Source organism: Cetorhinus maximus, chromosome 10, assembly GCF_964194155.1.
Source record: "Cetorhinus maximus chromosome 10, sCetMax3.hap1.1, whole genome shotgun sequence".
Classification (NCBI taxonomy): Eukaryota; Metazoa; Chordata; class Chondrichthyes; order Lamniformes; family Cetorhinidae; genus Cetorhinus; species Cetorhinus maximus.
Window position 1 is genome coordinate 23,720,428 of NC_135888.1, and position 60,948 is coordinate 23,781,375.

Sequence of the window (60,948 nt, forward strand, 5' to 3'; positions counted from 1 at the left end):
ACTCTTAATGCCCTCTGAACAAGGGCAATTTAGGATGGGCAATAAATGCTTGCCTAGCTAGCGATGCCCACATCCCATGAACAAATAAAATAAGTGTGCAGCCTTTTAAAGGAGAGGAACACTATATACTGTATAAAACACACTGCAGTGTAGGCTGAGTATCCCTTTGTACAATCTAAGCTAATTGATGCTGTGTCACTGGGGATCTTGCACCTACCACCCCCCAGGGAAAGTGTGTCACTGGACGAAACAGAGCAGGTTTCTGGTCACAGATGGGAGAAAGAGGGCAGGTGGTGGGCGTGACAGCAGTTGCAATTCTTCAATCTTCACCGCCTGTGGTTGGTTGGGGAAAAATGGATCCTGTTCATGCGATGAGTCCTGGTGGAAATCAAGCATGTGGAGGTGAGGATGGGAGCAAGCCCTCAGATACTAACTCTGTGCATGACAGAATGACTGCTTGGGTGACTATCACCTGCAAAATTGCATGTCAACAGAGTGCAGGAGCATTGTAGGGCGAGAGTCAAGAAAGCAGGGGAATATATTAATACACCAGATCCATAAAATTTGTAGTTCACCCTAGATGCTCTATGCAACACAATTCAAGTTTGAGAAAAAAAACAAACATTCAACTAAGTATCAGGGAGGCAAACAGCATGAACACTTCTCACTTTATCCAGCTCCATCTCTCTCATTGGCAACTGAGAGGCTGAATAAACTATTCACAATTTGGAGTTATATTTGACCAGAGTTGATCTTCTGACCACATATCTGCACCATCACCTTTTCCAACTTGATAAAGTTGCCTGATTCCTCCCTTGCCTCAGCTGATCCGCTATTGAAACCCTCATCAATACATTTGTTACTTCTAAACTTGACTATTCCAATACACTCCTGGTCAGCCTCTCACATTTTACTCTCCGTAAACTGAAGTCAATCAAAACTCTGCTGCTCACGTGCTAAGTTTTCAAATGTCTCCACAGCCTCTTCCCTCCTAATTTCCTCCAGGGCTACAACCCATCGGATATCCTTGTGCTCCTTCAATTGTGGACTTCAGCATTCCCAATTTTCATTCCTTCATCATTGGCAGCATTCAGCTGCCTGGGTCCTAAGCCCTAGAATTCCTACCCTAAATCTCTCTCCTTCTTTAAGGCACTCCTGCTTATTTGGAGGGCCGGTGCAGACACAATGGGCCAAATGGCCTCCTTCTGCACTGTAACAATTCTGTAAAAGCTTACCACTTTGACCAAGCTTTTGTTCATCTGCCCTAATATTTCATGTGGCTGGGTGTCAAATTTTGTTTGCTAATGCTCCTGTGAAGGACCTTGGGACATTATGGAAATGCAAGCTGTCATTGTTGAGTTTAACATTGAACAGTGTTGGTGTGCAAACATTTAAAAGTACAGTTGCCAGAGATTCTAAGTTGAATGGCCGACTGACACTTCAATCAAAAAGGACTGAACGTTCCTGAAAAGATATATGACTGACTGTCAGTACAGGTTAGAACATATCATTAGGTCTCACAGGAACAGGAGGAGGCCATTCAGCCCCTCAAGCCATTTCTGACATTCAATGACATGATCTGCATCTTAACCCATCCACGTCATGCCCTTTAAGAACACGGCTGTTTACATCATCTAGGATTAGCTCATTCAATGCACCAAATGCTTCTGCTCCTCAGTTATTTGAAGGTGATACAAGGACCCTTGAAAATTAAACAGTCTGAAGAAGCCCCACAATACAGAATCATTTGACAACACAAAGGGACGATTGGAAACAGTGAGAGTTCCCTGATAAATCCTGCATCACATTCTGGGGTTGGGGGAAGGGGAAATGCAACAGGAAGATATTTGACAATGTTTCTTTTGCACAATCAAACGGTTACTTCACAATAAGGACTGGACTTGGCCCCAGACCCAGCACAGCGGCCGAAGCTCAGGGACAACCCCAACATTAAACAGAAAATGGAAAACACGAGAAATAACATTTTGAACCTCAGCTCGCCCCCCACCCACCCACCCACCCAGAGCCACCATCTAAACAGATTCATTCATTTCGCCCCCGATCCGGCTCAGTGGCCAGGGTGACAGCTCGGCCCTGCTGAAGCCCGGGCTGCGGCGGCCCGGACCCCAGCCTGAGGGGGCGACAGGAGCAGCCGCGCGCCCCCCCCAACCCCCCCCAACCCCCACCCCCCAAGCCTAGGCTGTGGGGCGGGGGGGGTAAGGGGGAGGAGGAGAGTATTCTCCCCCTTTGACAGGCCGGGCCCGGGGACCGAAGCAGCGGCGGCCGGTGTCGCAGTTCTCCGGCCTCTCCCTTTCCCTCCAGGGGCGGAGGCCCCGGCCTCTCCCCCTCCTCAGGGCCGGGCCCCGTGGGGGGGGGGTGGGTTTTTACCTCTCACCGAGTCGACATTCCACAGGGCGCCGCCATCTTAACCACCTCACCCCCTCCCCCTGGACCACCCACATCCGCCAGACTCAGCAAAACAAATAAACCCCGGACTACTTCTTTCAATATCCCTCATTAAGCCCCCTCAAGGTGAGTGTCGGCCGGCGCCAACCCTCTATTTCCCCGCCACTCGAGATAACCCCTTACTAAACCCCCGAGTCTTCCCGCAGATGTTTGTGTTGATTTTAACAGAAGGGGAAGGGATCTGGAAATAGTTCCCAGGCCGCTTCACCCCCCCCTCGAGTTTCACAGCGCGTGGAGGGATATCAGACGGGGCGACGCGGCTGCGCGTGACTGCAGGTGTCCAGTGCGCGCCTGCGCGGGGGCCCGAAGGACCCACATGACGTCACCGCCTTGTGGTAAAAGAGGTTATTATCGGGCAAGGGGGCGTGTCCTCCCAGCTGTCAATCTCTGTAGGCAGCAAGGACAGGGAGAGGGATAGAGGGACACAGAGGGAGAGAGAGAGATGGAGAACAGATAGATAAAGAGAGGGATAAACAGATAAATGAATAAAGAGGTAGATAGACTGAGATAAAAGCAAAAAAAATCCAAAACAAAAACAAAAATACCTAGAAAAACTCAGCAGGTCTGACAGCATCTGTGGAGAGGAAGACAGTTCACAGAACTGGTGAAGAGTCATACAGACTCGAAACGTTAACTGTGTTCCTCTCCGCAGATGCTTTCAGACCTGCTGAGTTTTACTAGATAGACTGAGAGATGGATAGAGGGAGAGAGATGGGGAGAGAGAGATGGATAGAGGGACAGAGAGAGAGGGACAGAGAGATGGATAGACAGGGAAAGGGATAAACAGAGAGATGGGCAGAGGGATAGAGGGAGAGAGAGGGGGATAGAGAGAGAGGAATAAAGGGACAGAGAAAGGGATAGAGATAGAGAACAGACAGAGAGATTGAGAGAGCGATAAACAGCAGGATTGATAGAGAAATTAATAGAGGGAAAGAGATGGAAAGAGGGAGAGGGAGAGGGAGGAAGAGAGGGAGAGAGATAGGGAGCAGATAGAGAGATAGATAAACCAATAGAGGGATAGATAGAGAAATGGATAGAGCGAGAGAGATGAAGAGAGGGACATAGAGGGGAATAAGGATAGAGACTTGGCTAGAGGGACAGATGGAGGGATAAACAGACAGGGAGAGGGATAGAGGGAAAGAGAGATGGATAGACAGAGAGAGGGATAAACAGATAGAGAGCTGGATAGAGAGACAGATAGGCAGAGAGATAGATAACACAAGAACACAAGAAATAGGAGCAGGAGTCGACCACATGGCCTGTTGAGCCTGTTCCACCATTCATAAAACCATGGCGGATCTTGGGCTTCAACTCCACTCCCCATATCCCTTAATTCCTTGAGAGACCAAAAACTCTGTCTACCCCCCAGCCCGAAATGTATTCAACGACCAGAGTAACCACAACCCTCTGGGGTAGAGAATTCCAAAGATTCACAACCCTTTGAGGGAAGTAAATTTCTCCTCATCTCAGCCCTAAATGATCGGCCCCTTATCCTGAGACTGTGCCCCCATGTCTTAGATTCCCCGACCAGTGGAAACAATCTCTCAGCCTCCACCCTGTCAAACCCCTTCAGAATCTTGTAGGTTTCAATGAGATCGTCTTTCACTCCTCTAAACTCCAGAGAATATAAACCCAATTTACTCAGCCTCTCATCATAGGACAACACCCTCATCCCAGGGACCAATCTAGTGAACCTTTGCTGTACCACCCCCAATGCAAGTATATCCTTTCTTAAATGTGGAGAGCAAAACTGCACACAGTATTTCAGATGTGGTCTGACCAAAGCCCTGTACAACTCAAGCAAGACTTCTTCATTCTTGTACTCCAATCCCCTTGCAATAAAGACCAACATGCCATTTGCCTTCCTAATTGCTTGCTGTACTTGCATGCTAACTTTCTGCGTTTCTTGTATGAGAGATGGATAGAGTGGCAGAAAGAGGGATAAACAGAAAGAGAGGCAGAGGGAGAGATATGTATCTAGAGAGATAAGTAGATGGTGACAAATAGACAGACCGAGAGATAGAATTGGAGAGACACAGATAGAGAGATGGAAACAGAGGGATAGAGGGCCAGAGAGAGGGATAGAGGGGCAGAGAGAGGGATAAACAGTTAGAGAGAGACAGAGAAAGTGAGGGAGAAATAGATACAGAAATACAAACAGATAGACAGAGAAATTCGGAGAGAGACAGAGATAGAGAGACAGGTATAGAGAGAGAGGGCTAAATGCAGAGAAATAGATAGGCAGAGAGATACAGAATGACAGATATGGATAGAGAGATAGCTAGAAGGACAGAGAGAGATACATAGACAGCTAGATAGATACATGGAGCGATAGATAGAGAATAGAGACACGGATAGGTAGTTAAAGCAAGAGAAATAGATTTTTTTTTTTATAAAAAGAAAGACTTGAATTTCGGTAATACCTTTCACAGCCTCAGGATGTCCCAAAGCGCTTTACATTTGATGAAATACCAACACAGCAGCCAATTTGTGCCCAGCATCTCCCACAAACAGCAAAGTGAAAATGACCTAATGATTTTTTTTGTGACTCTAATCGAGGGATAAATATTGGCCACAATACCAGGGGGGCAACTTACCCTGCTCTTCTTCAAAATAGTTCCATCAGAACTTTTACATCCATTGAGAGGGTTGACAGGCAGAGAGACAGACAGATAGACAGGCAGACAGAGAGACAGAGAGAGACAGACAAATAGGAGAGGGACTGACAGATAGGAGAGAGACTGACAGAGGCGCAGACAGATAGACAGGCAGACAGATAGACAGGCAGGGAGACAGGCAGATAGACAGGCAGACACAGAGACAGGCAGAGAGACAGGTAGATAGATAGGAGAGAGACTGGCAGAGAGACAGATAGATGGGCGAAGCAGATAGACAGGCAGAGAGACAGACAGATAGACAGAGAGACTGCCAGAGAGACAGATAGACAGACAGAGAGACAGATTAAATGAGGAGCTAATAAAGTGCCTCAGGGAACAGGGTGTCTTTTTATAATAAATTTTCATTGATCACAACAAATGGGGCAGGGGTCATGAAATTCTTTTATTTTGGAAAAGGCAAATGCCTTTAGTTATAAGACTGAATGTTATAACTATAGGTTGTACAACCAGGAGATAGGGATGTTTCATGATTTATCCTGAGTGAATGATTATGAAGGAGTCCTGCCTGATTGTATCGTCTTTTAGCCAATTCTGAAATGAAATTGGGTGACAGTGCACCCTGTTGGTTGGCATCAATACTACAGAAATCAGAGTGTTATTGCTCTTTCTACAAGAACACTTTGGGACCAGCACCACACTGATATAAACATCAGCTCATTCTACAATCTATCACCCATCATTTCCCATTCACTCATCAGGGCTGTTCTTGCTGATCTCCATCAACTTCCCATCCACCAATATCTCAAATTTAAAATTCTCATTCTGATTTTTAATTCCCTAATTTCTGTAGCCTCCTCCACTCCTTCCTCCACAAGATCTAAGTTCCTCTAACTCTGGCCTCTTGAGCATCCCCTCCTCCCTTCACCCCACCATTGCCAGAGATTAATTCAGCTACTTAGGATCTCACAGGGTCAAAATCCTGGAACTCCCTTCCTAACAGCACTGTGGGTGTACCTACACCACATGGACTGCAGCAGTTCAAGAAGGCAGCTCAGCACCACCTTCTCAGGCAATTAGGGATGGGCAATAAATGCTGGCCCAGCCAGCAAAGCCCACATCCCGTGAATGAATAATAAAAAACACTCCAGAGTACGCTTCTTAAAGTGGGGGTCTGGAACTCACTGCCTTAAAGGGTGGTAGAGGCAGAAGCCCCCATTACATTCAAAAAACACCTGGATTTGCACACAAGGTGCCATAACCTACAGGTCTACAGACCAAGAACTAGAAAGTGGAATTAGATTAGATAGCTCCTTTTCAGCCATGATGGGCTTTTGATGTTTCCATGCGTTAGTTTGTTATGTTGTTCCAATATGATGTAGGAACTATTTGTTCATGCATCTGTATACATAAATATCCAGTGTGCCACATCACCCTCTACTACGCTCTACTCTGTGTGTCAGTCCACATCACATGTTGTGATCTGAGAAATACGTTGGATGAAGCTCCAGCATTTGAGCTTAAAAGTGTGATTATTTCAATATTCTGGGAACCACCAGACATAACACTTATGTTTCTATGTTAAATCTCCTCATCTCTCTCTTTGTTTAAGACTCACCTCTTTTGCAAAGTGTTTGGCCATAGCTTTAATATTTCCTTCTTTGGCTCTGTGTTCATCTTTTGCCTCTCTGAAATGATGTGAGGAATATTTCTTATATGTCAAAATGCTCTAACTAAATGGAAGTACTTGTAATCACTGATAAAAAAGAGCTGGTGCCTTCATGCACATCACTGTGCAAATATGCAAAGAAAACTGCAAATGTTCAGGTGCCCGCCCTGCATTAACCCTGTTTCTTCCTCTACCCATTGCTGCCTGACTGACTGAGTCCTTCCTGCAGATTCTATTTTTATTTCACATTTCCAGTATTTTGCTTTTGCAAATATTACTCTTGTTTTTGTAGCCCTGTTGCTCTGCAGCTGATGTGCTGTCCTGCTGTTGGCATTGTCTGCAACCATTGTACAGAATGCAGCATCCGTGTTATAATGCTTTTATAATGCTTTTAATTGTAATTCTACAAAACAGGCACCTAGCTTCTCTGACCAATGATCCAGAATATTATAGTTTACGTGTAGACTCCCTTCCCTTGTCTTCCTTTTGTTCCATTCTTACTGAAATGTCCACGTATATCTCATTTGTCAGTTCCCCTTCAGCTCTTTTTCTTTACAGATGCAGTCTGTCTGACTTGTGGCGTATGTCCAGCTCTTTTGGCTTTTAATCTAGATCATAAACCTTTCTCTTTCTTTCAAATGTGGTGTATTTGCTGTTTTCACCTGTACAGAAATGCTTGAACAGTCCAAGACTAATTGCACTGCCCTGTTTGCTCCCCAGAATGTGGTATCTTCAGATCTGATCCAATTTTCACTTGAAAGATGCAGTGACCTCCGCCTCAACCAGTTGCAAAGCATTCCATGTGCCCAGTGGTTCTCTGCAGAAAGGTATAGAACACTGTCACGCTCTGAATGACAATTTTAAATTGATGTCTCCAATTTACTGACTCCCTAATCAGCATAAGTAGACTTTCTCCATTCACTCTATTAAAACTCTATTATTTTTTTAAAAACTGCATTAACTCTCTTTTTGGTTTTCTCTGCTTCAGTGGAAATAGCTCCAGTAACTATCCACATAACTAGTTTCACATCCCTGAATTGACACTCCATTAAAAATGCAAGGCTACGAAAACCTTAGAACCATAGAAAAATTACAGCACAGAAAGAGGCCATTCAGCCCATCATGTTAGTGCCTGTTGAAAATGAAAAAAATAAAAAAAACTAGCTGCCCATTCAAATCCCGCATTCTAGCACCTGCTCCGTAGCCTTGCAGTATACAGCGCTTCAGATTCAGGTACATTTTAAATGAGTTGAGGATTTCTGCCTCCACCACCTAACCAGGCAGCGAATACCAGATGCCCACCACCCTCTGGGTGAAAAAGGTTTTCCTCATGTCCCCTCTAATCCTTCTACCAATCACCTTAAATCTATGCCCCCTGGTAACTGATCCCTCAGCTAGGGGGAAACAGGTCTTTCCTGTCTACCCTGTCAAAGGCCCCTCATAATTTTGTACACCTCAATTAGGTCATCCCTCAGCCTCCTCTCTCCTAAGGAAAACAACCCCAGTCTATCCAATCTCTCCTCATAGCTGCAATTTTCAAGCCCTGGCAACATTCTTGTAAATCTCCTCTGCAGCCTCTCCAGAGCAATTACTGTGGTGACCAGAACTGTACACAAAATTCCAGCTGTGGCTTAACCAGCTTTTTTTACAGTTCCACCATTACATCCCTGCTTTTGTATTCAATACCTCGCCCAATAAAGGAAAGCAGTCCATATGCTTCCTTTACCACCTTATCCACCTTATAAAGCACTGACGCTTCACTTGGCCCTCAGTCTGTCATCTAACCAAATGTCATTGGACTAGTAATCTAGAGGGCCAGGCTGATGCACTGGAGACATGGGTTCAAATCCCATCACAGCAGCTGGTGGAATTTAAATCCAATGAATAAATCTGGCATTTAAGACAAAAATCAGCCTCAGTAGCGGTGAACCATGACAACTGTAAAAACCCACCTGGTTCACTGGTGTACTTGAGGGAAGGAAATCTGCTGTCCTTACCCAGTCTGGTCTACATGTGGCTCCAGACCCACAGCAATGTGGCTGACTCTTAACTGCCCTCTGACATGGCCTAGCAAGACACTCAGTTCAAGGGTAATTAGGAATGGGCAACAAATGTTGGTGTTGTCAGCAACACCCACATCCCATAAAAGGAAAGAATTCACAGGATGTGGACATTGCTGGCTAGGCCAGCATTTGTTGCCCATCCCTAATTGTTACTTGTAGGCCATCAGACTTCCTTCCCTAAAGGGCATTAATGAACCAGATGGGTTTTTACAATGATCAGCAATGGTTTCATGGTGACCATCAGACTTTTAAATTTCAGATTTGTTTTTTAAATTGAATTCAAATTTCATTATCTGCCATGATGGGATTTTTTTTGGAAAAATATACTTCGTTCATAAAATATCTGAAAGAACATATCTAAATGGCCATCACAAGAGTGCAATCAGATTCAACTTTTGCACATGGATCACAAGGTTCTTCAGTACAATCAATGAATATTACATGATGGGACTTGAGCCCAGGTCCCTGGAGTATTACCCCGGGTCTCTGGATACTAGTGACAACACCATTACACCACCTCCCTTCATATTTCAGTTGCACCTTTCACAACCTCAGGATCTCCAGATGTGCTTTATGGCCAGTGAAGTATTTTTGAAATGTAGCCAACTACAAGAACAACTTATATTTATATAGCATCTTTAACTTAATGGAACATCGCAAAACGCTTCACAAGGGCTTAAGAAAATATGACACCAAGTCACATGATTAGGTCAAATGGCCAAAATCTTGGGGGGGGGAGGAGGTGAGGTTTTAAGAGGTAAAGAGCGTCTTAAAGGAGGAGAAAGAGGCGGAGAGGTTTGGAGACAGAATTGGAGAGTCTGGGACTTGGTCACTATTGTAATGTAGGAAATGTGGCAGCCAGTTTCTGCACAGCAAGATTCCACAAATAGCAATGTGATAAGATGATACATTAAACTATATGAATAATATATTAATGTAACAATGCCCCCTGCTGTATAACAATGCCACTGCAGAAAAACACCAAGAATTCAATCCACTGGCAGTGGATGGTGACACTGACACCTGCCACTGACACCTGCTGGAGGAAGGACAGTGCTTCAGAACACAACACTGCAATATCTTTGTACATTGAATTCCATCTATGGACAACATGAAGAACTACAATTGACAAATCATTGTCAACCACAACTCGTATTTATATAGCATCTTTAATGTATAATAAAATTAATAAACTGAGTAATTAATTAATAAAATAACTAATAAGATGTCCCAAGGTGCTTTATAGAAGCAGTATAAAGGAGATATTAGGGTATGTGATCAAAAGCTTAATCAAAAGGATAGGTTTAAAGGAGGAGAGAGAGAGGCAGAATAGTTTAGGGAGAGAATTCTAGACCTGAGAGGTTAGGATGTTGAAGACATGGCCACCAATGGTGGAGCAATTAAAATCGGGGATGTACAAGTGGCCAGAATTAGATGAGGACAGATATTTGTTAAGGTTGCGGGGCTGGAGGTGATTACAGAGAAAGGGAGGGATGAGGCTATTAAGGGATTTGTAAACAAGGTTGAGAATTTTATAATCAAGAATTTGCTTGATTGGGAATAATGTTGGTCAATGGACACAGGGGTGCTGGGTGAATGGCATTTGGTGTGAGTTAAGACACAGGCAACAGAGGACTTAGGAGCAGGAGTAGGGCATTCAGCCCTTCAAGCCTGCTCCACTATTCGATAAGACCATGGCTGATCTCATTATGGTCTCAACTCCACTTTCCTGTCTGCTCCCCATAACCATTGACTCCTTTGTTTATCAAAAATCTATCTAACTCAGCCTTGAATAAATTCAAATGACCAGTCTGCTGAGTGTAGAATGTGGGAGGCTGGCCAGGAATGTGTTAGAATAGTCATGTCTAGAGGTAAAAAAGGCATAGATGAGGGTTTCAGCAGTAGAAGGACAGAGCTAGGGGTAGAGAAGAGTGATGTTAAGGAGGTGGAAACATGTGGACTTAGTGACAACATAGATATGTGGCTGAAAGCTCATCTCAGGGTCAAATACACATCAAAGTAGTAAACAGTTCGGTTCAGCCACAGACAGTTGCCAGGGAGAGGAATGGAATCGTTGGTGAGGGAGTGGGGTGTGTCATATTAATTCGTATTTCCTATTTTGCTTTCAAGCACATAACAAGTTGCTTTACTCACATTCCCTTGCCTGCACTATTCTCATTTTGTGCCATTTCCCTTTATTCTGTTCCTGGTGAATGTGGTTCATGTTTACATTTTTTTGATAAAATGTTACGACTGACTGGCTGGCTGGCTTCTTCTCTCCACAGATGCCGATTGACCTGCAGATTGTGTTTAGGTTTCAAATGTCCATATTTTGAAATATCCCATTGCTTATTAATAATTAGTGAATCATATTTGGTTATAGTACAGGAAAAATGCATCAATCTGTTGCTCAAATTATTCAGCATTACCTCCATCAGGTGGGACTGAACATGAATTAGATAAAATATTTTGCACAACAGATTTCCTGTTTAAAGTAACGATGTTGAGAAATGCAATTTTTCTGTAAACTTGTCCATTTTTGGTAAAAAAAACAGCTCGACACTGCCTCTAACTGGGTGGAAACGGTACTACACACTTAACAATATTGTTTTTCTGGTTATATAGCGTTGTTGCCCACAGGTGGCGCTGTCACACCAGGTTTGACATTTGTAGAAAAAATTTGCATTCATGTCCCCAGGTCACCCTCAAGTGTTTCACATTCAATGGATTCGGTTTTGAAATGTAGTCACTCTTGTTGTACAAAGGAAGAATTTGAAAATCCAGATTAGATGAATAAATTCATCTCCATCACTCGGACCATTTATTTCCACCTCCATAACTTTCACCCATCTTGGCGCATTTGCTGCTGAATCCAGTCTTCGTCACTTCAGACTTGCTTTGTGAGTGGGGAGACAGTGGCCTAGTGCTAATTTCACTGGATTAGTAATCTAGCAGCCCAGAGCTAATGCTCTGGGGACAATGGGTTCAAAGCCCACCATAGCAAGCTGGTGGAATTTAAATTTAATAAATAAAACCTGGAATATAAAGTTCATCTCAGTAATGGTGAAACTATCATCAATTGTCATAAAAACCCATCTGGTTTACTAATGTCCTTCATGGAAAGAAATCTGCCATCCTTACATGTGACTCCAGACCCACAGCAATGTGGTTGACAATGTGGTGCCACTCAGTTCAAAGGCAATTTGGGATGGGCAATAAATGCTGGCTGCCCATGTCCCCACAAAAGGATATTAAAAAAATTCCAATGCTTTCCTGGCCAACTTCCTGTCTTCCACCCTCTGTAAACTTGAGCCCATCCTAAAGTCTGCTGCCAATATCAGTCCCTGTTCTTGCTGGTCTACATTGGCTACTGGTTCCCTAAAGCCTCCAATTTGCTCCTCTCTATGTCACAAAACTCTGGTCTTATAAATTCCTCTTTCTTCACACCATGAAGACCATCGATCTTAAAATCACAAGGGATGGTTGCAGGGATGAGGAACTTCAGTTATGAAGCTAGGCTGGAGAAGTTAGGACTGCTTTCCCTAGGGAAAAGAAAGTTGAGAGGAGTTTTGAAATAGCTACATAAAACCATGAGGGGCCTGAATAGAGTAGGCAGGGAGAAACTGTTCCCACTCGTGAAAGGATCGAGCACATGAGGGCACAGATTTAAATTAATTGGTAAAAGAAGCAAAAGCGAAGTGAGAAAAAGCTTTTTCACACAGCGAGTAGTTAGGGTCTGGAATGCACTGCCCGAGAGTGTGGTGGATGCAGGTTCAATTGAGGCTTTCAAGGGGGAATTAGGTTGTTATCTGAAAAGAAAGAATGTGCAGGGTTACAGGGAGAAGGCGAGGGAACGGGGAGAGCTGGTGCAGACATGATGGGCCAAATGGCCTCCTTCTGTCCATACCAATTCTGTGATATGGGAGAGGGAGTCAGCCATGCCTTGGATATTCCATGTCCTACATTCAGGAATTCCTCCCCTCTGCCTCTCTACTTCCTGCTCCACCTTGGGGCATTTTTCTGTGTTAAAAACGTTGTGTAAATACAAGTTATTCTTGTGTCCTAGAACTACATTAAATCATTAATAACTTTATATATCTATTACAAAAAGCATGACAACACCATTCACTGATAGAAAACTGGAGGGTTTTTTATTTTTTTCTTTCCAGTGAGGCATTGCATTATTAGCTAAGGAGTCAGTTACTGCAGTAAGGAGAGATGATATCTTGGAGGGGGCATCGAATGAAGCTTTGTGGGTAGAACTTAGGAATAAAAAAGGGGCAACCACATTGTTAGGTGTTTATTATAGACCCCCAGATAGTCAGCAGGAAACTGAGGAGCAAATATGTGCACAATTTGTGGAGGTGTGTAAAAACAATAACAATAGGGTAATTATATTAGGTGATTTCAACTTTCCCAACATTAATTGGGATAGACATAGTGTTAAGGGCTTGGATGGAGTGGATTTCTTGAAATGAGTACAGGAGAACTTTTTAGGTAAATATGTAGAGGGTCCAACAAGAGACAGTGCACTGCTGGACCTAATTCTGGGGAATGAAGCCGGACAGGTGGCTGAGGTGGTGGTGGGGGAGCATTTTAGTGATAGCGACCACAACATGGTACAGTTTAAGTTTGTTATGGACAAAGAAATAGACAAGTTGCAAAAAAATGTTTTGGATTGGGGGAGAGTGGATTTTAGTAAAATAAGGCAGGATCTGGCCAAGGTAGACTGGGAACAGTTACTTGCGGGGAAATCTACAGAAGAGCAGTGGGGGGTGTTCAAAAAGGAAATGGGGAGAGTTCAGGCTCAACATGTTCCTTCTAGGGTGATAGGAAGGAGTAACAAGCCCAGAGAACCATGGATGACCAGAGATATTCAGGTTACGATAAGAAGGAAAAGAGAGGCTTTTAGCAGGTACAAGGTGAGCAAATCAGCAGAGGCATTAGTGGAGTACAGAAAGTGCAGGGTGGAGCTTAAGAAAGCAATTAGGAGAGCAAAGAGGGGATATGAGAAAGCTCTGGCTGGTAAAAGTAGGGAAAATCCCAAGATATTCTATAATTATTCTATAATTATATCAATGGGAAGAGGATAACCAGGGAAAGAGTAGGGCCCATAAGGGACCAAGGGGGCAATCTATGGGTGGAGCCAGAGGACATCGGTAGAGTGTTGGACGAATACTTCACATCCGTCTACACCCAAGAGAATGAGGATGAAAGTATCGAACTTGGAGAGAGACTGCCAGGTTCTTGAGCAAATTAATATAGGGAGTGAGAAGGTATTGGAGGTGTTGGCAGGCTTAAAAGTGGACAAATCTCCAGGTCCAGATGATTTGTGTCCCAGACTGCTGAGGGAGGCAAGGGAGGAGATTGCAGAGGCTCTGACCCAAATTTTTAATTCCTCTCTGGCCAAGGGGGAGGTGCCAGAGGACTGGAGAACAGCTAATGTAGTTATGCTATTTAAGAAGGGTTGTAGAGATAAGCCATGGAACTACAGACTAGTGAGTCTCACGTCAGTGGTAGGGGAACTATTGGAGAAAATTCTGAAGGAGAGTATCTATCTCCACTTGGAGAGGCAAGGTTTGATCAGGGATAGTCAGCATGGCTTTGCCAGAGGGAGGTCATGCCTAACAAATTTGATTGAATTTTTTGAGGAGGTGACCAGGTGTGTAGATGAGGGTAGTGTAGTTGATGTAGTTTATATGGATTTCAGCAAAGCCTTTGACAAGGTCCCACATGGGAGACCTATAAAGAAGGCAAATGCACATGGGATACAGGGTAATTTGATAAGGTGGATTCAAAATTGGCTTAATTGTAGGAGACAGAGGGTGATGACAGAAGGCTGCTTTAGTGACTGGAAGCCAGTGTCCAGTGGTGTACCACAGGGATCTGTGCTGGATCCCCTATTATTTGTCATTTATATAAACGACATAGGTGACTATGTGGGGGGTAGGATTAGTAAGTTTGCGGATGACACAAAGATTGACTGGGTGGTTAACAGTGAGGTTGACTGTCTTGGGTTACAGGAAGATATAGATGGGATGGTCAAATGGGCAGATAAGTGGCAGATGGAATTTAACCCTGAAAAGTGTGAGGTGATTCACTTTGGAAGGAGTAATTTGACAAAGAAGTATTCAATGAATGGCATGACACTAGGAAGTTCTGAGGAACAAAGGGACCTTGACGTGTGTGTCCATAGATCTCTGAAGGCGGAGGGACATGTTAGTGGGGTGGTGAAAAAGGCATATGGGACACTTGCCTTTATCAATCAAGGCATAGATTACAAAAGTAGGGAGGTCATGTTGGAGTTGTATAGAATCTTGGTGAGGTCACAGCTGGAGTACTGTGTGCAGTTCTGGTCGCCACATTATAGGAAGGATGTGATTGCACTGGAGGGGGTGCAATGGAGATTCACCAGGATGTTGCCTGGGATGAAACATTTAAGTTATTAAGAGAGGCTGGATAGACTTGGGTTGTTTTCGTTGGAGCAAAGACTGAGGGGCGGCCTGATCGAGGTGTACAAGATTGTGAGGGGCATGGACAGGGTGGATAGGGAGCAGCTGTTCCCCTTAGTTGAAGGGTCGGTCACGAGGGGGCATAAGTTCAAAGTGAGGGGCAGGAGGTTTAGGGGGGATGTGAGGAAAAACTTTTTTACCCAGAGGTTGGTGACGGTCTGGAATGCGCTGCCTGGGAGGGTGGTGGAGGCAGGTTGCCTCACATCCTTTAAAAAGTACCTGGATGAGCACTTGGCACGTCATAACATTCAAGGCTATGGGCCAAGTGCTGGTAAATGGGATTAGGTAGGTAGGTCAGGTGTTTCTCACGTGTCAGTGCAGACTCAATGGGCCGAAGGGCCTCTTCTGCACTGTGATTCTGTGGCCACTCTGCACATTGCTGCAGGTTTATAGGGCAGCAGCCGGAAAGTTTCACCCAAAAGGAGCTTCCAGCTGCTTTGAGCCGAAAGCTCCAACTGTGAATGAATTAAATAATTGCTCGGCCGGAACAGCGCAGCAGTCCCATCTGCTTCTCGGCCTTTTGGCTAAGATCAAGTGTTGCAGGGGCGACACCATGGTCCTACCAAGGCAAGGTCGGGATGGAAGGGCTATAACCAATCGCAATCGAAATCCATACCGTGGGTTACCTATCACCGTCCGAGTCACGGTGAACCACAGCGAAGGAGGATCACCTATGGATCGGGGCTTCTTCACCAGGAGGATCCTGTTGAAGGCGTGCGGCTTCGAAGCTACGGAGATCTTCACCCTGCATGACTCCCGCAAAGGCGGTTATTTTGACGTGACGTTCAAGCGAGTGGCAGACTGCGTCCGGCTCCTGAGGGTGTTCGAGGAGAAGAGAGACCTGCCGGAGATGAAGATCCTGACGGCGGAGCCGCACTTTTCTCTGCCGTTGCAACGGGAACGTGTGGTGATGGTGCATGTGTACAACCCCTTCGTCCCTGTCGCCGACGTGGTCACCTTCCTCACCAGGTACTTCGATAAGGTGGGGAGCGGCACCGAGATTCGAGACGACCTGGGGATCTGGACAGGCAAACGCCTGTTTAAGGTCACGCTAAAGACCGATGGTAAGGGAGCCATTTTCCACCCTCCTTCCAGTTTCACTATCGGGGGAAACCGTGGCTACCTGGTCTACGCTGGGCAACCCAAGCATTGTCGCTCATGCGGCAAGGCTGGTCATGTGGCGGCCAACTGCAGCGCCTCCCTCTGCAAGATCTGCAAACAGGAAGGGCACCAGACAAAAGACTGCAAACAGGCCAAGTGCTGCAACCTGTGTGGCGAGGCAGGTCACCTCTACAGGACCTGCCCCAAACGCTGCCGTACTTACGCACAGGCAGCCAAAGCCGACCAGGGGGAAGCAGAAGAAATGTTTCGTGTCACTCCAACCACCAAGGCCCCCAGGGAGCTCAACGGGACAAAGGAGGACACAGAGAGAGACAAGGTGGAGAAAGAGATTGAGGCAACAGAGAGCCAATCAGCAGCACTACCCCCTGAACCTCCCAGTCCTCAGGACAGCGAATCAATGGAGGAGGAGGCAGCAGTGGAAAAGCAGCAGGGGGAGTGGCGGATGGTGAAGAACAAGAAAAGTAAGAGGGAGCGAAGAAGAAGCAAAGGCGTTTCCCAGAGAAACGGCAAGAGGCGTCTCCCATCCGACACGGATGACAAGGGCAGCAGCTCTTCGGATGATGAAGTGCCAGGGCGGCACCGACAGAAGAGGCGGCAAAGCTCCAGGGCGTTGGAGGACGAGACACCCGAGCTCCAGAAAATTGGAGACAACAAGGAGACCAGCGCACCCCAACTTTGCCTGCAACCTGAGGAGGCCAGTGCACCACAGCCCCTGGAATCTGGGAGCAGTGAGGCAATCATCGCACCCCAGCTCCAGGAAGCCGGGAACAGCAACACCCCAGAGGGGGTGAGTTTTGGAGAAGCTTCTCCAGCAAAGGTCATCTCAAAACCCACTCTCTACGTGAACCTCCAGATGCCACCGGAGCAGAACACGGCCAAGGAGATCTACCTCAGCCCATCCAAAGTGAAGGAATTTGAGCTCACTACGGGTATGAAGGAGCAGACTAAAGGTCTGGGACTCTCAGAGACAGTGGGTTTGGTAGGAGAATAAATGCTTTAAAATGGGTTTAAAGATTGTATCCATAAATGTGCGTAGCATTAAATCTACTACGCGATGTGTTGCGACCTTGGACTACCTAGCCAAGGTCAAAGCTGACCTGTTGTTTCTGCAGGAGTGTGCGATACCGCACCTCAGCTCCTACAGGCAATGGTCACGATGGTGGTCCCACGGGCCATCGATCTGGTCGGGCGGAAACGACTCTCGTTCCTCCGGCCTGGGTATTCTGCTGCGGGGAGGCAACTTCACCGTCTCCGAGGTCAAGGAGGTGGTGGACGGGCGCCTCCTCGTAGCAGACATAATGTACAAGAATGCTCCGCTCCGGTTAATTAACGTGTATGGCCCGGCACAAGGGGCTGAGCGGCTGGAGGTTTTTCAGCAGCTCCCACTGCTGCTGGCGACCTCCAGGCCGGTCATTCTGGGTGGTGACTTCAACTGCATCATCGATGCGGCTGGACGATCCGGCAGGGCCGGCAGCAGATTGGACGCTACGTCCAGATCCCTGATGGAAACAGTTAAGGATGCCAAGCTGCACGACGTCTTCAGCAACCCTGCAGACGGAGCGCAGCGTAGATACACCTGGTCGCGGCCAGACGGGTCCATTCGTTCCAGGATAGACTTCCTGTTTGTGTCCCGTGCATTCACAGTCAGATCCACCGAGGTCAAGCCGGTGTTCTTCTCTGACCACTGCCTCCTACTGGCAGACTGCCACTTGGAGAAGGACCTGAGGGTGGGCAGGGGGGCATGGAAGCTAAATGTGCAACTGCTGACCCCAGAGAACATTGAGGAGCTCAAGAGGGATTACAAAGGTTGGAGAACCGTGAAACCCCTCTTTGAGTCCCTGACACACTGGTGGGAAGCGATCAAGGGAAGCATCAAGAAGTTTTTCATCCTCAAAGGCACCCAGAAAGCTAGAAAGGAACAGAGGGAAATGTCCCGACTCCAGAAAAAGATGCAGAATCTGCTGCGGCTGCAGTCGATGGGGGTCGATGTCAAGGAGGAGCTCCAAGAGGTGAAGGGCCAGCAAGCCTCGCACTTTGCCTCGGAGGCCTCCAAGATCATCTTCCGTTCCAGAGTCCGCTCCGTGGAGCAGGATGAGACGTGCTCACGTTTCTTCTTCCAAAAGGTACACAGAGAGCGCTCTGTGATCAGCAGCCTGAAGGAAGAAGACGGCTCAGTAAAGTCATCACGGTCCGACATTCTGAGGATCAGCAAATCCTTTTATGCCGGATTGTATGACGTGAAGCCCACGGACAGCACGGCCTCCCAGTCCTTCCTGTCCTCTATCACGGAGGTCTTAGACCACAGTACGCGGGAGAGCCTGGACAAACCGCTAACTCCTGATGAACTGACTAAGGCCCTCGAGTCCTTCGAGAAGAGTAAAACCCCCGGAAGCGACGGCTTGCCGGCGGAGTTGTATTCGGCTCTGTGGGACTTGATCGGCCCAGACCTGCTAGGAGTGTATGAGAGTATGCTCCTGGCCGGCAGCATGTCAGAATCCATGAGGAAAGGCATCATCACCCTCATCTACAAGCACAAGGGGGAAAGGGAGGAAATTAGAAATTGGTGACCCATTTCACTGTTGAATGTGGACTATAAGATTCTGTCCAAGGTCATCGCCAAACGGGTCAAATCCGCTCTGGAATTGGTGATTCACCCTGACCAGACCTGCTCTGTGCCAGGCAGGAAGATCTCTGACAGCCTGGCGCTGCTCAGGGATACGATTGCCTATGTACAGGACAGGGGTGTGGATACCTGCCTCATCAGTTTGGATCAGGAGAAGGCCTTTGACAGAATATCGCACACCTACATGGGGGATGTGCTCTCCAAAATGGGGTTTGGGGAGGGAATTCGAAATTGGATCCAACTGCTCTACACTAACATCAGTAGCGCAGTCTCAATCAATGGGTGGGAAACAGATAGCTTTCCGATTAAATCTGGAGTCAGGCAGGGCTGTCCTCTCTCGCCTGTCCTTTTCGTGTGTTGCATAGAACCCTTTGCCGAGTCCATCAGGAAGGATCCGGGCATAAGAGGAGTGACGATCCCAGGCAGTGGAGGCACTCAGGTAAAAGCCTCCCTGTACATGGACGACGTCGCCGTCTTCTGCTCGGATCCGCTGTCGGTGCGCAGACTGATGCACATCTGCGACCAGTTCGAACTGGCCTCGGGAGCCAAGGTAAATCGTGGGAAGAGCGAGGCCATGTTCTTTGGGAACTGGGCTGACCGATCCTTTGTCCCCTTCACTGTCAGGGCTGACGGCCTGAAGGTGCTGGGGATATGGTTCGGAGGGACCGGGGCATGCGTTAGAAACTGGAAGGAGCGAGTGGCTATGGTGAAAAGGAAACTGGGCATGTGGGAGCGACGCTCCCTCTCCATTGCGGGAAAGAACCTGGTCATCAGGTGTGAGGTACTCTTGCTGTTGCTGTACGTGGCGCAGGTCTGGCCCATTCCAGACTCCTGCGCGATGGCGATCACTCGAGCCATCTTCCGCTTTATCTGGAGGTCGAAAATGGATCGTGTCCGCAGGGACGCGATGTACAAGCCTCTAGATAGAGGGGGAAAAAACGTGCCCAACATCGCCCTCATACTGATGGCCACCTTTGTGTGTGGCTGCATCAAGCGGTGCGTAGACCCTCAGTACGCAAACACCAAGTGTCACTACGTGCTGAGGTTCTACCTGTCCCCGGTGTTGTGAAGGATGGGTCTGGCCACGCTGCCGCGGAACGCTCCAAGTAGTTGGACCGTGCTGTACCACCTGTTCCTCGTGGAAAAATTTATGCAGAAAAACACCTTTGACCACAAGTCCATCAGGCAGTGGTCAGCACGTAACGTCCTAGAGGCCCTGAGGGAAAAGGAGAGGGTGGACCCTGTGGGATGGTTCCCCGAGCAGACTGTCAAAGTCATTTGGCAGAATGCCTCATCGCTAGAACTTTCCAACAAGCACCAAGACGTAGCTTGGCTGGTGGTGAGAAAGGCCCTCCCCGTCAGATCCTTCCTACACGCCAGGAGGCTCACCCCCTCTGCACGTTGCCCTCGAGGTGGCTGTGGTGGGGAAGAGACCGTTGTTCACCTCCTTGTGGATTGTGCCTTCGCAAAGAAAGTCTGGAGAGAGATGCAGTGGTTGCTGTCGAGGTTCATCCCGAGCAGTTCTGTGACACAGGACTCTGTGCTCTACGGGCTGTTCCCAGGGACACACACCGAGACAAACATCGACTGCAGCTGGAGGATCATCAACTCGGTGAAAGAGGCGCTTTGGTCTGCCCGAAACTTGTTGGTCTTCCAGCACAAAGAGTTGTCCCCGACCGATTGTTGCGGACTGGCACAATCCAAAGTCCAGGACTACGTGCTGAGGGACGCACTAAAGCTTGGGGCAGCTGCCGCAAAGGCGCAATGGGGAAGGGTCGCTGTCTAAGACCTTTCTACCACAGCGCACCGAGAGACTGGGAACTGTTTAGAGCCCCTCGGGCTGTACAGATCAAAATGAAAGGCTGTAAATGATTGTAATATTGTTTGTACCGATGCACCTGGTGATACATTTTGTAAAAGTTTAACCTGGATTGTACCCTTGTAATGTTGTTTTTGAAATGGTTTGGAATGTGATTGAAGATATTTTATGAATAAAGTATATTTTTACAAAAAAAAAAATCTGCTGGCAAAGGGCGGTACTGCAGGCCGGAGTCATAGCGCTTTGTCACCAGCAGAGGGCGCGCGCGCGTCATCGTTACAAACGCATCAAAGCGCCCCCCCCCCTGTTGGAAATCTAACAGTACTGCAGGCTTAAAGCTCACCTGGTGGCTCAGCTTTGGAGGCTGCTGCTGTCTCCAGAACTGTCTCAGGGCATTGAGGGGGTTCTGCAGAAATGCTTCAAGGTGCCTGGATAGATCTGGAGGGAGGACTCCAATCAAGGCGGAGCCTCTCCTATTCTGGTGGGTTGCTGCACTTTGTGCACTTCTCTCATTTCCAGGAAGCAGCTCATGAAAGTCTCTGCGGGGGAAGAAGTGTGAAGAAAGTGTGAAGGCACAGACCATAGGAACAAGGGGAGATCATTCAGCCCCTCGAGCCTGATCCACCATTCAATGAGATCTTGGCTAATTTCGACATAACCTCATATGCCTGCTTGTGCCTCTTAACCCGAACACATTTGTTTAACAAAAATCTATAAGACCATAAGACACAGAAGCTGAAGAAGGTCATGTAGCCCATTGAGTGGAGAGGAATACAGTTGACGTTTCGAGTCCGAATGAATCTTCACGAAGAGTCATTTGGACTCGAAACGTCAACTATATTCCTCTCCGCAGATGCTGTCAGACCTGCTGAGTTTTTCCAGGTATTTTTGTTTTTGTTTCAGATTTCCAGCATCTGCAGTATTTTGCTTTTATGTAGCCCATCAAGTCTGCTCCGCCATTCAATGAGATCATGGCTGATCTGATAATCCTCAACTCCACTTTCCTACCTTTTCCCCATAACCCTGGATTTCCTTCCTGATTAAAAATCTGTCTATCTCAGCCTTGAATATACTTAATGACCCAACCCCTACAGCCCTCTGTGGTAAAGAATTCCACAGATTGACTACCCTCTGAGAGAAGAAATTCCTCCCCATCTCTGTCTTAAATGGGCGACCCCTTACTCTCTCAGACTCAAAATTAACAATTGATCGAGCTTCAATTGCAGCCTGTGGGAGAGAGTTCCAAGCTTCTCCCAGCTTTTGTGTGTAGAAGTGATTCCTAATTTCACTCCCGAAAGATCTGGCTTTGATTTTTAGATTCATGTCCCCTAATTACAGACTCGCTGAACAGTGGAAATAGTTTCTCTCTATTGACCCTATCTGTTCAGTAATTGTTTGAGGAAGAGCGAGGTCTGGCGAACTTGCAAACTGCCAGGCCTTTGGCTAAAGAGCTCATTAGGGATGTCCTCAGTGAAACTGGAGCTGTTGGCAGCAGCCCATCCTTCATGCCTCATTTTCAATGGAATCATTCTTGTCCTGACATTCCACACGCCCACATATTCCCAGATCAGATCCATTCCGTTCATCAGTCTCCTGGGAATTTCCCCTCCTTATTGGAAATCAATCTACACAAGTGATTTCAGTGTCACCGTGGAGAATTCACCTTATAGAAAATAAAATAAAGAAAGATTTGCATTTTTAAAGGAACCTTTACAAATTAACGTGTTATACAATGAAGTTCTTTGGAAGTGTGGTCACAAAGCAAGGTGCCACAATGAACAGAAATTAATAAATGATCAGATACTCAGATTTTTAGTGTTGTTAGCTATTGGATTCTGATCCTCCAACAGTGCGGCACTCCCTCAGTACTGACCCTCCGACAGTGCGGCACTCCCTCAGTACTGACCCTCCGACAGTGCAGCACTCCCTCAGTACTGACCCTCTGACAGTGCGGCACTCCCTCAGTACTGACCCTCCGACAGTACGGCACTCCCTCAGTACTGACCCTCCAACAGTGCAGCACTCCCTCAGTACTGACCCTCTGACAGTGCAGCACTCCCTCAGTACTGACCCTCTGACAGTGCGGCACTCCCTCAGTACTGACCCTCCGACAGTGCGGCACTCCCTCAGTACTGACCCTCTGACAGTGCGGCACTCCCTCAGTACTGACCCTCTGACAGTGCAGCACTCTCTCAGCACTGACCCTCTGACAGTGCGGCACTCCCTCAGTACTGACCCTCTGAAAGTGCAGCACTCCCTCAGTACTGACCCTCTGACAGTGTGGCACTCCTTCAGTACTGACCCTCTGACAGTGTGGCACTCTCTCAGTGCTACACTGGGAGTGTTAGTCTGGATTATGCGTTTAAATTATGTGGAGTAGGAGCTTTTAATCCACCATTGTCTTGGCTCTGAGGCGAGAGTGTTACCTACTGAACAATAGTTGACATCTCGAGTGCTGGTCGAAATATAAATTCCTTTCTTTCATCCCTCAGACATCCTTTAATCCTTCTGATTTTCCCTCCCTATCCCACCATTATCCTTCCTCATTGCCCTGTTATTGTGTTTTACAGGGATAGTCACTCAATCTATGTTCTGGGTACTTGGTCTGATGTTGATGGAATATTACAGGGCAGAGATTTTACCATGGGATTTACAGTTTGTTTACTTGCTGGAACAGGTATTCTTACCTTAATTTCCATAATGTCTGTTCCACCAGCAGTTCTTACAACAGTTGTACACAAATCAGATGGAAACATTTGAAGTCATTTCCAATGCAAATGATTTGAATAGACAGGATTGTGAGGGATCAGGGTTTGCAGTAGTGAGGAGCACTGACAGGTTCCACCAGTGACGGTGGGGAACTCATGTCAGTGTGTGAGAACACAGGAGGGGCATGGGCTGGAATAAAATAAAGGGAGAAATTTTGAGTGAGGAAAGGAGGGAGAAGGAGGGCTAAAGGAGCTTAGTGGCAGTGGGAGAAATGGAACAAAATAGACGAGGAGAGCGGTGGGGGGGGGGGATGGACAGGGAGAAGCAATCAAACTAATCTGATTATCTGGTCATTATCACTTTGCTGTTTGTGGGAGCTTGCTGTGCACAAATTGGCTGCTGCATTTCCTACGTTACAACAGGGATAACACTTCAAAGCTATTTCATTGGCTGTAAAGCACTTTGGGATGTTCTGAGGTCATGAAGGGTGCTATAAAAATGCAAATTCTTTCTTTATTACAGCCTTAAGAATTCATGACTGCTTTTCAATTGTTGCTATGTGGAAAAATAGAGTGGTCAACATGTGCACAGGACAATCCCGCAAACAGCAAATGACTGGAAGACCAGATAATGGTCCTGACTTTATTTTTATTTATGGCGTTGGTCGAATAAAGAGTGTTGGCCAGAAATCTCTGCTTGTCTCCAAATACAAACTTATCTGATCTGGAATACAGGGCCAGGGTCTAATGGCTCATTCCAGAGGCAGAATCCCATCAAAATAACATGTCTCAGGCACCGGACTGAAGGGTCAGCCCAGATTACAGCCTCACATTTGTAATGGGCAAGAGTGTTACCATCATAGGGCAAGGGAGATCAGAGAGATTACAGAGGGGGTTGTGCAAGGTAAGAGGGAAGGAGTCAAAAGGGTAGGGGAGCGGGGTAATCATCAGCATAAGGGAAGTATTCTAAAAGGCATAAAGTGGATTAAAAAGGGAACATCACAGGAATGAGAGAAGGGATATATGGAGGAGACTGCCTTTCCTGGTGACACATTCACTCTGTTCTGCATGGGACATTATTAAGTTGCCTAAAGAAACACCCTACCTTATACTATATATTATAATACACAGCGAGTCATACCAGGATTGTCACTCTACGTATATATGGGATATTCTCCCAGGATAGTCGCTGTACCAAAGTAAAGTGAAGTGTATTCACTGTTGTAATGTAAAGTGAAATATCACATGTCGATACCCACAGACAACCCCTCACCAGGATCTACTGGCCAAGAAGACCTTATTTTGACTGTTCTCACTGTTGGTGCCTCATTTGGCTGCCAGAAGTCACTGGAGAAATATGTCACCCGATGGTTCAAGGCCTGAGGCCCACTTTCACCAGGAGAGCAACACTATTGGTGAAAAAAAAATCACTGATGCCTTGAATTTCTTTGTCACCGGAACTTTCCAGGCAGCATCCTTGTGGCTCACTAACTGCTTCTTCCTGAGTTGGTTTCTCTGGGCCTGATATTTCTGTTGGGAAGTGGCTACTCTCCACAGCAAACTGGAAAAGATGGAGAGGTTTGTGTGTGGGTGACTGGCAACTGCTTCACACCTCATTGCTTTCTGAGCATATTGGTTGGTGCTGCAATGAAATATATCCTCTGCCTTGATGAACCATTATAATCTCTTGTCTGTCATGTTTGGTTTTCTTTCTGTTGATTGGGGAAAACAGTTATGGTGTTATGTGTGTGTGTGTGTTTGGGCGTGTGTGCTTATCTGTTTGTCGATGTGCCTGTATCTGCCGGGTCTGTGAATGCCCCTCATGAATACATCCCCGTTTGTGCGTTTGGGAATGTCTCTGTTTGTCTGTGTGTCTCTACGTCTTTTCTTTGCAGTTTACACAGAGTCACAACCATTTCCCCTGGAGCTCTGTGTGAATCTGCAGAATAATTTTTGTAGTCCAGATATTACATTACACAATGGTTAATAGCCTCTGAGTGGACTGTTTAGGATCTGTTTATACTAAGCATGGATTAACATTGACATTCTATGTAAAATTATCCCTTTACTGCTAAATGTTATAAACATGACTGTTTTCTTCCTCTTTCCATCATATCTTCTTCCTTCTGCCTCTCTTTCCTTGCTATTTTCCTTCTGCCGCTCTCTCCTTCCTTCTTTCTGCCCTATCTCCCAGCTTCACTCAGTCTATCTCTCTGTTTGCTCCCTATCTGTGAAACAGGGCGGTTTTCTGTCTTACCAAACTCGAAGCTTTCTCTGTACGGCTTAGATAAGAATTCTGTTATCTGTGAGATGTAAGTGTGCTGCTTAAAAAGAGGGAATTAAAAAAGAAACATCAGGCTTCCGATGAGGGAACTGGAATAAACATATCTGAATCTGAAATGCAAATGATTCCCAGTGACAGCGTAACTTTACATTTAATGTGCTGTAAAAGTTTCTGATTATTAAATACACTCCAAAACTGCGTGTTCCCTTTAACAAAACATCTACACGTTAAATATATGCTGAAACCCTGTACTCTCTGTGACCGGTATGTGTACATTAAATACACTCTCCTTTGTAACAGGTATTGATTCCAAGTTGTTCAAACCTTGTAAGACCAGAGCCGCCTTAATCGGCAAAATGTTCTGACCAATGTGAATGAGTGTTGTAGACATTACTACACCCACAGAGCTAGGTGACTACCAGGAATATTATTCACCAAAGCATTTTTATTTTTAATGACAAAAATGATTGACACTCCTGATGATATTTGTACGTCTGTTGAGATATTGCTCTGTAAGTGAATGTTTACCGGACTCTGTCATTTAGTTTATACCTTGTGTGTGTGTCTCTGTTTATTTGTGTGTCCCACTCCGTATCTTTCTCTCTGTCTCTTTCAGCATGTGTGTGACTGTGTGTGAGTGTTTGTGTGTGTCTGTGTCTCTGTGTCTGAGTGAGTGTGTGTGTGCGTGTGTTTGTGTGTCTGTGCCTGTGTGTGTGAGCGTGTGTGTGTCTATGTGAGTGTGTGTCTGTGTGAGTGTGTGTCTGTGTAAGTGTGTGTGTGTCTGTGTGAGTGTGTGAGTGTGTGTCTATGTGAGTGTGTGTGTGTCTGTGTGTGTCTCTGTGAGTGTGTGTCTGTGTGTGTGAGTGTGCCTGTGTGTGTTTGATTGTGTGTCTGTGTGAGTGTGTGTGTGTGTGTGTGAGAGTGTCTGTGTGAGTGTGTGTATCTGTGTGTATGAGCAAGTGTGTGTATGAGTATATCTGTGTGAGTATGTCTATGTGTGTGTGTCTGTGTGTGTGTGTCACACTCTGTGTGATTGTATGTGTCACAGGAGGAGATGGCAGTTCTGAAATAATGTCTGAGATTTCTGATTCTGTCTGTCCCTCGGTGTGTGTATCTCTCTATCCCTCTGTATACTTCTCTATCTGTCCCTCTGTTTGCTTTTTATTTCCTTTAATTTCTTTATTTCCCTTCATTTTTGTGCATAGGTATCATTTTCTGACCTTCTACATGTATCTCTCCCTCTATGTGTATTTCTCTCCCTCTTTCTCTGTGTCACTCTGTCCCTTTCTGTCTTTGTGAATATGTGTGTCCCTTTCTGTCTCTGTCTCTAAATGTGTCTTTCTAAACACCTCTCCATATCTATGTTTCTCTCTCTGTCTCCTTCTCTACCTCTGTGTAACTATGTCTCCTTCTCTCTCAGTTCTGATGATAAGGTCACAGACTTGAAATGTTAACTCTGTTTCTTTCTCCACAAATGCACCAGACCTGCTATTTCTAGTATTTTCTGTTTTTATTTCCAATTTCCAGCATCAGTCTCTGTCTCTCTGTGACTGTGAGTGTATGTTTGTCTGTAACTCTGTTTGTGTGTGTGGCTGTAACTCTGTGTGTCTCTGTAACTCTGTGTATGTATCTCTGCAATTCTATGTGTGTGTGTGTGTGTCTCTGTAAATCTGTGTGTGTTGCTGTAACTGTGTGTATGTCTCTCTCTGTGGCTGTGTGTCTCTCTGTAACGCTGCCTCTCTCTGTAACTCTGTGTGCATATCTGTAGCTGTGTGTGCCTCTAACTCTCTTTGTTTCTGAAACTCTATATGTCTCCCTGTAACTGTGTGTGTGTCTGTAACTCTATATGTCTCCCTGTAACTGTGTGTGTGTGTGTCTGTAACTCTCTGTGTCTCTCTGTGACTATGTGTATGTCTGTAACTCTCTGTAACTCTGTGTGTCTTTCTGTAACTGTGTGTGTGTCTCTGTAACTGTGTCTCTCTGTAAGTGTGTGTGTAACTCTCTTTGTAACTGTGTGTGTGTGTGTGTGTGTGTATTTAACTCTCTCTGTAACTCTATGTGTCTCTCAGTAACTGTGTGAGTGTCTCTAACTCTCTCTGTAACAGTGTGTGTCACTCTGTAACTGTGTGTGTCTCTGTTACTGTGTGTCTCTCTGCAACTGTGTCTGTGTGTCTGTAACTCTCTCTATAACTGTGTGTCTGTGTGTGTGTGTAACTCTCTCTCTAACTCTGTCTCTCTGTAAATGTGTGTCTCTGTTACTCTGTGTGTCTCTCTGTAACTGTGTGTGTCTGTAGCTGTGTGTGTCCCTCTGAAACTGTGTGTCTCTGTAACTGTGTGTCCCTCTGTAACTGTGTCTCTCTGTAACTGTGTCCCTGTAACTCTGCGTGTCTCTCTGTAACAGTGTGTGTGTGTGTAACTCTCTTTGTAACTGTGTGTGTGTGTGTAACTCTCTGTAACTCTGTGTGTCTCTCTGTAACTGTGTCTCTGTTACTCTGTGCGTCTCCATGTAACTGTGCGTGTGTCTGTGACTCTCTGTAACTCTGTGTGTCTGCGTGTGTGTATCTATCTGTAACTCTGTTACTGTGTCAAAACAGCTATGCACTTCTCTCTTCTTCTATTGGCCAACGTGAGACTCCTAGAAAACAGATTTGCGGGGAAAAATAATTATCAGATTGAAAAATCAGGGCGGGTTAAAAAGAGAAAAGGCAAAAGAGTGAAGCACGGGGACAGAGTGATGTGAACAGACAGTCTGCGGCGGAGAGACAGCGAGGGACAGCGTTTGGAGAAAGTTCAGTCCTGCAGCTCTGGGAGTTCACACTCCGGGTCCAGTTTACACAGGAACAGGAGCAGATCCCGCTTCCAGACTGCCAGGTGAGTGCTACAGGAGTAACTCAGGCGGGACAGGGATTAGCAAATAGAGATTTAAAAACAGCCTTAAAGGAAACATCAAACAGTGACATTAGCACTTTAATCTTTCAATATAATTAATAAATATTTACAAATAAATATTAAAAATAGCCAGTAAAGTGTTCAGATATTGTACCGAGTACTTTTTTAAACATCACACCTGCTCTGTGTAATGTGCTCTCGGCTACAGGGGCAGGAACTTCATCCTGTTCCCTAAAATAGCAGGATAGTCCGATTGAAGTAAATCCTAATCCTGATCCGATTCCCTATTCCCAGAATCCGAGACACTGCACAGATCCTAGAGCTGGAGTTTAGTCCGAGTAATAAACCTCAATCTCAGTCTCTCCCCAATCCCAATCTCTCCCAATCTCAGTCTCTCCCCCAATCCCAGTCTCTCCCCCAATCCCAGTCTCTCCAACAATCCCAGTCTCTCCCCCAATCTCAGTCTCTCCCCAATCCCACACTCTCCCCCAATCCCAGTCTCTCCCCCAATCTCAGTCTCTCCCCAATCCCACACTCTCCCCCAATCCCAGTCTCTCCCCCAATCCCAGTCTCTCCCCCAATCTCAGTCTCTCCCCAATCCCACACTCTCCCCCAATCCCAGTCTCTCCCCCAATCCCAGTCTCTCCCCCAATCTCAGACTCTCCCCAATCCCAATCTCTCCCAATCCCAGTCTCTCCCCCAATCCCAGACTCTCCCCCAATCCCAATCTCTCCCAATCCCAGTCTCTCCCCCAATCCCAATCTCTCCCAATCCCACACTCTCCCCCAATCCCAGACTCTCCCCCAATCCCAATCTCTCCCAATCCCAGTCTCTCCCCCAATCCCAGTCTCTCCCCAATCTCAGACTCTCCCCCAATCCCAATCTCTCCCAATCGCAGTCTCTCCCCCAATCCCAGACTCTCTCCCAATCCCAATCTCCCCCAATCCCAATCTCTCCCAATCCCAGTCTCTCCCCCAATCTCAGACTCTCCCCAATCTCAGTCTCTCCCCAATCCCAGTCTCTCCCCCAATCTCAGTCTCTCCCCCAATCTCAGCCTCTCTCCAAATCCCAGTCTCTCCAATCCCAGTCTCTCCCCAATCCCAGTCTCTCTCCAATCTCAGCCTCTCTCCAAATCCCAGTCTCTCCAATCCCAGTCTCTCCCTCAATCCCAGTCTCTCCCCCAATCCCAGTCTCTCTCCCAATCCCAATCTCTCCCAATCCCAGTCTCTTCCTCAATCTCAGTCTCTCCCCAATCCCAGTCTCTCCCCCAATCTCAGTCTCTCCCCCATTCCCAATCTCTCCCAATCCCAGTCTCTCCCTCAATCTCAGTCTCTCCCCAATCCCAGTCTCTCCCCCAATCTCAGTCTCTCCCCAATCCCAGTCTCTCCCCAATCCCAGTCTCTCCCCCAATCCCAGACTCTCCCCCAATCCCAATCTCTCCCAATCCCAGTCTCTCCCCCAATCCCAATCTCTCCCAATCCCAGTCTCTCCCCCAATCCCAGACTCTCCCCCAATCCCAGTCTCTCCCCCAATCTCAGACTCTCCCTCAATCCCAATCTCTCCCAATCGCAGTCTCTCCCCCAATCCCAGACTCTCTCCCAATCCCAACCTCCCCCAATCCCAATCTCTCCCAATCCCAGTCTCTCCCCCAATCTCAGACTCTCCCCAATCTCAGTCTCTCCCCAATCCCAGTCTCTCCCCCAATCTCAGTCTCTCCCCCAATCTCAGCCTCTCTCCAATCCCAGTCTCTCCCCAATCCCAGTCTCTCTCCAATCTCAGCCTCTCTCCAAATCCCAGTCTCTCCCTCAATTCCAGTCTCTCCCCCAATCCCAGTCTCTCCCCCAATCCCAGACTCTCCCCCAATCCCAGTCTCTCCTCCAATCTCAGTCTCTCCCCCAATCCCAGTCTCTCCCCCAATCCCAGTCTCTCCCCCAATCCCAGTCTCTCCCCCAATCCCAGTCTCTCCCCAATCCCAGTCTCTCTCCAATCTCAGCCTCTCTCCAAATCCCAGTCTCTCCAATCCCAGTCTCTCCCTCAATCCCAGTCTCTCCCCCAATCCAAGTCTCTCCCCCAATCCCAGACTCTCCCCCAATCCCAGTCTCTCCCCCAATCCCAGTCTCTCCCCCAATCCCAGTCTCTCCCTCAATCCCAGTCTCTCCCCCAATCCCAGTCTCTCCCCCAATCCTAGCCTCTCTCCAAATCCCAGTCTCTCCAATCCCAGTCTCTCCCTCAATCCCAGTCTCTCCCCCAATCTCAGACTCCACCCCCCCACCCCCAATCCCAGTTTCTCTCCAAATTCCAGTCTCTCTCCCAAAACCCAGTCTCTCCAAATCCCAGTCTCTCTCCCAATCCTAGTCTCTCTCCCAAAGCCTAGTCTCTCCAATCCCAGTCTCTCCAATCCCAGGCTCTCTCCCCAATCCCAGTCTTTCCCCCAAACCCAATCTCTCCAATCCCAGTCTCCCCATCCCTGTTTCTCCAAATCCCAGTCTCTCCAATCCCAGTACCCCCCAATCTGAATCTCTCTCTCCCCTAATCCCTGTCTCTGAGTTAAAATAAACTAACGTAATAATGAATTCATATTGACAACTTTGCTTTCATCATAAATGTAGTTTATTAAAGGAACCCCGTCCTCACAAAAACAGTGTCAATCGTTTTTGAGGATTTGGGCTGTTTGAGAGTTGAATCTTTTTATCAGTTGCTCCCTTGTTTCGATGATGAATTTGGTGCAATTGAAATTGTCGTGATATTTATCGAAAAGAAAACTCTGGCAATTTCTTTTTCATTTTAATTTAACAGTAATCTCAATGGAGGAACTTTCTGGAACCTTGTTGAAACCTTTGTGAGTCTCTGGCTATTTAAACCTCTCCCTCTCCCATCATTTGAAGTGGGTGATGTGGGTGAATCAGCCTGGGAGCCTACGGGGTGTGAAGGTGTTTGTGGGAATTCTGCGGAACAATAAAATCCCCTGGGAAACAGAAACGGATTTTAAAAACTTCAGAAATAGAAGATTGCACTCCCAGGGCAGATGTAAAGATGCACCGAGGCAGCCTGTAAATACTGTTCCCCCTCTCCCTCATTTCAGTTCCCATCTGGTTGCTCCTCACACAGAAAGTACAGTACTAGTAATCCCGATGACTGGACTGATAATCTAAGTGATTGAGTTCAAATCCCACCATGGCAGTTTGTGAATTTAAACTCAATTAATTCAATAAATTCTGAATAAAAAGCTAGTCTCAGTAATGGCAACCAATAAAGGACCAAATTGTTGTACAAAACCACTTGATTCATTGTTGTCCCTTTAGGGGAGGAAATCTGCCATCCTTACCTGGTCTGGCCTACATGTGACTCTAGACCCACATCAACCTTAACTGCCCTCTGAAATGGCCTGAGAAGCCACTAAAACAGTTAACCAACACCTTCTCAAGGGCCAATAAGGATAGACAATAAATTATGTTCTTGTAATTGTCCAATGAATAAATAAATAAAATTAACCTTTGGCCATGTGGTTCATCACAGAGGACCTCAGTTTAAACATAGACACGGTCAGTGGGTAGTAATCAGAAGCAAAAACATTGAATGACTTCCCCCCACCCCAACCCCCACCCCACTCACTGAGGCCAATTGTGGCGTGTATTAGCTCACTTAACAACAACCAACATTCGTACAGCGCTCGTAACATAGAAAAACATTGCAAGGCACTTAACAGATGTGCGATCAAGATTTTACAAATGAACTCTCCTAGATCATAGCTTTCTGTGCAGGAATACCATCAGGAATAACAGAGGCGCCTCCATGTTTTTCTGTCCATTATTCGTCAGCTGTGGCTCATAAACTCATGGGGGGTCAAGTCTCACTGCAAAGGCTTGAGCACAAAATCCAGGCAGACACTACATCCCAATGCAGCGCAGGAACACAAGAAATAGGAGCAGGGGTAGACCATTCAGCCCATCGACCCTGTTCCATCATTTAATGCTATCATGGCTGATCTTGGGCTTCAACTGCGTTTTCTTGCCCACTACCTTAATTCCCTGAGACTAAAAGTCTATCGATCCCAGCCTTAACTGTATCCAGTGACAGGGCATCCCACAACCCTCTGGGGTAGAGAATTCCAAAGATTCACAACCCTTTGAGTGAAGTAATTTCTCCCCATCTCAGTCCTAAATGATCGGCCCCTTATCCCGAGACTGAGCCCCCGTGTTTTAGATCCCCTGGCCAGTGGAAACAATCTCTCAGCTGTAATAAAGACAGAAAATTCTGGAAAAACTCAGCAGGTCTGGCAGCATCTGTGGGGAGAGTAAAAAAAGAGAAATGCAAATTTGTTCTATTTCTCCGCACACTGACCTTTTCACTCGCACTGTGCAAACTCCGCATTGGGAGTCTTGATTAATAACTGCAGAGAAGTGGCCTGAGCTCAGGGAGCTCCTGACCCAATCATAGACTCTTACATCATGACAACCTACCCAAATAGTGCGTCCTACCAAATTATGGACTCCCATCCGCTCATAGATTCCTACCCGGTCTGGGACTCCTGCCCAATCAGGAACACATCAGGGGTTCTTAATCACTCCCGATATTCCATATTCCCCATTTCCAACATTCAAGTTTCCTTGGCTGTTGTTTTCACCCTGGGCAATATCCCAGGGTGTCAGTGGAATTTCAGTGGAGGACTCGATGCCTGTTTGTGACTCTATTAATGCTTTCCAATGACTTGCTGTGTGTTAAGACAAATCCTATTGTTGCAATAGTTTCACTGATTAGTTTTACTGAAGGCCCAGCCTCTGATAGACATTTGAGAGGAGAAACCCTAAATTGTCCTGAAATACATCGAAATATGAGTGTGTCAGAAATTCCCAGGAAAACCTTAGCCATTCCTTGAACCTTCCTGTTCTGTCAGTTCTGCTTCCACTGGGATTGGCAGTGGGTAAAAGGAAGAAGGAAGGGAGTTAAAGGGAAAGCAAGCATGAGGGAGAAACTTTATTTAAATATAATATAGTTTTGCCAATATTCTCCACCATATTTGCTCCCTTTCTCTTGTCTCTTAGTGGTGGTATGCTGGGATGCGGTCTAGGGCTGACTCATGGAATCACACAGCACAGAAGGAGTCCATTTGGCCCATCCTGTCTGTGCCAGCTCTTTGAAAGAGCTATCCAATTAATCCCACTCCCCCTACTCTTTCCCTATAGCTCTGCATTTTCTTTCCTTCTCAAGTATTTATCCAATTTCCTTTTGAAAGTTCCTTTTGAATCTGCTTCCAACTGCCCTTTGGGGCAGCGCCTTCCAGATGTCACCTCACTGCATTAAAAAAAATCATCTCGGCCCCTGGTTCTTTGTCAATGATCTTAAATCTGTGTCCCCTGGATACCATTGCCCATACCACTGGAAACGGTTTCTCCTTAATTAATCTCAAAATTATTTTGAAGACTCTGTTAAATCTCCTCTTTACCTTCTCAACTCTAAGAACAATCCCAGTCTCTCCACGTAACTGAAGTCCCTTATCCCTGCTTCTATTCTAGTTAAAAAAAAAACCTCTGCATCCCCTCGATCAACACTTAGAATTGATACCTAGCTAGACTTAAAGGTGGGTGAAGGGGGTGCATGGTGGGGAAAGCAAAAAGCGTGAAACCATTTAAGGGGATTATTGGGTGCTCCTGTGGTTGTGAGGTTAGGATGGAAGAATGATGGGCCAAATGCTCTCTCTCTTCTTGTTCTTGGCCGTTTCAACTTATGATCCTTTATTTCCTCCATTCTCTCTCCCGCCCCAAATTCTCCAGAGATCTTTCACGATGCCACGATCATTCCTGGTGAAAATAAGGAAAGCCAACACCTATCACCAGCCCCGGTATGCCGATGATGAAGTGTGTCCCAAACTGGAGCCAGCACCATCACCTCCTATCAGTGAGTTTCCTATCGGATACAGCCAATGTGAGATGTATTAACCTGTGTAACTATGGACATGTTTGTAATAATGTTATGGAGGGGGGGTGGGGGGTGGTGGAATTCATCAACTGATTATGATGTCATTACCCCCTCTGAGGGTCTACCTCTCTCTGATGCTCCACCTCCCTCTGATACTCTCTTTCTCTCTACCTTTTATCTACATTTCTATCTTTTATCCTTTCTTCTTATCACTCTTCCCTCTTATTCTTCCCCCTTCTGTTCCTCTTTGACTTTCTGGCAGCATCTCTCTGCATCTTTTGCTTCTCATCTGATTGCGCCATTAATCTAAAAGGCTAAAAGAATGTCAGCCGAGGCTAGAATAGATAGGGGAGGAAGTTTTGCTGTAGCTTTACAAAGCCCTGGTTAGAACACATAGAAACATAGAAAATAGGAGCAGGAGTTAGGTCATTTGGCCCTTCGAGCCTGCTCTGCCATTCAATATGATTATGGCTGATCCTCTATCTCAACGCCATACTCCCACTCTCTCCCCATACCCCTTGATGCCGTTAGAGTCTAGAAATCTTTTTCTATTTCCCTCTTAAATATATTCAGTGATTTGGCCTCCACAGCCTTCTGTCGTAGGGAATTCCACAGGTTCACCACCCTCTAAGTGAAGAAGTTCCTCCTCATCTCAGTCCTGAATGGCCTACCCCGTATCCTGAGACTGTGACCCCTTGTTCTAGACCCCCCCAGCCAGAGGAAACATCATCCCTGTATCCAGTCTGTCCAGCCCTGTCAGAATTATATATGTTTCACTGAGATTCCCTCTCATTCTTCTAAACCCCAGTGAATACAGGCCTCGTCGGCCCAATCTCTCCTCATACGACAATCCTGCCATCCCAGGAATCAGTCTGGTGAACCTTCGCTGCACTCCCTCTATGGCGAGTATATCCTTTCTTAGGGAAGGAGACCAAAACTGCACACAATACTCCAGGTGTGGTCTCACCAAGGCCCTGTACAGCTGCAGTAAAACATCCTTGCTCCTGTACTCAAGTCCTCTCACAATGAAGGTCAACATACCATTTACCTTCTTAGCTGCTTGCTACACCTGCATGCTTGCTTTCAGTGATTGGTGTACAAGGCCACCCAGGTCCCTTTGTATATCAACATTTCCCAATCTATCACCATTTAAATAAAACTCTACCGTTCTGTTTTTCCTACCAAAGTGGATAACTTCACACTTGTCCGCATTATTCCATCTGGAGTAAGTATGTACAGTTCCGGAAACTGCACCTCAGGAAGGATATAATGGCCCTGGAAGGACTGCAGTGTAGATTCACCAGAATGTTACCAGGATTCCCTGGATTACATTCCAAGGAGGAGTACATTAACCAGGCCTGCTTGAGGGTTGATTTAATTGAAGATTTTGAAAAGAATTGATAGGGTAGATAGAGAGGATATTTTTTCCCCTGGTGGGGGGAGTGTAGGAGAAGGAAACATAGCCTTAAAATTAGAGCCAGATCATTTGGTAAATAACCTCTTCCTGAAAAAGGTGATAGGAGTGTGGAATGCCCTCCTATTAGAAGCAGCAGATGCTAGCTCAATTCATAACCGTAAATCTGAGATTTTTGCTCGCAAAGAGTCTTAAGGAATATCAGAATTTTCCCGTTGGCGTGTAGGGGGCGGGACCCACACGTCCGCGCGTAAAATAACCCACGGTGATGTTGGGCAAGCGTCCCGACGTCACTGTGCATCATCGCGATATTTCGCTGGGCAAGTGCGCAATGATGTCCGACGCCCGCCTGCCATTAATTAACGGGCCACTTAAGGCCCTTGACTCACTAATCGATGCCGATTTTTTGGCATCTGCGCAATTTTCGGGTCGACGCACAGGCGCAGAGGGCAGGCAGGTAAGACACTTTTGTATTAACCTCATCCACGGGCAGGATAAGAGGGCTCACTGGGGTCACGAGTGTGCACTGTCAAGTACTTATTTTTGAAAGTTTTTGAAACTTGCATGTGTGATCTGCAATACTTCAAAATGCATACCAGCTGCTTTTTCTGGACTCTTAACCTTCAGGTCAGCACCCTGCAGTGAGGAATCTTTTCTGGGCCTGCAGGTTTCAGGAAGCCTTCCCTTAGCCTGGGTCTGGGAGCTGAACTGTCCACTGGAGGCAGCTCTTCTGAGGAGGAAGGGAGGGCTAGAAAGTGGAGGGGGCCAGGAGTGCACATTCAGCCTCCAGGGGATCCAGCTTTGGGAGGACAGGCGCAGACACAAGGGGCACAGGGCCAAGAGGTGGACCAAGGCGGAAGGGGCCGTAGAAGATGCCACTATCCTACTGCCAGGGTATACAGGCAGCGAAGCAGCTACCTCAATATGTCGGAGGTGCAGTGCTGAAGGAGGCTCCGTCTCTCAAGGGAGACAGTCAACTATATCTGTCAGATGATTGGGCCTGAGACCTCCGCTAACTGTGTGGGTGGACACCCCATGCCAGTGGCTCTGAAGGTCACAGCTGCCCTCAACCTCTATGCCTCTCCTTCCAGGCTCCTTCCAGGGCTTGGTGGGTGATCTTTGCAGTGTCTCCCAACCAGCTGTCCACATTTGTGTCAAGCAGGTTACAGGCATGCATTGACCTTCATCCACTTCCGTTGGGACCAGGCAAGCCAGACACAGCGAGCCAGAGGTGATTGCTGGTTTCTCCTGCGTCCAGGGTGCAATAGACTGCACACATGTAGTTATCAAGGCGCCAGCAGGTGAGCCCGGTGCCTTTGACAACAGGAAGGGCTTCCACTCCATGAACGTGCAGATAGTGTGTGATTACAGGATGCTGATTCTACAAGTCTGTGCAAGGTACCCAGGCAGCTCCCATGACGCCTACATCCTCAGACACTCCCAGGTGCCAGAGCTCTTCAGTGCTCCAGTCCGGCTGGATGGATGGCTGCTGGGCGACAAGGGCTATCCCCTCAGAAGGTGGCTCATGACGCCTCTCCGCCATCCAAGAGCAGAAGCTGAGCAGCGGTACAATAGGAGCCACAATTCCACAAGGGCTGTGGTGGAGAGAACAATTGCTCTTCTCAAGATGCGCTTCCGTTGCCTGGTCCGCTCAGGGGGCGCACTCCAGTAGCCCCAAGATTGTGCCTCGGTGATAGTGGTTGCATGTTGCACTCTCCACAATCTTGCGCTGGAAAGGGGGGACGCTGTGGACGATGAAGACGTAAATGCAGTAGCTGCGGCTGCACATGATGAGTCCAGCAGTGAGTCCGAGGATGAGCACGAACAGGGAAATGCTGAGGGGGGTTGACGCTGACCCAGGCATACTGCAGGGAGGCAGGGACACCCAGGAGGCTTTAATCCAATGAACCTTCAGCTAGCAAACCACAGATGGACCACCAGGACAAGCCTGGGCTGTAGGCTCGATACTCGACACCTGCAAAATCTGCCAGGTTAGGAACATTAACTAAGGGCCTTGTTAATAAAGCTGAATGTCCCACAAAGCACTCATTACACTTTTGGAAACCATACACATGCAGAAGAAAAGAGGCACCCTCAGCCATGGTTACATATCTGAATTTAATATGTCAAGCAAACCAACTTATTCCAAAAAAAGACAATAGTGTTACAAGTCAAAACAAATCATAAGGACCTCATCTCGGGCCAACACAAAAGCACCAGTGAGAAACCTGTGATGTGCCGAAGGTGCCCTATGCTTTTGTTTCCAGGTGCTACGTCTTGTTGCTGCCCCATCGCTGGGAGTGGCATCTGTTCCAGCCTGCTGACTCTGCTGTCCTGTTGGCCTCGATGACCTTGGCGGCCGTCCTCTGGCCCGTGGAGCCTGTGCTGGCCCCACCTGGAAGGGAGGTGCCAGTTCCACAGTTGGCATCTCCCCAGTTGTCGCAGCCTCACTGGATGCAACGGTCACTGGGAGAGGGGTGGAGGAGCTGCCGCCCTCATCCGGAGCGCCCTGAGAGGAGCCCACAGAGACGACAGGCAGCTGCTGCTCCGACGTGAGGTCGCTTTGGACCCCCCTGCTCACTGTGGATGGATGGGTGCTGAGCTGGGAAAGTTGATGCCCAGACCATCTCCCACACTGGCACTGACCAGCTGACGTCAACGCCGATGTGAGGGCTTACTGGTCCGAGTGTGTCCCCAGGAAACACTGTTGGGTCTCCTGGAGGAGCCTCTTCATGAGAGTCGCCACTCTCTCCATGGAAGATGCATGGCGCTCGGACATGTGGCTCATTGCTTTGGCGATTGTCCGTGTAAACTCCTCCACCACGGAGACCAAGCCAAGCATAGCCTCATGTATCTCCCCCAGATGCTCCCGCACACCCGGCTGCATTTCCTGCGTTTGCTGCATTGCGGACGACTCCAGAGGCACATCATCAGGCACCGACAGGGCATGTGCTTGGTCCCCTGCAGTCCCCCAACTGCTGGCGCCATGGACACTTTCTGTCTCTGCCAGTTCCTCCAGCAACTGTGAAGTGCCCTCAACACTGTGCCCTCGGACACTTGCCGATGTTCGAATTCACACAGAGGTGCTAATATCTGCGCTGGTGCCTGTTTTGCAGAGATGGTGTGACGCTGGTGAGGCTTCAGGGCCCTCAGATGTGAGAGGGGGCCTCTGCTGCTCCTCCTCCCGGCCCTGCTCCGCTGATGCTGAAAGGAAGGACAAGGACATTGGATCAGTTAACGTGGAGACAATGTCAATGTGCATCCCTGACCCCCGGATCATTATGTGCTTATCCTTCCATAAGCAATGGCCAAGCCATGTTGTAAAATTAAATCATTTAACATTCAGCACTGCTTTGGCTGTTGGAAGGACAATGCTGACCTCACTGTTGGGCATAAATACCTGGCTGTGGCGCCCCAGTCTCACCAACACCGGTGGACCTGGGCGCATGGCGCCTCTCCAAATCCAGGGCCTCCTGCTCAAACCGGCTGAGAATGAGGATCTGCGCCTGGCCGCCACCAGTCCTCACACGCTCTGCCGTGTTATGTGCATTCTTCCCTAGAAAATGAGAGAAGAGCATTGATTAGGGCAAATTGCACATGGACTCTCTTCGCGCACAGCCCACCCCAACCAGAGTGGGACATATCAGGGCTCCAGTGCCTCCTCACCCCACTGCTGCCGATCACTCGCACAAAGATGCTAGGCCTGCGCCCCCCCCCCCCGGCCACATGCTACCTACATCACATTAGGCACCAGACGGTATATCCTTCCACAGCAAGGAGGCACAAGCCACATGGTGGGGGGGACGGGCACCAGGGGAGAAAGCCTACCTGCTGGGTTAAGTGACCGATGCCAACATTGTCCTCACCTGTCCAGAGCGCAACAAGTCATTGAAGCGCTTGCGACACTGGATCCAGGTGCACCGCACCACGTCACGGGAGCTCACCACCTCTGCCACCTCCTCCCAGGCACGTTTTGTCATGTGGGGGGGCCTCCTCCTCCTGTCCTGGGGAACCAGCACCTCCCACCGTGCTGCCACCTCCTCAAGGAGAGCAGCAAGGCAGTCATTGGAAAAACGAGGGGCACACTGGCCTACCCCCCAGCCTGGCCTGTCCCGCTGGCCTACTCTCCGGCCTGGCCTGCTCACCGGAAGCCCTCTGGTGAGCCCTTCCACTTGCCATAGTGAGCAGCCTTGCAAAGGCTGCCAGCGCTTCATATAAACAGGCTGCCGAGTCGCCATTGGACCCAGCGGTCAGTGCACTCCCGCCGCCGCCCGCCCACTCCCGCCTCTGCCCGCCCACTCCCACCTCTGCCCGCCCACTCACGCCTCTGCCCGCCCACTCCCGCCTCTGCCCGCCCACTCCCGCCTCTGCCCGCCCACTCACGCCTCTGCCTGCCCACTCCCGCCTCTGCCTGCCCACTCCCACCTCTGCCCGCCCACTCCCGCCTCTGCCCGCCCACTCCTGCCGCCGCCCGCCCACTCCCACCGCCGCCCGCCCACTCCCGCCGCCGCCCGCCCACTCCCCCCTCCACCCGCCCTCTCTTGCTATCCTCAGGAGTCATGCATTATGCTGCGTAAAATGGCGGCACAGACCCGATCGCGGGCGGCGCTCGGGTCCGCACCCATCTGCGCCCGCTCCCACTTCGCCACCCCCCCAACCAGAAAATTCAGCACAGAGTCAATGAAATTAGGGTACAGATTAGTCAAGATTTTATTGAATGGTGAAATAGGCTCAAGGGGCTGAATGGCCCCCTCCTGTTCCTATATGTTACCTCTTCCTTGCTGTCTCTCCGTCTGTCCTGTCCTCACTTCATTTCTCTCTTAGCAGATGCAGGACAACATCTTTCTGGAGTTCTTGGAATTATTCTCCTTAGTCATATGCTCCAAGCTTATAGCTTATTAATATGCAACCTTGGCTCCAGTGTTAACTCTGGGTGGGTGTTGGAATGATCCAAGTGAGCAGGTGGGCTGTGAGTTTAAATCCCACCCGTGGTAACTTATGAAAATGATTTGGAGAAATTTGGCCACTTGTGGAATGGCACAGGAGAAATGTCATATGAAAGGCCGCCTCAATGTGGTACAAACCCTTTCATATTCTGTGGCTACTTCTGATTATTAATGATAACTTGGATAATGATATACTTGGGATTTTCAGAAGGCTTTTGACAAAGTCCTCCATAGGAGGTTGATTAACAAAATTAAAGCACATGGGATAGGAGGTAATATACTGGCATGGATTAAGGATTGGCTCACAGGCAGAAAACAGAGAGTAGAAATAAATGGGTCATTCTCGCATTGGCAGTCTGTGGTTAGTGGGGTACCGCAAGGATCAGCACTTGGGCCCCAGCTGTTCACAATATATATCAATGATTTGGATGTGGGAACCAAATGTAATATTTTCAAGTTCGCGGACGATACAAAGCTGGGCAGGAATGTATGTTGTGGGGAAGATGTAAAAGCAGCTACAGGAGGATTTGGACAGACTTAGTGAGTGGGCAAGAACATGGCAGATGGATTATAATGTGCAAAAATGTGAGGTTATCCACTTTGGTAGAAGGAACAGATGTGCAGAGTATTTCCTAAATGGTAAGAGATTAGAAAGTGTAGCTGTACAAAGGGACCTGGGTGTCCACACGCAGCTGCAACAAGCTATTAGGAAGGTTAATGGAATGTTAGCCTTTATCGCAAGAGGATTTGAGTACAGGAGTAATGAAGTCTTGCTTCAATTATATAGAAGTTTGGTTAGACCACACCTGGAGCACTGTGTGCAGTTTTGGTCCCCTTACCTCTGAAAGGATATTATTGCCATTGAGGGAGTGCAACGAAGGTTCACCAGACTTGTTCTGGAGATGGTGGGACTAACTTGTGAAGAGAGACTGGGGAAACTGGGCCTGTATTCTCTAGAGTTTCGAAGACTGAGAGGTAATCTCATTGAAACCTACACAATACTTAAAGGAATAGACAGGGTAGATGCAGGTAAGATGTTTCCCCTGGTTGGGGAGTCTAGAACCAGGGGACACAACTTCAAAATAATGGGGAAGCCATTTAGGACTGAGATGAGGAAAAATTTCTTTACTCAGAGGGTTGTGAATCTTTGGAATTCTGTACCCCAGAGGACCGTGGAAGCTCAGTTATTGAGTATGTTTAAGGTAGATGTTGATAGATTTCTGATTAGCAATAACATAAAAAGTTATGGAGATAGTGTAGGTAAAAGGCATTGAAGTGTTCGATTAGCCATGATCGTATTGAATGGCAGAGCAGGCTCGATGGGCTGAATGGCCTTCTTCTGTTCCTATGATAAAGATATTGGAGATCAGGGGAAAAAAGGTTGTATGGCTGACAGTCAAGAAGGAACTCATTGGATAATGAAGAGTCTGTCCACATGCTGATTGGCTGCGGGAAGGCAAAGCTACATGATGATGGATGTGGCAGGGACCAATAGCTGGAATGCGGGGTTTGGTTTGGGGGTGGAGGTGGGGGTGCGTGGTCAGAGTTGGGATGTCATGTGATTAAAACCTACATGAATACGTCCAATCAGAGTTGGAAACACTACTGGCTGGGTGCACGGAAGGGGGATTGGTTGCCAAGCGACTGTGGAATTTGCACCAAGCCAGAAAGTAATACCTTTGGGCGAGGGGAAAACAGACAAGAAAAAAACAATCTCAACCCAACTAGGGATGAAATGTTTATATATAAACTCAGTTCTGATTATTAATCGTTTTTAATGGGGTGGGGGGTGGCTTAAGGGTCAGAAGTTGTGTTTGTGCTGCTAACAGTAAACACAGAGACCATTATCTTTCTGCGATCAGCACCTATAGCAGTGCTTTCATGAGGAGGAGATTGAAAGCCTTAACTCCCAACTGCAGCTACTGCTAATGGGCTGGAAAAATGATTTGCATAAACCTGGGATGTGAAGCAAGCTCCATTCTTCAGCATAAACAGGGCCACCAAACAGATCTCCAGAGGCAACTGCTTCACCCAGGGGCAGGATGAGATTGGGGATGGGGTGGGGGGTGGTGGGCCATGTAGATAGATAAATGGATAGATAGATGGGTAGATGGATAGATAGGTAGAGAGAGAGATGGATAGAGAGATGGAGAGATTGATAGATAGAAGGATATATAGATGGACAGAGAGATGCATAGAGAGATGGATAAAGAGATAGAAGGATATATAGATGGATAGAGAGACGCATAGTGAAATGGATAGAGAGATGGACAGATGGTTAGAGAGATAGATGGATGGATAGATAGATGGGTAGATGGATAGATAGATAGATAGATGGAGAGATAGATGGATAGAAAGATAGATAGAAGGATATATAGATGGATAGAGAGACGGTTAGAGAGATGGATAGATGGACAGATAGATAGATAGATCATTGATTTATTGAAAAATCATCGTGCCGAATTGTGATGATGATACAAATAAAACAAGTGATCACAATTCATAACATAGTTATAGTCAATCATTAAAATAAAAATTAAGTTTAAAATAATAAAAGAATTGCACAATCATGAACATTTCAGTTTGCAAATAATTACAATACAATGCAAAATGCAGATCTCCTTAATTCACAGGATAAAAATGAAACACTCCATTTTGTATTAAAGTCCATAGATCATACAATGTTAATTTTAGTTCATTAAATTCTCAATCATTTACATCCCCTTTATGAGTTTTATAAAATAGGGGATTGGGCTGTCTCATAGTCTTTTAGTTTTGTATCTTATTTGTGGAATGGTGTCTTTCCTCCTTAATTCCATCGCACATTTAATTCCGTTTGGTTGTGGCAGGAGGCAGTGGCAGTAGAAGCTTTCTAGCAAAGTCCAGACAGAGCTTTTTCCACCGATCAGCAAGGGAACACATCTTCAGTTGTTTGATTTGTGGCGAAGTAGCTTTGGTGCTCGCTACCTTGGATCAGTTTCAGTGCTCGTATCTAAGCGCTTTTGAGCTTGTTCACACGCTCGTTGGTAAGGACAAGCCACTAATCTTCCGATTCCACTTTCCAGCTCACATCACTGTCACCAAATGCCGCATTAGGAGTTGCCAACTCCTCCAGGATTGCCCTGGAGTCTCCAGGAATGAGAAGATCAGTCTCCATGAAAGTGGCCGTAATTCCAGAGGCCTCTCCCTCATCAGAGGGAAGCAACTGGTTGTGGGAAGCAACTGGTGTTTCTCTCTGCATGGAATGCTGCCAGACCTGCTGAGTTTTCCCAGCATTTTCTGTTTTTATTTCAGATTTCCAGCATCCACAGTATTTGGCTTTTATAATAATATTGGATACTGGAGAGAAAAGGCTGCTTGATTGACGGTCAGGAATCATCCAGTCGGATAATGAAGAGTTCATTTGCTTTCTGATTGGCCATGGGAAGGCGGGGCACTCTGAGGATGGACATGTCGAGCGACCAATGACAGGAGTGCACGGCTGTGTTGTGGGCGGAAGGAGGTCATGTGATAAAACCTCCAGGATTCTGTCCAATTCGGGTTGGCAACCTCTACTCTGGATACCCGGGGCTCCGTGTCGATGCTGTGGACAGTGGGGAGGGTCAGCTGAGAGGTAGACCTGCCTATGTACACCAACAACACAACTCCTACATCAGTGCATGTGCAACTGGGCCCCCAGCAGAGGGGAGAGTCTGTAACAACATCAACAACTTGCATTTATATAGCGTCTCTAACATAATAAAACATCCCATGGTGCATCGCAGGAGCATTATCAAACTCAGACAGCAAACGAGCCACATAAGGAGATATTAGGACAGGTGGTGATCAAAAGCTTGCCCAAAGAGGTAGATTTTAAGGAGAGTCTTAAAGAGGAGAGAGAGAGAGAGAGAGAGATGGAGAGGTTTAGGGAGAAAATTCCAGAGGTTAGAGCCCAAACAGTCTGAACGGTGAGTGGAGGAAGCAGGGGATGGACAAGAGGCCGGAATTTGAAGAGCACAGAGATTTTGGAGGGTTGTACAGCTGGAGGAGGGGACAGCAACTGGACTTGAGGCAAACCATTTCTCTGGAGGGTTACTAGTCCAAAGCACAACACTGTTCATACATGAATAAATCGAGAGATGGAATTTAGAGTTTTCCAGCACAAAAGGAGACTGTTTGGCCTGTCATTCCCTTACTAACTCTTTGGCGGGACCAGGAATTCCTGCCTAAAGTCAATGGACTTTGGTTGCACTTCAAATTTTCTGCTCCCGCCAGCGGTGCGCGTCATCAGGAAAATCCCTGCCTTTGTTGGAACCATGCTTTTACATTCTGAGGTTGTAAAAGGCGCTATAGAAACGCACGTATTTTCTTAATTTGCCTCCCCTCCCCCATCCCCCAACTGCCCTCCCCCCACTTTGCCACAGCATCCCTGTTGTTGTCAAACAAGGAAACTTTTCTGACTTTTGTTGCTGAGATTAAAATAGTGTTGACTTTTTCATACTATATGAAAAGTTGGAATGTGGAGCAGTTAAACCAAAGGCACTGTATTCAAATCAGTTTCATTCAAATCACTGTCTACTTGCAGTCAAGGGAGAGGTGGATGCAGCAGGTAACTCCAGAAGTACTTGAGAGTTGCGAATGTGTTCAGGAACAAGGGAAGGTTGTACACAAAGAGGGTGAATAAAACAAAGGCCATTGAATGTATGCAATGAATATTACATGTATCACAACTGTGTTGAAGCACCTCAGGGTGCAATATGATCTATGTGGACAGCTTAAATACCATTGCACTGTCTGACTGTTATGACAATTTTGAAATGTCTGTAATGTTCCCTGATTGTATTGAAGCACCTCAGGGTGTAACGTGGTCTATGTGGTAAACTTGAATATGATTGCACTTTTTGTGATGGCCATTTTGAAATGTTTTGTAATGTTTTTTTCAGACATTTTATGAATAAAGTATATTTTTGGAAAAAAAGAATAAAACAAAAGCCTGGAGGGGATTTTTACCTGGGATTTACAGCACAGATATGGGCCATTCATTGATCCCACCCGATCAACATAATCTCTTATCTCCTTTGCTCTCATGTGCTTATCAAGCTTCCCCTTAAATGCATCTATTCTATTTTTGACTCAAACATTCACCATGGAAACGAGTTCCACATTCTTTATTGTATTTCTTGGTGACTATTTTATACTTGTATATTTATATTCAGCTGCCTGGGCCCTAAGCTCTGCTCTCCCCGCCCTCTACCTCGCTTGGGGTATTGGTTACATCTCAATGGGTTTGGTGAAGTCTTTTAATCTTTAGCAGGTTAATTGTAAGTCTTTAACTACTAGAACCATTTACAAATATACATAAAGGTACAAGCTAGGAGCTGTCTCAATGCTGGGGTTTGTAGGTGCCTCTTCTTTTTTGAAAAATATACTTTATTCATAAAATATCTGGAAGAACATCACAAAACATTTCAAAATCGCCATCACAAAACGTACAATCAGTTTCAACGTTTACACATGGATCACGAGTGCATCAATACAATCAATGAATATTACTATCATTTCAAAATGGTCATTACAGACAATCAGACAATGGTGTTGGAATTATCAACATACATTATGTTGCACTATGAGCTGCTTCAATACAATTATAATACAATTAGTATTCAATGCATACATTCAATGTGAGCTTGGTGTTTGCACACCGAGGATCTACACACAGCTTGATGCAGCCGCACACAAAAGTGGCCATCAGTATGAGGGTGATGTTGGGCACATTTTTTCCCCCCTTATCTAGAGGCTTGTACATCACGTCCCTGCGGACACGATCCATTTTTGACCTCCAGATAAAGCGAAAGATAGCTCGGGTGATCGCCATCGCGCAGGAGTCTGGAATAGGCCAGATCTGCGCCACGTACAGCAACAGCGAGAGTGCCTCACACCTGATGACCAGGTTCTTACCTGCAATGGAGAGGGAGCGTCACTCCCACATGCCCATTTTTCTTTGCACCATAGACAATCGCTCCTTCCAGTTTCTAACGCATGCCCCAGTCCCTCCAAACCATATCCCCAGCACCTTCAGGCCGTCAGCCCTGACGGTGAAGAGGACAAAGGATCGATCAACCCAGTTCCCAAAGAACATGGCCTCGCTCTTCCCACGATTTACCTTGGCTCCTGAGGCCAGTTCGAACTGGTCGCAGATGTGGATCAGTCTGCGCACCGACAGCGGATCTGAGCAGAAGATGGCGACATCATCCATGTACAGGGAGGCTTTGACCTGAGTGCCTCCACTGCCTGGGATTGTCACTCCTCTTATGCCCGGATCCTTCCTGATGGACTCAGCAAAGGGTTCTATGCAACACACAAACAGGACAGGGGAGAGAGGGCGGCCCTGCTTGACTCCAGATTTAATAGGAAAGTTATCTGATTCCCACCCATTGATTGAGACTGTGCTACTGATGTTAGTGTAGAGCAGTTGGATCCAAATGCGAATTCCCTCCCCAAACCCCATTTTGGAGAGCACATCCACCATGTAGGTGTGCGATATTCTGTCAAAGGCCTTCGCCTGATCCAGGCTGATGAGGCAGGTGTCCACACCCCTGTCCTGCACATAGGCAATCGTATCTCTGAGTAGCGCGAGGCTGTCAGAGATCTTCCTGCCAGGCACAGCGCAGGTCTGGTCAGGGTGGATCACCAATTCCAGAGCGGACTTGACCCGACTGGCGATGACCTTGGACAGAATCTTACAGTCCACATTCAACAGTGAAATGGGTCACCAATTTCTAATTTTGTCCCTTTCCCCCTTGTGTTTGTACATGAGGGTGATGATGCCTTTCCTCATGGATTCTGACATGCTGCTGGCCAGGAGCATACTCTTGTACACTTCTAGCAGGTCTGGGCCGATCCAGTCCCACAGAGCCGAATGCAACTCCGCCGGCAAGCCGTCGCTTCCAGGAGTTTTACTCTTCTCGAAGGAATCAAGGGCCTTAGTCAGTTCGTCAGGAGTTAGCGGTTTTTCCAGGCTCTCCCGTGTACTGTCGTCTAAGACCTCTGTGATAGAGGACAGGAAGGACTGGGAGGCCGTGCTGTCTGTGGGCTTCGTGTCATACAATCCGGCATTAAAGGATTGCTGATCCTCAAAATGTCAGACTGCGATGACTTTACTGAGCCGTCTTCTTCCTTCAGGCTGCTGATCACAGAGCTCACTCTGTGTACCTTTTGGAAGAAGAAACGTGAGCACGTCTCATCCTGCTCCACGGAGCAGACTCTGGAACAGAAGATGATCTTGGAGGCCTCCGAGGCAAAGAGCGAGGCTTGCTGCTCTTCAGCTCTTGGAGTTCCTCCTTGACATTGACCCCCATCGACCGCAGCCGGAGCTGCATGTTTTTCTGGAGTCGGGACATTTCCCTCTGTTCCTTTCTAGCTTTCTGGGTGCCTTTGAGGATGAAAAACCTCTTGATGTTTCCCTTGATCACTTCCCACCAGTGTGTCAGGGACTCAAAGAGGGGTTTCACAGTTCTCCAACCTTTGTAATCCCTCTTGAGCTCCTCAATGTTCTCTGGGGTCAGCAGTTGCACGTTCAGCTTCCATGCCCCCCTGCCATCCCTCTGGTCTTCCTCTAAGTGACAGTCAGCCAGTAGGAGGCAGTGGTCAGAGAAGAACACCGGCTTGACGTTGGTGGATCTGATTGCGAACCCACGGGACACAAACAGGAAGTCTATCCTGGAACGGATGGACCTGTCTGGCCGCGACCAGTTGTATCTATGCCGCGCTCCGTCTGCAGGGTTGCTGAAGACGTCGTGCAGCTTGGCATCCTTTACTGTTTCCATCAGGGATCTGGACGTAGCGTCCAATCTGCTCTCGGCCCTGCCGGATCGTCCAGCCGCATCAATGATGCAGTTGAAGTTGCCGTCCAGAATGACCGGCCTGGAGGTCGCCAGCAGCAGTGGGAGCTGCTGAAAAACCGCCAGCCGTTCACCCTTTTGTGCCGGGGCGTACACGTTAATTAACCGGAGTGGAGCATTCTGCTACAAGGAGGAGGCTTGTAGGTGCCTCTGTCCAACATCATACTGACCCCTAGGTGTGGGTCATGTGTTCTCTTACACCACAGTGTGGCTGGTACTGTACGTAATTCCACATTAACCCCATATGTGCCAGACCCTTATACTTCACTTACCTCCTTTAAGACACTCCTTCAAACCTACTTCCTTGACCAAACGTTTGGTCATCTGACCGAATATGTCCTTCTGTGGCTCAGTGTCATATGCTGTTTTATAATATTCCTGTGAAGCACCTTGGGACATTTTAATTCGGTAAAGGTGCTATATAAATATAAGTTTTTTTTCTTTATTCTTTCTTGGATGTGGGTGTCGCTGGCAAGGCCAACGTTTGTTACCCATCCCTAATTGTCCTTGTTATTATGATAGAACACAGAAGGAGACCATTCAGCCCATTTGTCCCTGTGCTGACTCTTCAAAAGATCTACCCACTTTTTTTAACCCTTTCATGGAATGTGGACGTTGCTGTCAAGGCCAGCATTTGCTGCCCATCCCTGATGGCCTTGCTAGGCCATTTCAGAAGTCAGGTAAGAGTCAACAGGGTCAGGGATCACATGTGGGCCAGGCCAGGTAAGGGCAGCAGATTTCCTTCCCTAAAGGGCATTAGTGAATCAGCCGAGTCTCTTCAACAATCAATGATAGTTGTCATGGTCATCGTCACTGAGACTAACTTTATAATTCCAGATTTATTAACTGAATTTAAATTCCACCAGCTGCTGTGGTGGGATTTGAACCTGTATCTCTAGAACTTTAGCCTGGGCCTCTGGATTACGTCTAGTGACATTGCTACTACACCACCCTCTCCCCATTTTACACCCAATCCCCTGCTCATTCCCTATAGTCCTGCAAATTTTCCCCTCAAATGCATTTATCTTATTCCCTTTCGAAAGTTCTGATTGAATCTGCTTCCTCTGCTCTTTCATTGGGCACGTTTATGATCCCTGGTTTTGGATTACTGCAACATAGTGACTAAATTTCAAAAATACTTCAAAATAAAAAGGGAGGGGTGTGAGGGAGAAATTTTGAACAGGAGAGGGACAGCAGGATGAATAAAACCTCTTGGAGCTGAAGCAGAGAGTTAAAATAAATTGTGATTAAAATATTTCTTCCTTGTAGAATTTAAAACATATGTATACTTTTTATAAAAACAAAAAACTGCGGATGCTGGAAATCCAAAACAAAAACAGAATTACCTGGAAAAACTCAGCAGGTCTGGCAGCATCGGCGGAGAAGAATAAAGTTGACGTTTCGAGTCCTCGTGACCCTTTTATTCCTTTCCCCAGATTCACCCATTTGGTCTCCAGCACAATGTATGGACCCCAGCGCTGGAGTGGAAGTTCATGACATTGGGCCTCAGCAGGAGGAGCCTCCATGGGAGAACACTGCAGCCTATGAGAGGGCGTCTCCATGTCACATGACTAACGACACCACCCACACCTTCGCTTCAGGTACCAAGATCTCGTTTACTGTTTGTGAGCAGGAATGTCCCTTCATTTAAAAGGTTGAGGGGTGGGGGATGGGGGTGCGGGCAACAAGAACATTTTAACTTGAAAGCCTTAAATCTCAATTTACAATTAGACTTGCGAGTGTACCAAAAACAAGACTTGCATTACCATAGCACCTTTCATGACCTCAGAATGTCCCAAACTACTTCAGAGCCAATGAAATGTAGTTGCTGTTGTAATAATGTAGCAAATGCGGCAGCCAATTTACGCACAGAAAACTCCCACAAACAGCAATGTGATAATCACCAGATAATCTGTTTTAGTGATGTTGGTTAAGCAATAATTACCAGCCAGGACATCTTGGCAACCTCCCCTGCTCATCTTCGAAATACTGACTAGAGAATCTTTTATGTCCACCTGAAAGGGCAGACTCAGCCTCGGTTCTGTGTCTCATCTGAGTGTTGGCACCTCTGACAGTGCAGCACTCCCACCATCGCCAATTCCACGATTGACCACATGGCAATTGTTCATATGATCAGTCACATGACAGTGGCCATGTGATGATGGGTTAGTAAAACTTGGGTCCCCCTGTATTTGTGTGTCAGTGCACCCACAGAACCAGGTTCGACCAGTGCCTGCGTACTCAAGTGGGGAGACGGGAAAATGGGGAACAAAATTGTGCCCCCAGGTCATCAGCAGAATGAGATACCTCTCATTTCAAACAGTATACCTGTGGCAATTTCAGACAGGATTCTTGAATTACTGATTTTAAAAAAAATATGTATTTTAAGTTTGTATATTTAGTGTCGATCATTCATACTGAAAGTCAACAATTATATCTAAACACAATTAGAACAAAGTTGTATAGACTGTCAATTGTCAAAATTAATTACTTCCACAATAGCATTTTCTAAATGAATCTGGCTTTGATGGAAGTAATGCTGCAGCTGGATAATGCTCTAGATGCTTTCAGCTGTGTCCCTAACCTAGCAGAATGGAGAGTGTGTTACCTTTTTTTAATTATTCATTCATGGGCAGTAGGAATGGGAGTTATTTGACGCATTGATTTACTCTGATTATTTCTGAAACTGATCATCCCTGTTACTTGGGCTTTGCTGTGAAATGGTCTCTGACGTGCTATTTCCCTTCACTCAGTGCAAGCCAGCAGATGCTATTTATTTCTCTGATCTGTTCTTTCCCTGGGTCTGCCAGACACCCCTGGGGCAAGATGCACCATTGAAAGCCTGCGTGCCCGCCAGCTGCCCGGTTTCAGAGTCTGATTTCACTTTAAGTGGGCAGCGCCCGTGATCCCGTAAGCACAAGTCAGGCATCTTCCTTTGAAAAGGCCAACATCGACCAATCTTAACTCAACCATCCCATTTCGCCCATCACCCCCTGTGCTCGCTGGCCTAGATTGGCTCCTGGTCATGCAATGCCTCAACTTTAAAATCCTCAAGCTTGTTTTCAAATCCCTCCATGGCCTCACCCACTCCCTACCTCTGTAATCTCCTCCAGCCCTGCAACCCTCTGAGATCTCTGCGCTCCTCTAATTCAGGCCTCTTGAGCATGCCGGATTTTAATCGCTCCACCATTGGTGGCCGTACCTTTAGCTGCCTGGGTCCCAAACTCTGGAAGTCCCTTTCCAGAATTGAGTCAGTCATGTCTCTGTTGGTAGCACTCTCACCCTTGATTCATAAGGCTCCGGGTTCAAGTTCCACTCCAGGGACAGAATTTTTCCCTTGGCGGGCGGGCTCAGTGGGGGTGGGCAGGAGGCTGACCATCGCCCGCGATCGGGACCGGACCGTGATTTCACGCTGGTGGACCAATTAAGCGTGAAATGCAAGTGGCAGCACTGAGCGCTGCCTGTGCGGGCGGGGGAAGGAGGGTGAGGGGGGGGCAAACACGAATTTTGTGCATGCGTGCGAGTGAGCGCTGCATAATCTCCCTGAGGCAGCTCCCTGCCTTAGGGAGGTGAAGCGTTTTTAAAAAAGAAAATGAAGAAAATAAAAATGTAATGAAACGTGCCCCCTCATGCAACTATGTCACATGAGCAAAGACATGTTATTAATTGAATTTTAAAACTTTTATTTTATTATTGTTTGCTTTTGGAAACCTCATCCCACCGTGGATGAAGCTTCCAAAACAAACCTTTCCGCCAGCGAAAAATTTAATTTTATTGATTATTTAATGGCCTTAACAGGCTTTTTAATTGTCGACATGTACGCTGCTGACTTTGGTGTGTGCCCGCTGACCGAACTATCGCGCGACTGCGCGTTGGCATCGGCAAGCTCGGCCGACGTCAACGCCCATCATTTCACGCTCGAGTGGGTCGGGCGCGTGCCCGCCCACCGAGCGAAAATTCCTGCCCCAGGACTTGAGCACAAAAATCAAGGCTGATGCTCCAGTGCAGTACCGAGGGAATGCTGCACAGCTGAAGGTGCACTTTCGGATGGGATGTTAACTTGAGGTCCCGGCGGCCCTCTCAGGTGGACATAAAAGATCCCATGGCACTACTTTGAAGGAGGGCTGGGGAGTTCTCCCCAGTGTTCTGGCCAATATTTATCCCTCAATCAACATCACAAAGAACAGATGATCATGTTGCTGTTTTTGGGCTCTTGCTGTGCAGAAATTTGTTGCTGTGTTTCCTACACTACAGCAGTGACTACACTTCAAAAGTACTTCATTGGCTGTAAAGAGCTTTGGGACGTCCTGAGGTGTGATAGGAATCCAAGTCTGTTTCCATCAAATCAGGGTAGCAAACATTCAGCTTGCTTTCCAATTGACTGTGGGTAGGTGGTGGTTTGGGAAGATGGATGTCTAAGGTGACCAACGGCAGGAGAGTGGGCGAGCGGGGCAGTTGGACGGGGGGGGAATTCATGTGATGAAATATCTAGGAATACATCCGGATAGGGTTGGAAGCCCTGGGTTGTGGCAGGTTTTGGATGCCAGTGGGTCAATAGGATTGACTGTGTCTCAGCATTCACTTTAACTCCTTTCTGTTGCAGTGTCAGGCTCTTTGACCCCGCGGTACCCCAGCAGTAAGGATCTGCTCTCTTCAGCCTCCGCACCCGGCTTCCCCTGGGACACGTTACAGAATGTGTACGATTTCTGCCATCTCTCCTCTAGCTTTCCATCCCCCCTCCTGATGGGCACGACTGATCTGTATGGCTCCCGGATTTCAAGCCCGGTGGAAGTTGACCAGCCCATCGACTACAGCACCCATTACACCTCAGAATCCAACTCTTACAACTGCATCAAGTGTAACAAGGTAACTGCAGTGGGGAGCAATTCAAAAAAGGAGAGATCAGGTGCTCTCCCCACCCTCCACCACCCACCCCAACACCCCCCCACCTAACCCACCCCACTGCACCCACCCAATTTGTACAAGTTCCAATCCCAGCCTGTTTCTGGGACTTGGAGCCCACAAGGTCAATTGGTGGTGGTTCAGTAGCACTTTTACCTCCCAGACGTGGGTTCAAGTCCCACTCCAGAGACATGAACACATAATGAGGCTACTAAGGGTGTGCTGCACTGTTGGAAGTGCCATCGTTCAGGTGAGATGTGAAACTGAAGGCCCTATTAGGGTGGATGTAAAAGACCCCATGGCTCTATTTTGAAGAGGCGGAGGAGAGTTCTCCCCGGTGTCCTGGCCAATATTTATTTTGCATCAATATCACAAAAAAAGATGCTCCGGTTAATATGTTTGTGGGATCTTGCTTTGCACAAATTGGCTGCTGCATTTCCAACAGTGGCTACAGTACAAAAAGTGTTCCATTGGCTGTAAATGTTTTGGGATGTCCTGAAAGAGGCTATAAAAAAAACAAATCTTTCTTTATAAGGTGGCTGGGAATTTTCTGAAAGAAAAATAAATCTTACCTCACCTCTGGGGCTTCCTGGTATCTCCTTGGTTTGGTCGCCATCACCAGTTAGACTCACAGGGGCCCATCAGCAGGCTGGTCCAGCTCGCCTCGTTTGGGATACATACCTCCATACTTACACCAGGTCCCACTGGGATCTAAGAATGGAAATGGGATGAGAATGGGAACATGTACAATCTCTGCCATTGAAGTGATGTGGAAACACAGTCAGAGATCCTTAATTCACTGGGAAAGGCCTCTTGAGACCCGCGCATTAAAAGGCCCGCTTCTCCCAACAGGTCTTCTCCACAGCCCACGGCCTGGAGGTCCATGTCAGGAGGTCACACAGCGGGATGCGACCCTTCGCCTGTGATCTGTGTGGGAAAACGTTTGGTCACGCAGTCAGCCTGGAGCAGCACATGAACATCCACTCACAGGTACCCGAGACCAGGCTTTGTGGTAACATCGCTGCCCCGTGTCGTTAAAATAACAGGCCCCAAAAACCCACCGGGTGCCGAAGGGAGCGACCCGTATCCCAGTGAGAGTCAGCACCTTCAGGAGAGGAGGGGGACCCAAACCCCAGTGAGAGTCAGCACCTTCAGTAGAGGATGGGGACCCGTACCCCAGTGAGAGTCAGCACCTTCAGTAGAGGAGGGGGACCTGTACCCCAGTGAGAGTCAGCACTTTCAGGAGGGGAGGGGGACCCCATACCCCAGTGAGAGTCAGCACCTTCAGGAGAGGAGGGGGACCCGTACCCCAGTGAGAGTCAGCACCTTCAGGAGAGGAGGGGACCCCATACCCCAGTGAGAGTCAGCACCTTCAGGAGAGGAGGGGGACCTGAACCCCAGTGAGAGTCAGCACCTTCAGGAGAGGAGGGGGACCTGGACCCCAGTGAGAGTCAGCACCTTCAGGAGAGGAGGGGGACCTGGACCCCAGTGAGAGTCAGCACCTTCAGGAGAGGAGGGGGACCTGGACCCCAGTGAGAGTCAGCACCTTCAGGAGAGGAGGGGGACCCGTACCCCAGTGAGAGTCAGCACCTTCAGGAGAGGAGGGGACCCCATACCCCAGTGAGAGTCAGCACCTTCAAGAGAGGAGAGGACCCCGTACCCCAGTGAGAGTCAGCACTTTCAGGAGAGGAGGGGGACCCCATACCCCAGTGAGAGTCAGCACCTTCAGGAGAGGAGGGGACCGCATACCCCAGTGAGAGTCAGCACCTTCAGGAGAGGAGGGGGACCCGTACTCCAGTGAGAGTCAGCACCTTCAGGAGAGGAGGGGGACCCGTACCCCAGTGAGAGTCAGCACCTTCAGGAGAGGAGGGGGAACCTGTACCCCAGTGAGAGTCAGCACCTTCAGGAGAGGAGGGGGACCCCGTACCCCAGTGAGAGTCAGCACCTTCAGGAGAGGAGAGAGAGAATTTGGGAAACGCTATTCTGATATTCTCACTTGAAGCTGCATGGTAAGCTTTATTGACCTAGTTTTATTTTTAAGGCTCAGGCTCAATCATGTTATTTTCTTTTGTAGGAAAGAATCTTTGAATGTAAAATGTGTGGGAAAAGCTTCAAGAGGTCGTCCACATTGTCCACCCACCTGCTGATTCACTCAGACACCCGGCCCTACCCCTGTCAGTACTGTGGAAAACGCTTCCACCAGAAGTCAGACATGAAGAAGCATACCTACATTCATACAGGTACATAGGAATATACCTACATTCATACAGGTACACAGGAATATACCTACATTCATACAGGTACATAGGAATATACCTACATTCATACAGGTACACAGGAATATACCTACATTCATACAGGTACACAGGAATATACCTACATTCATACAGGTACACAGGAATATACCTACATTCATACAGGTACACAGGAATATACCTACATTCATACAGGTACACAGGAATATACCTACATTCATACAGGTACATAGGAATATACCTACATTCATACAGGTACACAGGAATATACCTACATTCATACAGGTACACACGTATATACCTACATTCATACAGGTACACAGGAATATACCTACATTCATACAGGTACATAGGAATATACCTACATTCATACAGGTACACAGGAATATACCTACATTCATACAGGTACACAGGAATATACCTACATTCATACAGGTACACAGGAATATACCTACATTCATACAGGTACACAGGAATATACCTACATTCATACAGGTACACAGAAATATACCTACATTCATACAGGTACACAGGAATATACCTACATTCATACAGGTACACAGGAATATACCTACATTCATACAGGTACATAGGAATATACCTACATTCATACAGGTACACAGGAATATACCTACATTCATACAGGTACATAGGAATATACCTACATTCATACAGGTACACAGGAATATACCTACATTCATACAGGTACACAGGAATATACCTACATTCATACAGGTACACAGAAATATACCTACATTCATACAGGTACATAGGAATATGCCTACATTCATACTGGTACATAGGAATATACCTACATTCATACAGGTACATAGGAATATACCTACATTCATACAGGTACACAGGAATATACCTACATTCATACAGGTACACAGGAATATACCTACATTCATACAGGTACACAGAAATATACCTACATTCATACAGGTACATAGGAATATGCCTACATTCATACTGGTACATAGGAATATACCTACATTCATACAGGTACATAGGAATATACCTACATTCATACAGGTACATAGGAATATACCTACATTCATACAGGTACATAGGAATATACCTACATTCATACAGGTACATAGGAATATACCTACATTCATACAGGTACACAGGAATATACCTACATTCATACAGGTACATAGGAATATACCTACATTCATACAGGTACATAGGAATATACCTACATTCATACAGGTACACAGGAATATACCTACATTCATACAGGTACACACGTATATACCTACATTCATACAGGTACATAGGAATATACCTACATTCATACAGGTACACAGGAATATACCTACATTCATACAGGTACATAGGAATATACCTACATTCATACAGGTACATAGGAATATACCTACATTCATACAGGTACATAGGAATATACCTACATTCATACAGGTACATAGGAATATACCTACATTCATACAGGTACACAGGAATATACCTACATTCATACAGGTACAAAGGAATATACCTATATTCATACAGGTACACAGAAATATACCTACTTTCATACAGGTACATAGGAATATACTTACATTCATACAGGCACATAGGAATATACCTACATTCATACAGGTACAAAGGAATATACCTATTTTCATACAGTTACGTAGGAATATACCTACATTCATACAGGTACATAGGAATATACCTACATTCAAACAGGTACAAAGGAATATACCTACATTCACACAGGTACATAGGAATATGCCTATATTCACGTAGGAACACACACATTATTTACACAATATGATAATGACCAGATGATCTGTTTTCACAATATTGGCTGAGGGATAAACAATTCCTGGGACACCAGAGGAGAACTCTCCACTCTTCTTCAAAGTAGTGGCCATGAGATCTTTTGCATCCACCTGAGAGAACAGACATGGCCTCCGTTTAATACCTCATCTAAAAAACTGACCTCCTGACAGTGCAACGCTCTCTCAGTACTGACCCTCCTACATTGTGGCACTCCCTCAGTACTGACCCTCCGACAGTGCAGCGCTCCCTCTATACTGACCCTCCGACAGTTTGGCACTCCCTCAGTACTGACCCTCTGATAGTCCGGCACCCCCCCAGTACTTGACCTCTGACACTGCAGCGCTACCTCAGTACTGAACCTCCGACAGTGCAGCGCTCCCTCAGTAGTGACCCGCCAACAGTGTGGTGATCCTTCAGTATTGACCCTCCGACAGTGCAGTATTCCCTCAGTACTGACCCTCCGACAGCGCAGCAATCCCTCAGTACACACCCTCCGACACGCAGCGCTCCCTTAGTGCTGACCCTCTGACAGTACAGCAGTCCCTCAATACTGACCCTCCGACAGTGCAGTGTTCCCTCAGTACTGACCCTCCGACATTGCAGCACTCCCTCAGTACTAATCTTCTGACAGTACAGCACTCTCTCAGTACTGACTCTCTGACAGCGCAATGCTCCTTTAGTACTGACCCTCCGACAGTGCAGCACTCCCTCAGTACTGACCCTCCGACAGCGCAGTGCTCCTTTAGTACTGATCCTCTGACAGTGCAGCACTCCCTCAGTACTGATCCTCTGACAGTGCAGTACCCCCTCAGTACTGACCCTCTGACAATGCAGCACTCCCTCAGTACTGACCCTCCCACAGTGCAGCAGTCCCTCAGTACTGCACTGAAGTGTCATCCTGAATTATGTGGTGAAGCATCTGCAGTGGGGCTTAAGCCCATGACCTTCTGACCCAGAGGTGAGAGTGCTGCGCTGCAAATTTGGTATAAAACTTTGATGACACACATAGTTCAAGAGGCCTTGGGATAACCTCCTGCCTTGAAAATGTTACTGATACCAGGTCATACGCTTCACTCCCCACCTTGGTGTCAGCTGTAGCCCAATGGAAGCATTCGGTTAATCTGAAGGTTGTGGGTTCAAGTCCCACTCCAGACACCTGAACACAAAATCCAAGTTGACACTCTCAGTGCAGTACTGAAGGAGTTCTGCACTCTCAGGGGATCTGGCTGTTATTTGTATGTTAGTTGTCTTTAGTTGCATGTTTCTGGTGGACATTAACTGGGAATTCATTTGTATCCCTCTAAATAGACACAGAGTGAAACGGCTCTGGGTTTTGGAGGTGCGTGTTTGTATCTTCGTGAATAAAAGCTTACCAAGGTGATTGGTCTCTGGTTCTAAACTTCACCGTCTTGGCTTTTTGGAACATAACTGCCTTATTCGGTGAGATATTATACCAAGGTGCCACCTATCTTCTAAGTCAACGTAAAATGTAAAAGATCCCGTGGCCACGTACTTTGAAGAAAATCAGGGAGGTTGTCCCCTGTGTTCTCGCCCAACATTTATCCCTCGAGAGTGATTAATAAAACGGATTACCTGGTCATTATGCCATTGCTGTTTGTGGGAGCTTTCTGTGTGCAAATTGGCTGTGGCGTTTCCTACATTCCAAGAGTGGCTGCACTTCAAAGAAAGATTTAATTGGCTGTAAAGCATGTCGGGGCGTCCTGAGGTTATAAAGGGCGCTACAGAAATGCAAGCTCTTTTTGTTAGCTTTTCTTTTCTTTTATATTTTGTTTCCAGGCGAGAAGCCCCACAAGTGCCAGGTGTGTGGGAAGTCGTTCAGTCAGAGCTCCAACCTCATCACCCACAGCCGCAAACATTCTGGCTTCAAACCTTTTGGCTGTGAGCTGTGCACCAAAGGCTTCCAGCGCAAGGTGGATCTCCGGCGTCACCGTGAGACCCAGCATGGCATGAAGGGTTAAGAGCTGACAGTGATCCAAAACTTGCGGTGGTGAGGGGTGGGGGGGTGGGTGGGTGGGGGGGTTAGAAGTGCAGGATGCTCTCCGGCCAGCCAACAATGACCGTTCTGGAATGACCAACAGCCTCCACCTCACCCACCCCTCCACACAAAAACTACCAGCTGGACGGAGAGATTCAAGTGGAGAATCTCGGTTATTAAACTGAGCGAAAATGGACCACACCAGGAAGCAACATCTGACCCTTCTTTGCTCTCTCCCTCCTTACCCCCTTCTGCCATCATTTCAGAGACAGCCCGTGTGTGATGTCTGAACGAACATTGCTGTAAGATCTTTAATCAGATCCCCCTTGATGGACAAGCCAGTTCATCTACCGAGCGATTTTCATCCTCTTCTTCAAATCTCTCTCAAGGGCAATTAGGGATGGGCAATGAATGATGGTCTAGCCAGCGATGCCCACATCACGTGAATGAATAAAAGGAATGGCCCCACACGCCTCCCTGCCTCAGTGACCTCCTCCAGCCCTACAACCCTCCAAGGTCTCTGCAATTCTCCACTTTCTGACCTCTTGTGCATCCCACAATCCCTTCGCCTCACCATTGGTGACCGTGCCTTCAGCGGTCTCAACCCTAAGCTTTGGAATTATCTCCTTAAACCACTCCACCTCTCTCTCCGCCTTTAAGGCACTCTTTAAAATCTACCTCTTGGACCAAGAGCAAGCCTTTAGTCATCTGTACTAATATTCTCTTATTTTGGTCAGTGTTAAATTTTCTCAGATTGCATCCCTGTGAAACACCTTGGGGTATTTTATTATCATAAAGGTTCTATATAAAGGCAAGTTTTTGTTGTTGCTGATTAGCTTGAATCAAACCAATCTAGAAAGTTCCAAGATTTGGATTCCCATCCTGTGTTGAATTGGTAGATCTCAGCTAATGACAGAGGGAAAGGGTCTAGGGCAGGGCGTGGAGCCGGTGGTTCGTGGTGTGTGAGTTACAATTGACCTCAGTGCCACTGGCTTTGGGGTTGGGGGCAGGGTGAATCAGCTGGGGTTCCTGCTCTCTGACACCATCCAGTGACCTGTGAGGCATTGTGCAATCTGCA

General features: G+C 47.2%; 1 protein-coding gene across 3 annotated transcripts; it reads left to right on the forward strand.

Annotated features, from left to right (window-relative positions):
- Nucleotides 1–26,846: 26,846 nt before the first annotated feature.
- On the forward strand, nucleotides 26,847–60,685 carry gfi1b (growth factor independent 1B transcription repressor). Of its 3 annotated transcripts, XM_078550196.1 has the most exons (8): nucleotides 26,847–28,752; nucleotides 31,567–31,609; nucleotides 34,542–34,665; nucleotides 50,363–50,527; nucleotides 53,530–53,792; nucleotides 54,681–54,818; nucleotides 55,903–56,068; nucleotides 59,672–60,685. In XM_078550196.1, exons 3-8 carry the CDS (start codon nucleotides 34,554–34,556, stop codon nucleotides 59,851–59,853), a joined length of 1,026 nt encoding a protein of 341 aa, XP_078406322.1. In that variant the 5' UTR covers nucleotides 26,847–28,752; nucleotides 31,567–31,609; nucleotides 34,542–34,553; the 3' UTR covers nucleotides 59,854–60,685. The 3 variants fall into 3 exon arrangements, with proteins under 3 accessions (XP_078406322.1, XP_078406321.1, XP_078406323.1); XM_078550195.1 differs by lacking the exon at nucleotides 31,567–31,609; XM_078550197.1 differs by lacking the exons at nucleotides 31,567–31,609; nucleotides 55,903–56,068.
- Nucleotides 60,686–60,948: the final 263 nt, after the last annotated feature.

Excerpts from the sequence above, each read along its gene's own strand:
- gfi1b (XM_078550196.1), top strand. The coding sequence starts at position 34,554 with ATGCCACGATCATTCCTGGTGAAAATAAGGAAAGCCAACACCTATCAC. Across the intron at positions 54,819-55,902 it reads ACATGAACATCCACTCACAG|GAAAGAATCTTTGAATGTAA; the intron begins GTACCCGAGACC and ends TTTCTTTTGTAG. Across the intron at positions 56,069-59,671 it reads GCATACCTACATTCATACAG|GCGAGAAGCCCCACAAGTGC; the intron begins GTACATAGGAAT and ends TTTTGTTTCCAG.